The sequence below is a fragment of the Strix aluco genome, chromosome 21, assembly GCF_031877795.1.
Source record: "Strix aluco isolate bStrAlu1 chromosome 21, bStrAlu1.hap1, whole genome shotgun sequence".
Lineage (NCBI taxonomy): Eukaryota > Metazoa > Chordata > Aves > Strigiformes > Strigidae > Strix > Strix aluco.
The window spans coordinates 2,565,486-2,637,344 of record NC_133951.1 but is presented as its reverse complement, the minus strand read 5'-3'; the positions used below and the strand labels follow the sequence as shown (position 1 = coordinate 2,637,344).

General features: G+C 47.7%; 1 protein-coding gene across 1 annotated transcript; it reads right to left on the bottom strand.

Annotated features, from left to right (window-relative positions):
* Positions 1-39,650: 39,650 nt before the first annotated feature.
* Positions 39,651-69,805, bottom strand: HS3ST3B1 (heparan sulfate-glucosamine 3-sulfotransferase 3B1). Its single transcript, XM_074847423.1, has 2 exons — positions 69,202-69,805; positions 39,651-43,468 (listed from the first exon to the last, which is right to left on the bottom strand). Exons 1-2 carry the CDS (start codon positions 69,651-69,653, stop codon positions 42,850-42,852), a joined length of 1,071 nt encoding a protein of 356 aa, XP_074703524.1. The 5' UTR covers positions 69,654-69,805; the 3' UTR covers positions 39,651-42,849.
* Positions 69,806-71,859: the final 2,054 nt, after the last annotated feature.

Below are 71,859 nucleotides of genomic sequence, written 5' to 3'. Positions count from 1 at the left end.
CTTCCTCCCCATCACATGTGATTTTGTGCTAGAACGGATGCAAGGACTCCTGCAGAGAAGCTCCTGCTGGCAAACTTACCTTTATCCAAGGCTATGAGACTGTATTTTTAGTTATTGGCTCAGACCCTCTCACTTCTGGCCAAAGAGCATGTAGGAGGCAAACCAGAAAAGCGGTTATAACCACTCTCACGCTGTCCATTTCTGGAGCCAGCTGACAGTCATCCCAGATTACCAAATTCAGTCAGAATAGCAGTGGGATGACACTGGGATAGTGAGAAACAAACAGCTCCAGGCTCAGCTAAAGGGCCATCTATGAGGAGCTGAGAAGTCACTTTGCCCTTAAAAATGTTCTTTAGATAGGTACAGCACAAAATAACTTTTCAACTCTGGTCTTGGCCTCCAGAACCTGTATCTTACAACACATGGTGGACGGCACACTTGAGCTAATGAAACTGCTGTGACTTCCAGCACCAGTGTGCAGAGATCTGGTTTGGGAACACTCATGGACAGCCCAGTGGTCTCTGTTAGGATTACACTGGTCTGAATTAATTTCTGTCATCGATGAAGGTTTATACTATCTCTACACCTTCACAAACCCAATTATCTGGCAAAACAGAAGCCAAAAGACCCATCATGCTTCTGCCAAGCCTATCTGCCAAGAGGCAAATGAAGAAAGCTCCAATGAGCACAGTCAAGGCTCTGAAGTCAAGGTCATGCCAGCCCTCTGGCAGGAACTTCAGCATTTTGAAGTCTCTGGTGCTTCCCAGGTCTTACTGGCACAGATGGTACCAGGAGGAACCATGGTCCTTCCCCTGCAGCCAGTTTCTCTCACCAGAGAAACAGGAAGAACAGAAACATAATTAAAAAGCATTAGGGAGAGCTTAATGGAAAGTCTGCAAAATGGGTGGTGACTCTGTGAGCTGAACGTTGAAGTTCTGTTTGATCTACTCATTTATCAGAGCTAGTTCAGAGAGCCTACTACTGGCATGGACCTCAAAAGTTTACTTCCTTGACAGTATTCCCAGGCTTGTATTACCTTCTTTAACAATAACACTGTAAAATTAGACCTTTGTTAATGTTGAATTGCACAGTAATTCACAAAAGAGAGCAGACAGACCTAATCAGACCATCCAGGCATTGATTAAAATGAACACCCCTGAGAACGCTGTAATAAAGATTCAACACTTTCAGTGCTTTCCATTAGAGACCTGCCTTTTTGTAATGATTTGCCTCATTAAGCCGGGCACCGCGGACCTGCCATCCCTCGTCAGATGCTTTCCGACATTCGAAACGGTTGCAAGTGGGAGGCAACACTCATGCCATGGACGTTTCCCTTCATGCAGCCTACCTCCTGTTTCTGGTTAAGAACTTCTAGCAATTACTTTTAATGTCAAAACACAATGTTTTTCAGCTGATAGGAGATCTGCACATGTCCAATGGGAAATGAGAATTTGTTTTAGAGGTTTTTTGATGGAAGAACATATTCAGTAAGTGGGGGGCCTTCCCATTCCCCACCCTTCCTGAAGAAGCAGATCCTATTTCCTTTGGAAGCTTTCATTCTTTCAGTAAAATATGGTTTGTTTTTAAGCTGGAAGTTTTAGTTGTTTTGGCTGAAGTGGCATGTTTTTACCTCTGGGGCTTTAACAGTTTAATTTTACTCTTTTGAAAAAATATTAGAGAAACTTACCTAAATGGGATCCTTTATCAGAAAAGACCATTAAAACTTTTGGAGAAACTTTTGTCTAATTAAGAATTGTTCTTAAATAACACTGTAGTCCTGCTCAGATTTTACTTCTCCCCGTCCGTTCTGCACCATGGTCCCTAGCAGGAAATTTGAGTCAATCCCAACCTCAGCTATATTAACAGCCCTATCTTGAACATGGTACCAGAGATTTGTGATTGTTGGCTTTGACTTAGCAAACATTTGAGTGACAGACTTTCTAAAGGGAAGAGTTTTCAAAAGTCTCTGCTCAGGATCAGTGCCTTGTAAATTTGCACATCACTGCCGATTCTAACAATTGCTCAAGTTTGTACTGAAAGTGGAAAGTGTATCTAAGAAGCTGCTGAGTAATATTATTTAAAAAGAAAGAAAGAAAAAAAAAAGAAGGAAAAACATTCATGGGATTATTTCTGATTTAATAAAAAAAAAAAAATAGGGCAAATTTGGAGGTCTACAGAAGGTAAACAATTGACACAAAAGATTCCTGCCACAGAGACACTTCATAGTGATTTTTCACTTCTGACCAGCTCTAGAAGTCGTTCAAACCTAGCAGTAAAAAGAAAAGTTGTTTTAAATAAGCACCCCTGTCTACCTCTGCATCCCAGAGCATCTGAACATCGTTGCTTCCTGGGCTGACTGAGCAATCACATGAGTCTGGCTTGGCTTAGCCCGGTAGGGAGGGAAAATGTCTTTCCTTTGGTACTTTTGTTTTCTCAAAGCCTAAAAGGAAAAAAAAAAATAAAAGGACCCAAAATCAACCTATTGATCCGACAGCATCCAACCTGACACTTTATTCACACACCACGATGGAGCCAGCCCAAGTGTAGCACCAGCGATAAAGAGCCAGGAGTAATTCCTCATGTTTATTTTCTCTTGGCGTGCAGAGTCCCTGCCAGGCAGCACCACTCACCTCTCAGGCGCACAGCAGGGCTGTTGTGAGCCGGGCTCAGGACAACAGAGGAGAAGGCTCCAAGGTTTGATGTTCAGGAGGACTCAAGTTTTCCTTAGTGTGGAAAAACCTGGTTTAGACTCCAAGCTGAAAGAAACCCCATCACTATGCCTAGCAAAACCAGTCCTTCTAACTTCTTTCTGACCTCCATGGCTCTAGAGGAATGTGCGGTATTAAATGCAATGGTGATTTCTTTCACAGTGGCCTGTTACCACCCAAAACCAGGCTCATCATTAAAAGCCCTGGCATATGATCAGGTCCTGTAGGGACTACAAAAACTGCTATTCAGATACAGCTCTGAACAGCATCTAGATTTTGCAGGTCTGCAAAGGCTTTAGTGAGTCTCAGCATGCTGCCCTCTTCCCCCTTGACAGCTCCACAGGAAGCACTTCAGGGGCCTGAGCAATGGAGAAGGTCCATTGACTACCACCCACCTCCCAATAGTGCAAAATGCTTCTTCTGCGCTAGTGAACACAGACAGGTCAGGCCACACATCACCGGCCCATGAGAAGAGCACATGGAGACCCTGTGTCCCCTTGGCTCACCCCCAGGCTATCACCCACTGACTGCTCAGCAGAGAGGGAAGGCAAAGAACATGCATGGCCGTTATAATTTATTTTACTGTCATTGACATTTACTCAAAATGCTTGATCCCTCAGCCTCACAGAGATGAGCTTTGGTGCAAATCAGAGTCTCCCCCCAAGAAACACCCTCACCCCCTCTAGCACCATCCCTCCCCAGGGCCATTAGACCCTCCTTTTGCAGGGCTAGGATTCCTCTTCCCCCAGGCACTTCTGCAAGGTTTGGATGCTCAGAGCTCCTTACTTCATTCTCACTCCACAGCTGCCATGAGGTGCTGGTTCTCCCTCTTATAAGGGCCCAGAAAACACTTGTCTAGAACTAATATGGAAGGTGGGCTGGCTGAAAGGGTTTGGAGGCCACCGAAGACAGTTCCAAGACACAGTGATGCCTGTTTTTCAGAGGTCCACTGCAAATCCACTCCAGAGAAAAGGTGCAGGGGTAGAGGTGGGTAAGGGGAAAAAACCCTTGAGCTGGCTAGGCGTCTCAGCAGAGGATCCACAAGCTGGTCTGTGTCACGGCTGCAAAAATCAAACCCAGCCATTCTGACAAGTGGGTTTTCAGGAATGCAATCACTGGTGGAAAAGGGAACACCTGCTGAGAAGAGCGAAGTGCTGCTCTTGGGATGGTCCACAAATCCCCAAGATCTATGAAATTCACCGATTGCAGCACTCCAGCCTTTATCAGTGTCACAGCCACAGTCGTATTGGTGTGCCCCCGTGCCATCCTGCAGTACAACAGTAGCTCCTTGGGGACCTGCATTTCTTCTTCTCTTGCATAGCAGAGGCACCAGTCAGGAGCACTGCATCACAGTGATGATTTCTTTATTTCACCCTGTTTTCACTTTTTTATAGTTACTGTAGAGCTGAGAAAAGCTCTGAGATATTAGTTTCTAGCAATCACCCTGATTATAATGTGGATGGGCTGTGTGTCCATGCTGAAGCAGGTGAAGGGGGCCGTGGCATGTCTTACCCAGCAATTTTCCCAATATCAAGCTGATCCAGGTCCACTTGTGTCCTCTAACAATGAAGTGCTTGTTTTATAACCACTGTGGAAAGAATGTTGTGAGACTGACATTAAAAATGCCACTGCCTGCTGCCCCGCAGTGTAAGGATACCAGCCGCCCTCAGCTGAGGTTAGCAGCGACCCATCCTGCAACAGCAAGAGTGAAGTTTTACTTGTACACTTGTATTTACCCAACGAACATCCATTATGCTGCCACGACAAGCTCAGTTTTCCCCTTCCCAGCAGCTGGCAATCCCACCTGGCATTAATGCTTGCTACTGCATGGGAGCAAGGGAATAAACGTGGAAAACTAAAGGCCTGCAGCAGGAGGGCTGGACTTTGTCAGGGTCTGCTGCAAGATCCAGCTCGCTCGCTGGCTCTGCAGAGGGAGGTACGAGGGTCCCAGGAGGAGCTGGGGGGCTTGGCAGCCACGGACGGGGCAGCCTGAGTGAGCTGCAGAGTGGAGGGCACGAGGATGCGCCCAGCTGAGGTACCTCAAACCCCTCTTCCCCGACTGGCTGTTCAGTGAATTTGAGCAGAGGGAAGAAGTCTCCACATGGCATTTCTTTCTCTCTAGTGAGCATTTTTCATCTGAGCCTCTTTTTCATTGTAGAACAACTCACTGTCACAAGAAAATGTCTCTTTTCTCTCCCTGAAATGGTCCTTGAAAGCCCTCAAAACTGCCTCTTTTCTGTGCTTTGGTTTTGTTCCCATTCTTTTCCTGCTGGCCCTCTGTCCTGTGCTGCAGATGAGTGATCTGTTCTCAGCCTCTACCATCCCCATTTACCTCTGAAAAAGGGAGATGGGAAGAGAAAAGCAGAAAAAAGAATGACTAAAATCAAATTTGAGGAAAAAAATGGGGCCAGCTTCCTTTTCCTAGTGTTATTCTTGCTGAAAACATTAAAAATTGTTTTTTATCATTATATTTTCTCTTTGCAAATTAATTTTCAGCCAGCTCCACTTAAGCTTGTTATAGATGTAAGGGGGGAGCTAAGGCCAGGGTTGGTCAAAAAAACAAAACCTTTTTTTGTTTTAAAATCTCAATTAAATATCCATTTTCAAAACCAGTCACCACCCTCACAAACAAGCAGTGCTTTGCCATCTTTTCACTCTGTTACATTTCTATGATTTTTTATTAACTGCATTTATTTTTCTGTTCAGCTGTTTCAGGATTCTCTTTATCTGGGCTTCTGGCAGAGGCAGAGTTGATCTCACACATACACCCCCGCAGCCCACGTCCACCCTGCTGACCACAGACAGGCTCCTACAGATAAGCAGAAACCTGGCCTTCAAGAGAGAGCTGGAAATACTTCCCTAAGCAGCTAAACTCACCTGCTCCAAGCCAGAGGAAACCTGTCAGATTTATCTTGTTTCATTTTGGCCAGAATAAATCCTGTAAGGAGGTGGGGCAGTGGGAGGATGCAGAGGAGGGTGTTTTCATCCAGCCCAGGATGCCCAGGCTGCTCAGGAAGAGGCTCATGAGCTGCTGGGCTGCCCAGGGCTGCTCGTGGAGCACCAGCAGTCCTCGAGTGCTGCCGGTGCTCTAACCCAGAGCGCTGGGGTATTTGAAATTTCAATTATTTATGTGTTCATGCTGTGGGTTAATTCTGACTGACACTAAAACACTGCCTAGATTTAGCTTCATAAAATTTTTATCCCCACTATGAACTGCAAGTCTTTCTCCAATTTCATTTAAAGGAAACAGAGTATTGAAAAGCCTACTGAGGAATTCATGAGCAACTAACTACAACCTCACTTTTCCTCCTAGCCAAATCCTGGGACTTCATTACCATGGCAACATATCATAATTTTAATTCCCTTCCTGATTGCCGCTGCACAGAGACCAATACATCTGCTTGCTTTCCTAGGAGCCTGCCATGCACTTTACGGCAAGTGTAAGGCACATGGCACTTGCTTCTTGGGGCTCATGAGGTATCCAGCAAAAGATGCTGTGTCCTTTTTTGGGGTGAAACACTCAGAAAAGGTTAATAAAATTCAGTAAACCTGATACAGGCAGTGCTTCTGGTACTCTGAGCTTTGGGCATCTCAAACGTGCAGGCATAGCCCAGTGCAGTGGGAGACCCTGGAAAGAACAACTTTCATGTCCTTTGTGGGGTTTTACGTATTACAGCAAGAAGAAAAGGCAACTTCCACCACTGTCATGAGAACTGGAAAAGGGGTGAGGGGTGTTCATGAAGACAGAGGGTCTCCAGTGATCATGAGTCCCTGCTTCGAGGTTTCTTTTATTTTAGCAATTATCACACTCAAAGGTGTTTACAGGATTATAATCTCTATTTGCCTTACTGTAGTTGATTGCAGGCACTGGAGATGCCTTTCTCAATTCATCCACTGTACCTGCACAAATACAGCAGTTGCTGAGAACAAGCAAAGCTCGCTTCGCTGGACCTTGGAGCTGGACTCTGCGCTGGAACCTGAAACGGGACCTCAGCCTACCAGCAGCATCCTCAGACTGATGATTATCTTAATTATTTATCTAATTCACACAAAATCAGTTGTTTGAGGCTGAAAAGCGTTGTTCAGACTCAGAGCCCATTAGGGAGCCCGGGGCAGTGGGGTCACAAGCATTTGGTGCTGCTCTGCATATAGAGGACATCAGCCAGTGAGCGTTGCAAGAAGTTCAGACAAGCTGAGCCAGGGATGAAGATGGAGATTTGGGAGACCTCATCGCCCTCTACAACTCCCTGAAAGGAGGTTGCAGAGAGGTGAGGATGAGTCTCTTGAACCAAGTAACAAGTGATAGGACAAGAGGGAATGGCCTCAAGCTGCGCCAGGGCAGGGTCAGACTGGCTCTTAGGAAGGATTTCTTTGCAGAAGGGGTTGTTGGGCGTTGGAATGGGCTGCCCAGGGCAGGGGGGGAGTCCCCATCCCTGGAGGGGTTGAAGAGTCGGGTTGACCCAGCGCTGAGGGATCTGGTGGAGTTGGGAACGGTCAGTGTGAGGTTCATGGTTGGACTGGAGGAGCTTCAAGGGCTTTTCCAACCGAGATGATTCTGGGATTCTGTGGCTGCTCCATTGCTTGAGCACAGGACTATGAATTAACAGCAGCAATATGCTGCAGCACATGATGCCCTTCTCACCCCCCAACTTCTCCTGGGCTGAGCTCTACAGCATTCCCCCGCTGGTGCACCCCAGTGAGGATGGAGGGAGTGGGTGTCTCTGCAATAGGTGTTTCTGTGGGAATTAGACCTTCCGCTGGTAGAAAATTCTGGGGTTTTTTTCCCCTCAAACCCCCCAGTTTTGACAAAGTGTCCTGGAAATTCCCAGCATTGACAAAGCAGGTCTGTGTATCAGTAACTCATCCAGACAAAACGGCCAGCAGCAGAGATGCACCCACAGGTCAGCCTTCGGTCTCTGTAGTGCCCATCACTCAGAGGTGCTGATAGAAAGGACCTTCTGGAGCTCAGACCTGCCCTCTAAACTCACTTAAACTACATTATACATATATATATATTTATTAAGTGTGTGTATATATATGTATTTATAATGCCCACTTTTGCTGCAGACATCTGGAGAGTCAGAACTCATTTAAGCACAGAAAAGGCATGGGAGATTCACCTTTCCTTAAGGGCAGGAATGAATGCTCCATTGAAAAGAGCAGATTGAAATCTTAGCGGTCTGTGTAGCTACAGGCCAGCCTTTTCCTCCACCTCTAAAGATCCAGCCGTTCCTCTTGCTGAAGGGTTAAAAATTCTGAACAGAAACCGCAGTGTTTTCCTTCTTTTTCTGAGCCTTTTTATTTAGTTACCCTTTCATTATTGTTTTCCTTCATCTAAAATAAAAGTAATCTAAGTAATTATAATCATAAAATGGATGTGAGCAAAATGAGTACTGCGGGGTTTATAAAATACAAATTTCCCTTTTCTGGGAAATATAGTCTCTCCTGCACTTAAACCTTTCAAGCTCTGCCCAAGCTCCTAAGGTGGCATAAACCCCACAAGGCTTGTAAGGCCCCGAAGAGGAAATCGCTTAAATATCCAGCCCTCCTCAGCAGATGCAGGATTGCTAACTGAGTGCTTCAACTTAAGTGTCTGCTTCAGCACTGCCTTGAAAGGGGATGCTATCCTGCACTGCAGCGGGAAAGGATCATTGCCAATCATAAATTAATAAATGTCTAATGGATGAATTTGGTAACACTGGCCATACATAAAAATGTCTGGGGGGGTGTGGGGTGTGTGAGTCGTACAGCTCAGCTGAACTTGTTCAAATCTCACTGATTGGCACCAGGCTGAGTATCTGACCTGTGTTAGGTAACCCATACCCAAGCAGGAATCAGCTCCTCAGCCAGCAAAGGACCCCATTTGATTTGGGGTTTTTCTTTGCCTTTTTAAAAAAAGCTGTTTTCTGAAATTGGCCCAAGAAAAACCTTCCTTGATGTTCGCTTAGCAGTTATTGGCAAAATATCACTGATGTGAAAACAAGGAATCTTTCTTAAAGGTTGAATGTATCCAAATTACTCCATCCTGGTCAAGTCCTCTTTTCTTTTTTGCTATTCCTTTATTTATTTTTTAACTGATAACTGCTCTCTGCATTTAAGTCAGGCAGAAAGGGGGAATTCCACTTTGATTTAGGAAAGGAAAACACCAGCTATTAGCCTGAGATACCATGTAACCATCATTAGAAATTAACTTTTATTTCCAATTACTAGAAAATCCTTGGAGAATGGTAGGTCTCAACATTGAGTCCCATAGCTCCAGAGAAGCTCCTCATTCCCCTCTGCAGTGGCAGGTAAGCAGCTCACAGTCTGGCTTTATGCTGAAAAATGACATTTCTTCTTTCATGGTCTGTTTGCCACCTTAGCACTGGGGTATGAACTGCATGGGAGATGGCAGTGTTTGCAAATGAGGTATCCCAGATCCTCAACAGTGTCTGAAATGGATTGCAGTACGTCCCGAATAATTAACTTAACGGTTATTCAGGTGTGTGGACCAAAACTTTCTCTACAGATCCTTCCAGAGCTGTTATTTTGCCCAGAACAATCAATCAAGATTTTTTGAAAGACTTTGCTTCACAGCTGCTTCTTAGACACTAGTATTCTCAATAGCAAGAAATAATTCTCATTACTTTAAATAAACCCAGTTCATTTCAAAAAGCCTCACATCTGTTGGACTGAAGAACTTCTAACCATAAACCCTACATCTCTGCTGTCTGGTGTAGCCCCACTATGCAACCATCAGCGTTTCCCCATGCACACACAAAACCAGAGACATCCTGTACCGTGTGATGGACACCCCGTGCGCACACACACACACACCTGCAAGCCCACGGGAGGGCATCTGTGCAAAGCTCTCTGCAGCAGCTGTGGCTGAATCTGGTGCCTTATTTTAGAGGCATCCCTGCAGCTGAAACATCACCAAGGCTCGGGGAAGCTTCTTCTCCCTGTTGTTTTACATTCGCGGCAGTTTTGATTTAGCTGCAGAAAGGCGGGCTAAAGAGAAGGGCGAGGGCTCGGTATCAGTCACAGGAAGGGTGGTCTAACCCATAGGGCACCTTCAGCAAAATGGGGATGGTTGTGCTGCTCCTTCATAGCCTGGCTGTGTGATTTGGGTCATTGCTGAGGATGGGGATCTTCCTGAGCATCCTCACTGATGCTCAGGAGATGAAGATGCAAGTCTGAGCTGTCACCACAGAAGACCTCCACCTGCAGGAGCAGGTGACATGAATCCCACCTTGACCTCACTATCTGAGCTCATCTGCTGGAGAGAACCTGGAGGCTCTCCAACATGAACGCCTCCATCCTGGCTCTCTGGGTGAGGATCAGCATGCTCCGATGCAGGACAAACAGCCTCATCACAGGTAAGAGCAGGACCCTTTCAGGCAAGTACGGAACCCTGTGGCGGTGCTAGGAAGAAGGTAAGACACAGAGTTGTGCATGAGCTGACCACAGCATGCCTGACCTCTGCAGCAGGTTGAGAGGTCTTTGTTAAAGGGAACAGTGATCTGATTTTCTCTTCAGGTTTTCTTCCCAGGTTGACCCAAATCCATAGCCAACTGCAGGACTGACTCCTGCACACGTACTTGTCTAGACCTCGGCGAAACTCCGGGAAGGCAGATGTACCAACAGCAGCTCCGTGCAATAACATACATTTTTATGCCAAGTATATTTTTTAATGTGCTGATTTTTTGGCAACATGACAGCAAAGTTAATCAGACCTTTCATTTCTCTAACCAGCTTTAAAGGATTTGTAATATTATACTCCGTTATTGGAGAGCAGAAGGAAATTGTTTGTCTGATTATGCATCTGTTATTTATTGTGCATTAAGAGCACAATCACCTAATGCAGTCAACAGCAGGATATTTTATCCCAGTTTTAGGGAGGTGGGGATGGAAATCCACTGTCCCATCCTACCAAATGACATAAACCTACTCTGATCTCAGAAGCCACCTCCTGAATACTAAAGAGCTGGGACATAATGGCTTTTAAAGAATATAGTTTCCAATTAGGTCATTGGTTTCAAACACAGGGTGTACTAAATTAGTAACATTTGGTGGTAAATTTCTTTGAAGTTCTCATTAATCTTGGTCTTGGATTTGAACTTTTCTTGGCCATGTTCCTTATAGAATTTGGATCCCAGTTATGTCAAAACAACTGATTAGCTCCACAGTTTGAAGGCAGGGGGGATTAGGTAGGGCGGGTGTTAGATTTTATGAAAGGCCTATTTACCTAGTCATTTAGCATGACCAAATGGGAGGGCAGCCAACAGGGGCGACGCGTTGGAAAAATTCCAGCGTTCCTGGCTCATTAGAGATCTCCACAGCAAATGGTAGCATTGCATTTGTGATAACAGCCACTGTTCAGATTCAGCTGCCTACCGGGTCCAGACAAGGGCTGAGGACTTTCCTTGACCTGTGGTGCCTCTTCTGCATAATCAGACTGCCCAACTCTGCAGCTCTTGTGAAATCAGTGGAAAGGAAGAAGTGCTTTGAAGGAACATCTTCAGGTGGTGTCCCTTCGTCTTCATGAATGACTTAAAGCAAACTTCCTCCCCAAATCAACTGAACTCTTTCCATCTATTCCAACGCTTTCAAAACCAAGCTTCTGAATAGCTCAGAATCACCAAAACCAAGAACTGTTAAGAAACTCAGTGGGATGCTCTCATATAGCCTCTATCCAAAGAAGCAGTAAGTTTAATACATGAATTAATGAACCATAGCCCAGAGGAGAAAATACATGGTGAGTCATGGCAGCAGGGAAGCTTGGGAAGCTCTCAACAGGACATGCTACAGTGAATCAAACTTGCAGCACACTTGTGTCCATGGTGCACATCTCCTTCCTGAGGCTCCAATTAGTCAAAGAACAAAGAAATACACCAGGAGGCCTTTCCTGGAGATCACAGCCCAGCATCAGAGACCTGACATGCAGAAGACTCAAAAGTTTCATGAAGAAAAGTTCTCTGTCTTACTGAAGCATGAAGCAACTGAGAGCAGATTGAGAGACAGGGTACTGTCAGTCACCAAGGGACATCTGATCTCAGGCCAAGACAGAGTGCCAACCCCAGAGGGTGCAAGGCTGGCATTATTTACAGGTCAGGTGGATGGACGCAGGCTTGGCTCAGCTTCAAGCCCCTTGTCATCTCTCGCAGTTACCGCTTACCTCCATGGTACCAGAATGGGCAGGAACAGCATTTCTGGGTGGTAAAGCTGCGTGAGACATGAGCCAGCCTTCATGTGGCTCAGATGCTCTCAGCAACCCCCTGTGAGCAATGCTGCTCCTGCTTGTGCTGCAAAGCAGTCCTGGTAGTGGGAACGACTACATTGTTCTGCAGCTGAAATGCATGATGAAACTGCAACTGGTGCAGCAGTGGCAATGCTTGGTAAGGAGCTCTAAAGACACCAGTGGAGTGCTCAGCCACAATAACGTGGTATAAAAATACCTTAAACTCATCTTTTCCTTGAAAAGAAAAAACTGATCTTGGGATTGTGCTTCAATTTGAGGAAATGATTGGTTCAGCTCCTATTTTATATGAAACTCTTGCTTCCAACTCTAGACAACCTATCTAGAACACTGCATCAGCGATCAGAAAGTCCTCTCTTACACCAAAATGCAGTGAATGTCTGGGTACAGACCTTGTTCTCACCAGCCCTAATAAACGCATTCAACTTTCAGCATGGATTCAGCCTCAGTGGCTTAGTGGGAACTCTTAACATTAATAACGTTTGTACATATGCAGAGGTGTTTGCAGGATCATAGCCACACAATTAATATAGAACTAACTTTAATAAGCCTAATTAGGGTCATTCCCCAATAGTGTGAAAAGTAGCACTGATACTTATTGGCTGGGGAGGGAGAAATCACAAGTCTGATTGACCACGTGTTACTTTCACACAAGTTGCTGACCTCGGGGTACGACTTCAGAAATCTCTCCTATAAAACTGGATCTACAGAAAATCGAGTTGGCTGCATTTAGATAGAGCCATGGAAAATACTTTTTTTTTTTTTTCAGCAAAACATTTTGGCTCAGAACCATTTCTTCCACAGTTAGGAGCTCTGTAATGTCCCTCATAATGATGTCAAAGCATGGAAAAAATAACCAAGAGGAGGAGAAAGAGTGTGTAAGAGTCATTTTGGAAGGACTATATTCTAAAGAAACAGAGCTTTTTATGGCGTTTAATAAAAGTTACACAGGCAAAAACAGAAGTGTGTTGTGGTGCTTGTTGTCCTGCCTTTTTCAGAAAGGCAAGAACGTGTATGTAAGCTGCAGCTGAAGGACAGGTGGCACAAATCCAGTTCATTTACCTGCTGGCTTTGGGGCCTTGTTTTGCTACCGTTTATGGAGTTGTTCTCAACACAGCAGAGTCATTTCCTCCACTTGCCCTCATCTTTCTAGCTCACAAGGACCTGGCCCCAAAACAAACCAACCAGTCCAAATCCACAAGATGCTGCGGGTTTTCCAGCACGGCCCACCTTGACCGCAGCACCTGGGTCCTTGCCAAATCTTCAGCAAATCCAAAGACCTTGAGCTGTCCCTGAGTTTTCAAAGCTGAGGCTAACAGGAATTTGAAAGCTGGGTGATATCTCTGTGCCTCAGGGGAAGGAGAGGTGTCCTTTCCTGGGGTGGACCATGACCCTCACTGACCCATGGACACTGCCAGTGCTTCCACCAAGAGCAAGCAGCAAACATGTGTGCTCTGCAAGAGAGGGAAGGTGGGAGTTTTCCAAGGTAAAGCATTTCCTCTGGTTCACGTCCAATTAAAAATAATTTGGTGGCCTACAACAGCTTCTCATCTGGCATATCGTGAAACCACTATTTCAGCACAATTTACAACCCTTTGGGAAAGGAAGAACTTGGTTATTTAGTAACTTCCCTGCTCACCCTTAGGAAGGTCAGATCCTTTTGTTCCCTGCCAGAACAGTGAAAGCCGTAAACTACAGGAGAGAGAGTGTGTTGGGAGCTTGTACTTACAGTGTGGTGCACCTATATAACCCTGCAAACAGCCACAGAATGCAGGGAGGTCACGTATGGAGAAGCAGAATATTGTGGGATTGATGCATCAGAGCATGGTACACAGCGGCAGCGCTGGAGGGCAGCTTATGAGCTGAGTTACTATAACACAAAGTACAGGGATTAGATGCATTTAACTGAGATTTGGATGAAATCTGCCACTTAAAACCAAGCATTCAGTGGACACCAGGAGGGGCTGATCCCCATTAATTTCTCCTTACTGGCCTTTTTCCTGTTAGGAGATGGAAAATAGCAATGCAAGCTTCAGATTTTTTTCCCCACAGCTGCTGGCACCTCTAAAGCACAGTGTGGTACCCAGCTTTGCTCCCAGGTTGTGTTGTCAGCAGCTGCCTCAGGTTGCAGGGTATTGCAGTGCTTGTATGGGCTTATAGCATGGTTAAAAAAATGAAGGCTAAGACAGGAATGAGACTAACTTGTCAAGGAGCTCTCCTCCTCAAGAGAGTATTTGTTAATAAATTTTAAAATAATAAGGATTTTTAAGGAAAAAAAAGTTAGCAACATTATTTCTATGCTGCCTTGTGTCCAAAGTTTTATGGATATTTAATTGTTATTTTCAGACACCTCAGGCAGGCTTGCATACACGGATATTGCAGCCTCCATCTGTGGGGAGAAGCCAGCTGAACACACAGCTAATTGTTGCACTGATTTTTCCCATGAACCTCATTGAATTTCCAACCAGGCGTTTGGGGAATAAAGGTTAAAAAATCCTCCGGGCTCAGAAAATTCACAAGTGAGGGAAGGAAACATCTTCCATTGTTGCTACACATTTGTTAACATTTCATTTCACAAGAAATCAATACAGCCCAAACTGTTTCTGCCAAAAACACAAAGGAACAATGGTCCAGGGGCTGCAACCTACCTGGAGATTTTTTCTATCACCCCACCAAAGTATAAAACAAACACTTTTCCTCTGCCTCCGTATTTATTCTGAACAATAATTGTCCAAGAAGAGCTGAAAGTTATCTCCAGCAAGTTTGCAGAGGAAAGACAGTGGATGAACAGAGAATCAAGAACAACATTTTAAATATTCCAGGCAAAGATGGCAAAGCAGTAGTTCCCAACATCTTCTTCATCTCAGCTTGCTTGCTCAGCCTGACAATCAACATCTTATTATACAGTCCTAACATTTCTCTGCAATTTAAACAAGGCATCGGTAATGGTGTGTGATCATCAAGGTCACTTTCTGGAGAGCTGTCTTTAGCCCAGTGGTCGCTAGCTATTTAGGAATAAAAATGACAATTTCACTAAAGCAAATTACATCCTGGAAGTATAATACACTTCAGCAAGTGCAATGGAAATGATCAGATGGGAGATCCAGCTTGGAATACATTAACTTTTGTGTTTATAAAGTACGTTTCTGGGATCCGGAAACATTCCAATGTAGCCCTCAAAAAAACAGTGGCCCCCCTTCATTTATCGCCAGGTACGTGGATTTGTATTTATAGTCTGTTCAAAAAAGCAGTCTCTTGCTGTTGTATTTGGATACATCAGCCTATTTAGAGTGTATTTCCTTGGGGGTTCTTTACCTTGCAAAAAAGGAATTTATCTCTGCCACGGACAGGGAAATACTACATTCTGCACATAAAAAGTTCCTTTAACCTATCATGAAATTTCCATTATTTCTTTTCCCATGCTCTTATCTGAAGAGAATCTTTTTCTTCCTCCATTCAGCAACTAGTCCCGTCTGTTTTAGCCAGTAATTGCCTGGAGCGTCACAGCAATGCCTGTGATGATTAACCGATGTCACCAAGGCCAGGCTGCGGTATCACAGAATGAGCAGATTTCTTTTGGGAACAGATAGATTTATTTATTCAGATTTAACCAACGTTGGCAAATGCCACATGGTGTGTATTTATCAAACCCTCAAGAAGGATTTTCTCACCTCATAGTGGATTAAAAGACAAACTGAGGTTGGGGAAAAGGGAGAATATTTGGCAATGCATATTCAAGTCAACTTGAAGAGAATGCTTGGAGAAGATGGTGGTCTTACATTTGGTGAAAAGAAGGCCTGATGGATGGGTGGTGTTGTAGATCCATGGGTTCACTGGAACATGGCACCAAGGTGGCGACAAGATTGTGGATGGAAGAGGAACATGTTTAAATTTACCTGCAGTGGGCCAGTAATTTCCAGTGGGCAACTTTTGATGTCTTTCCCCATGACTCTAAAGAGACTTGTAAAATTATCATATTCTTAATTCCTATCAAAGGTCATATTCTACCACTTCTGCTTTGCAGATAAACCTAACACATCCTAAGCCAGGGCTGTGTCACTGTCTTGAATGGAGGAGGCAGAACCAGCCCTGGAGCAGGGTGTGTGAGCAGCAGCCAGGCTCCCTACGCTGGCTGCAGAGAAACCCGTTCATAGGTGTCTGCACAGCATTCAGATTTGTGGGGCTTGCATTTATTAACATGACAAATTTTTGTTTAAGATGAAAGGGAGGGGGAAATCTTTCAAATAAGCTTGTAAATAGGATTTTTTTTTCCCTAGTCGAATGACAGCTTTTGTATGTTAAGTGTATTCCTTCTAGCTACAGTGTACATGCAAAGAATTTTTAAGCAGACTAATTCCACATGCATGCACGTTGTTAAATTGGAAGAGAAACCCCTCCAAAGTCTAACATCAAGGAGAGACCCTTAAACCTCAGCTAGCTACTTTTAACAGTCTCCTCAGTCTTGCAAAGCCTTGAATTTCACTGAACTTCTTTTGGAGTTGGACAGAGTAGAACCGCTCATCCTTAGTGTCCATCAGAAGTGTGCTGCCCTCTCCGTGGGAACACAGTGGCTGACTTCAAAGTGGCAAAAGGATTTTAGCTGTGCTCTTTTGGAGACAGTGGTCAGGACCACATTGTCACCTGGACCGGACTGTCCTTCAGGCATTTACTTCCAAAGTGAGGGCTGGAAGAACATAACAGCCAGACCATAAGACCTCTCTGGCTTTCAGCAGTAGGAAACCAGGTCTCCCAGTCATTTCCAAAAAAACCTGTCATTTTTCCAAAAAAGATACCATCATAGTTGGAAACATCACAACTGCTCTCTCCAAAAACTTGTGTTTGAACTTTAACCAGCCTCACCAGAACTTTAACAGTTACACCTAAAACAACCTCAGGAATGACAAAAGTGGTATGGAGAGAAGAAGCCAGGCCTTAAAGACAATGTCCTGGCCTACCCTACCCCAGTGACAGCCATCACTGCCTGGCTGCTGGCAGAGCTGGGCCATTGAGAACTCCAGGTGCTCACACGCCACAGGATGCCCCAGTGCTATTTTGGGGCTCTTTCATATCACAATATCACGGACCACAAGTGCTGCATACAGGGCCACGTTTCCCTCTGCTGACACCATTATACACACTGGCTCATGAGCCTGATCATGTCACTGAGCTATTTTTTTTAGATGAACCAATAGATATCTGCATTGTGAGATGCTGGGAACTTGGCATCAGCCTCCAAGGAGCGTGGGTTCGAAGGTGATCCACAGGCTGCCTGTGCTCAGGTTGGGGGTTGCATTGCTCTACCTCGTGCAAGATCATCTCACCAACAGAGCCCTGTACTTTGCATTTAATTGAGGAGGCACCTCACAGAGCTAGTGTACATTACATACCAAAATGCATTTACTGGAAAAATCTTGAAACTTTCATGAAACTCCAAGCACTGAAAAATAATTGCCAAGACCATGTGTTTGCAACTTGATATCCCTGCTGTGCTTCTCATAGTGGCTACAAAATTCAAATGAAGTCTTCAAGTCTGCCAACATTTTTTGATCAGAGGCACTACATCAGAGCATCCCCCTCTGGTAGGAAAAGCCAGAACAATGCCACCTTTAAATTTATTTTGAGATTAAGTCACTTTATTTATCACAATCTGACTTCTCCTTGACATGACACCCATAGAGAATGGTGGAGCCACTGCCTTGACACACCAGCATTACTGGAGAGTGAAGAGATCAGGCAGACCTCAGGATGAGCAGAGGTGAAATGGTCCGCATTGTGAACAACGGCAGGAGCCCAGGGCTCTGTCTGCAAAGGAGAACTTGCTGGTGCTGCAGTGTCTTGGCATTGCCTACCAAATCCAGCCCTGGTCACCCCCAGATTCATGCCTGTCCCATGCACCCATCCACACCCCACCTTGCTCTGCATCCACAGCCTTGGTCTCCCTTCTTCTGAAGCAACTCCAGACCTGCAGGGTTCTTTGCTCCCATGTCCAGCAAGCAGAAATGCAATGCTTCGTATCAAAATATCTCATTTTCCCCTAAGACTTCTCTGGAGCAATTAGCAAGGTCTCAGTAAGCCCTGCTCCCCATTAGCAGTGGGATCACCCATGTCCTCTTAGCTGGGGAGGACCGCTGAGGCATCTAAGAGACATCTGGGAGAAGTACAGCAAATACCAGTGGCAATAGCCACTGTGGCTGAGAGACAAAGGGGCTCATAGGTTGTGCTATGTGACAGGCTAAAAGCTACTGAAATCTAATGTCAAGTGTTTCCTATTGACTGGCCTTAAACCTTTAGAGGCAACTGACCAGCAGGAAACACATGGTTCAGGCATGTCACAATGATTTAGACTATCTTAAAGTGTCCCTAAATCTTCATGTATTGCCCAATTTTATGGTGTCAACTGTCCCAGCACTTTGAAAGATTCAAACATCCCGAGGCTGGGAACAGGACCAATTTGCTGAAAACTCAAAGACACAAGATTAAAACCTAAAACATTAAGAGCCTTCTGGGGTTTGGGTTTCCCCCCACTTCCTCTCTTGCTGGAATCAGGAAGTGCAAAGAAGCAACTGTGAAAATAAAATTTAGTTTCTTTGCAGAAAGTTACTTGAACTTTCTGAACCTTATGTTTCATTCACATTTAGGGCAAAGATCCAAGGTAGTTATTCTTGTACTTAAACCAGGTTCAGTCATCCTTAGTAATTAAGGGCACTAGATCAAAAATTAAATTTATTGTACCAGTAACACAACTACAATGGATCTCCATAAAACTTAACCACATGGAGAAGTGAGTTGCCTGAGATCTGCCATTCAAGCAGGCTTTATTGCATTTATATATAGAATCATGAAAAATAAATTAAGAATGGGGATGACCCTTTGTCTACCTAGAGGCCCAGGAAAGATGTTTGCCTCTGATACAGTTTGAAAATTAGCATTTTATAGGGCCTGGGATGCTGCCTGACACACAAAATACTTTAAAATTCTGTAAATAATGTAAGTAAATTAACAAGAGATAGTGACTGCAATGAATAAAACATAAGTTAAGTACCTTTCCGTTTCCTCTGAAGCCTAGAGGAAAAAAGTGACTAGATTCAGCTCTTTGGGGGAAAAAAATTGCAAGTACTTGTAGTGTTGGTAGGAGAATACACAGATAATTTAGAGAAATGCTGAAAAGTCAGTCTGAAACATCTTCAATTCAACTATGAGAAAAGCCAGGCTTTTGTGGCAAGGACAAGTCTCTTGGGTTGAGTTTTAGCTGCATCTGGGGCAGTCCAGTGCTCAGAAAGATCATCAGGGATGAGTCTTCCCCTCTTCCTCATTACCCCTGTTCCCCCTTCACCATCCCGCCAGGTTCCTTAGAGCAGGTTGCTTCTGGGGAGGCTAAGCACAGCTCAGGGGGATTTCTCCTTCCAGCATGAGCTGCTGAGCCCCACCACAAAGTCTTCTGCTGTCTCCAAAGCAGGTCAGAGCTCAAAGAGACAGGGAAGAGCAGGGAAGTCTGAATTCAGTGCTTCTTGCTCTGCTGTAAGGGATGTAACTGTAGCTGACATGCTTCAAGATGATGAGCATGACCATCACCAGCCCCAACCACCTCCCACACTAGCACAGGGCTCCCTGTTCATTAAGTCCACCCAAGAGGCTGGACATACCTAAGCAGTGTAGAATGGTTCTGTATGCCAGGTGGCTAGTATGTAGACTTATCTGGGGACAGAAGTGAGCCTGGACCTCTCTTAGCACTGATTGATGTGTAGATGGGGTTGCCCACTTGCTTGCACAGCCCCCTACATCCCTTTAAATAGAGAAACTTCCATGAGGATTTGGTATGACTTTGGACAAGAAAATTAGTTGCTCATCTGTGAAACAAAGCACATGTCCCAAAGGAGATGTAAGAGGTCAAATGCATTGCAGTTGGTGAGGCATTTGGTTGACACAAGCTGTATTTTTACATTTACACTTCGGATCTGGTCTTGAAGTCCTAACTTGACATCCCTGGCTAAGGCAGAGCGGGAATCTTGCAGCAGCATGCCGGCTCAGAGGCGTGAGCCTTATCAGATGGGCTGGAAAAATGTCAGCAAGAGCCTCTCCCAGGATGTTTTGGCTTGTGATCCGAGATGAACACCTGGAAGCCAAGAGGAGCCTGGAACAGATTAAATGAATTGGCCAGACTTTCTCATCTTGTTAACATGCTACAGGCTTCAGTTGTGTTTTGGGCAGGGATTCAAAGTGGTTCTTTATTTGATTCAAACCGGATAGCCCAAATCCAAAACTCCTGCTCATATCAGCATCACCCAGACACTGTCCCAGCAGAAAAAGGTCTCTGTGACAAAAGCATCTCTGACAAAATCAAACAGCACACACACAGATTAGGGTTTTGCTGCAGATAAAAGCTAGCAGAATATTCCACTTCGTCTTTTCCACCTTTCATCCTCTTTTCTCACCCCTCTACTTCTAGTTTCACTGTCCCAAATCACAGGAAGATTCAAACCACAGTAGCTTCCAAACCCTGCATCAGGAAATTCAGCTGCAACCTCTAAAAGGACAGACACTAACAACATCTCCTTGGAGAGCCTTAACCACAGCCACAACATGTGCCATGGCTGGGACATGGCTGGTGGATTGTGTCCCACCACCCCAGACAACAGCTTCTATTAATTTTCCTCCTGAACAGCAACTTTCTTACCTCATATTTACGGAAGTGACTCAGAGGTCCTGCAGAGATCATGTTTCTCATGCCTTCAGGAGATGTGCAGCAAGGACAAGTACGCCCAGAGGACACACACGCTGCCATAGCACTCTCTTCTGACCCACCATCCCTGTTTCACCCAGCACTCACAGAAACTTTGTCTCAGGGAACATGATGTCACATAACATATAAATGAATTTAAATTTAGTGGGATGGCAATATTCAACCAAGAAAAGCATAACGTGGGTGAGGACCCAAGACAGCAACACCACAGGCATGAGACAAGGTCTCTCTCTATGATGTTCCTAGACCAAGTGCTTTCATGACCAGGTAAGTCCCAGTGTCACTGTTTGCATCTGCAGGTAGCAAATAAGAGCCAAATACTTCAAGAGAAAGGCAGCTTCTTCTCTTGCCCCTACTCCTGCCAAGGTCCCAACACCTCGTCAATCATTTCTGTGTGGTTCATGCTGACAGTATGAAAACATGCTCTATGCAGGCATTAATCTGCTAACATCGATTACCAAATCAAGAAAATGGAAGGATTTTATCAAGTACCATTACTGCCAGCTCTGCCTGTGTGTAAGGCCTTCCAGTGAAGATACAAATCATTAGTTAAATGGGGGGGAGTGGGACGTATGGCCCTGCTGCTAGAAGAGAGCTTGGCTCACAGGTGAAAAAAATGGTCCTGACTGGCAATCCCAGGGAAGCACAGCTAGTGCCCTCTCAAGACTCTGCACAGCCAGCTTGAAGCAGGAAAAAATTGGGTTCTACCCCAAACTCTGTCATTTATTCATTTTATGATCTTGGGCAAGGTGCAGCCCCATTTTCCTCAGTTTCCCTAATTTAAAGTGGAAGTGAGCCCAGTCACCTTCTGAAAAATGCTTTAATATTCATAGGAAAAGAAACAGCCAACAAAAAAACCACCACCAAAAACAAGCGAAGGTCTTTCTTGCTGACTCATAAGTATGAGGAACCAACAACTATCTTTTTTCCTTTGCAAGAGCAGAAATCTATGATAAGCACATATCATGGGTACAGACACTCATAGCTGGTAATGGGAACCACAGAGGAAGTGTAGATTTCCCTGCTCAATGATTTTGGTCAAAGTAGCCACTGCTTAGGGACTTTTCTCTCAGAGGACACCAGGATTTAAAGTTCATTGTTTTACAAGCAGGCAAAATGGGTTTTTTTGTTGTTAAAACCATTTTCCACTGAGAACTGCCCAAATACTTCTCTACATCCTCTTCCTGCTCCCCTGCCCTTATATACCAGTGGTATTGATTTAGATCTAACTTTGCTTAAATGCTATTGTAAGCCAGCAAGGAAATTTTGACTGTCAGAACTCCCCTACCTATCAACTTTTTTAGAAAGAGAAGTCCAATTTTCTTCCAGATCAGGACAGCAGCTCGCTATGCCAGGAAACCTGTGGCTGTTCCTGGGCTCTTGGCTTCATTTTAGCATCTCAGTGCTCAGGAGGAGATCTGTACCCAGGGAAGCCCCTGCCTTGTTCATGGGGCTTTTCTGGAAGACAGAGCGTACCGGGGAACCTCAGACACTAGAGCATGTAGGGGTGGGTTGCTGGGCCAGTGCTTTAGGGCAAATTGCAATTAAATCCAAATCAAACCTGGCTGTCCCAGGCTCAGGACTGGCTTGGATACTGGCTGGACAGCCCAGGGTTAGCTGCCTGCACACACATTGGTGCTCTAAGTGAAGCAGAGCTGAAGAGGGATGCTCAGCAAATTGTTCAGCAATTTGCTATTCTTGCAGCACAATCAGCCTGATTTACACCAGGAGCAGCTCCTGGAGGAGACCTTGACTTCAGACACATCTGTGAAGCGCCTGACACTGCAGAAGGGACTGCAGGAACTGTGCTATGAGACCCAAAGAACAAGATGGTGCATAGGAGAGAATTAATCAGTCTGCTCTGAAGAAGAAAATCTCCTTGCTAGGGAAGGAAACGGCTTCGCCTGTATGATGAAAAATTTAAGAACCCCTGGCCTGGCAGTTTCCTCCTGGGGAGGGTTAAAGCAGCAGCCTGAAGAGAGAGGCAGACCTTTCCCTTTACATATAAACTGCACATACACTGCACCATCTCAGTGAGTTTCCTAAACAAATTGCCCTCCTTGCTCTCCTCAAATCCAGGGGGATGTTCATCCCTTCCTCTTTCCAGAAGAGAAACAACTAAAAGAGGAAGAAACCTTGTCTTTATAGTTCATATTTTGCCAAGACTAAACTCTCAGAGCTACACTACTCCAGCCTGAGCCAATCCCAGCATCTCCCTCCTGCAGTGTGAGCATTTGCTGCTCTGACTTTGTAGCGAAGAGGCTAAATTGGGGCATTTACTAGCCCTGGACTTTGTAGTAAAGAGGCTAAATTGGGGCATTTACTAGCCCTGGCATCCTTCCCTGTAAGGCAGTCGACTCCCTGACCAAGGGGACTGTGTAGTTACAGAAAAGAGAAGTTCCTTTTCTCTGGGATTTCACCACTTTCCCAGGTTCGAGGGGAGGCGAGCATCGCCCTCCTCGCAGCTCAGTGCCACCAGGGGTAAAACAGGGATGATGGAGACATTGTGGGAGTGTGGGCACTCAGGGCTGCTGACGGCAACCACACAAGCTGTGCAGACAGTGGCTGTATCTTCCCACCCTGCCTGTCCCTCCTCGGCCAGGGACCTGGCTGTTTTCTCTGCAACCTCAGGACACGGACAAGGTCGGGGAGGGAGCGCGGCACGAGGGTCCCTGGGGAGCTCTGGCACTGGCCCTGCTCCATCAAGCACCACTGCAAAACCCCAAGCAAACTCAACAGGGGCTTCAGCAAACAGAAAGTGGGGCGGGCAGCAGCGCCCGTGGAACAAGCGGGGCTTTATATAAACATCTGCACCTCCGCTCCCATCACCCGTTAGGCCAAACAAAAACAGAGGCACAAGCTTTCCATTTTCTTCTTTTATTACCCACCTTAAGAAATAAAACAAAACACTGGTCAGCCACAGGATTCCTATTTTTATGGAGACCATCCTGCCACGCTATTGCTCCACAAGGACATTATTAATGCCATTTACAGCTCAGCTAATAACCGAGCCTCAGCCGCTCTGTAGGCGAGAGCTGTGGAGGAGTCATTACAAAGGTGATCCCAGCAAAACCTAATTCTGCCTGGCCGCATGCTGGCAAGGCCAAAGCGGCAATCGTTCTGCGTCCTGGCTGTAAAATCAAATTAAATTAAAGATCCCATTTCACCAAGGGCCTAATACTAATTTGTGTAACATTTCCATTAAACAATGCTGCCTACAGAAAACATACACTAAAGCACTTTGACGATTTAACAGGGAACATTCCAATAGGAAACATTATTAGATTTTCCTATTAAGCTGCTCAGGGCACACACTCGCTTAATAGATGTTAATTACATTAGCAAGGCTGCAAAATCAGTCCTGGTGGAATCTAAGTGACTTTTGCAAAATTGACTCAGTCTTGGAATTTCTGTAGGGACAAAAGGTAAAAAAACCCCAACACATAGATAGAAAGCTGGAACAAAGCCACCATATCACCATTTTTTCAGCAGTGGCTTTAAAACACTTTAATGTACTGGTGCATTTTGCTTTCACATTTCCAGAGTGGAATTTTCACTAATTTCCCAGCTTGGCAAAATAATTGGAGACAGCTCATGTGATTTGATGAATGGATTTTTTTTTTGCGAGTGGAAAGAATAGTTGAAACAGCAAAAAGGCTGAGTATTTCAGTTCAGTGTTTTTGTGAACCCTCTAGAAGTATTCTGTATTTCTTCAGCACGTGCTTGTGTCCTATTACATTCAATCGGGATTTAAATACACACTTTGAGTTAACAAGGCATATAATGATTAGCCTAAATCAAGATCTAATTACAGAAGATTGTTGACAAATGATTTCAGACAACATGTAAATGCAAGCCAAACAGTATTTCGCTTGCACCCAACAGGATTACTCTTTTTGAGATAATTAGCTTTGGCCTAGATCTATCATACCTAACATTTGGGTCTATGCTTCCACAGACAGCTAACCTCAGCCACATTTTGGAAGCATACCCAGTTTTCCGCTGACTACTGAGAGAGCCTAAATGTGGATTTAGGACTCCACAGCTATATAAAATTGCTTCTGGCTCAGTCCTTGATCTTTTGGAGGTACATTTCCTTCAGTTGTGCTGTCCAGCCTTACACTCTACCTCTTCTCGCTAGTAAAAGGCAAGAGCCTTTGAAAGCTCTGTGACAGCCTAAAAAATGATTCTCATTTGCAGGGCTGGGAATGGTAAGCCATTTTCCAAGGCCAGTGGCAGAACTAGGGCTGGAATGTGCTCCCTGAGGCCCCCAGCCCTGCCTTGGTGTGTGCACATGGACATGCAAACCCCTCAGGGTTTGCCTCTGATCCCAGCTCAGGGCTTGAACAGAAACTGTAGCGCACAGCCCAGACAGATGAGACCCATGAAGGTTTTCTGATGCTGAGTTTCATCCTACATGCGAGCACAGGAAGGGCACTTACATATACGATGCAATCTCCTAAATCTTAATTAGTCATATCGTACCTTAAATTCAATAATGAGCTGATGACACAGAGCTCCAGGAAAACCTTTCTGTTCATTTAAACATTTCAGTATTAGAAATACAGTAGGCACTTCAAATGTATCCAAAACCTTATCCAAATCCCTTCCCTTACTCTGAGCTTACACGATTTTTAACAGATGTATTGCATTAATAATTAAGATAAATTTAAAGGAAGATTAGGCCTGAATGTGAGTTTCTGGAGAAGTGGGAGGTTATGAAGTTCAGCACAGTGGCATAGAAAGGAGCCACCTGAGCTGTATTTGTTACTGCCGTGCTGGAGGAACACCAGCTCTATTCCCTCCAGGCTTCAGCGCTGTTGCTCCTGGCTGCTGAGTTAGAACCTTGGTTGAGTTTTATCAGCCTTAAGAGGGGGAAATCCACCCTGAGGTTCCTATTCATTTCCACTTCTGCACTGCCTGGGAGCTGAAGCATGGCTCTTGCAGAGGACTCTCTGGTGCTGAGTCCTACTGGGTTACTGTTTCTCAACAAAGTGACAGAACATGTGACAGCTTTCCTCCAGAAGCAGTGACCACATTGTGGGTCAGCATTCTGAAAGAGCGTTCCCATTCCCTCATAGACTGGTGAATCTCCATAGCTCATTAGTTTGAATTAAATCCAGCATGGGCACACCTCTTGGCCCAACTCACCCCCACATGCAGTGTAGATGGAGCACCTTGAGCTGCCCTGCTCCTCCTCTCATCAGTTTGGTGCATTTTCCCTAGATGTCCATCTCTGAGACTCATAACTTCCAGAGCTACCTTGTCTGAGCAGCCAGGAGAGACCAGCTCTCCCAAGACTCTCCCAGTTCGCTCCACTCATGGTCTCTAATCCAGGTCTTCCAAGGTATGAAGGTGTCTCATTTTGACCTCTTCCAACAAGAAACCAGCATGGATAAATACCAGAGGAGGAATTTGATGCCTAGGTACTGGTCTTTGCATGCTCTGCCACTTTGCTGCAGGATGACCCCATGCCTGGCAAGGAAGGACTCCTACTACTGACTGCCAAAGGGGCTGCAGAGGGGGGAACGCCTGGGCTGCAGGGAGCTGGGTGAAGGTGGAAAACCATGAGCAGAAGGGGAAGGTATTTCATCATGACAGTACTGGGTAGACCCTGGATTTGAGGTAGCTTTGGGTAATTCTCTGCTCAGCCCTTTGGAGCTTGCCCTGACCCTTCACCAACAGCGGGAGAAGGGCTCCGTCTCCGTTTCCACCCCCTTGGGGCAGGTACGTGTCCACACCTTTTGGAGCACACCAGAGGGGAACAGCCATTACCCCACAATACACCAAGGAGGTGGAAACAAGAAGCTGCTTGTCTCGACATAAGATTTCTGACAGCTTTTAAGCAGACAGACACGAACTGAAAGCCACCCATTAGTAACCCACCTCCCAGGCAATCGCTCATGTTCTGTCATTTTGGCTAAAGTGTCATTTAGACTAATTGGTCTTTTTCAGAGGCCAAATACTACTTATGAACCCTCCCTTAAAACTACATGCAGCCAATGACATCTCCAGTGTGAAGTCTTTCAGGCTTAAAACATCTAATTAAGTAGATAACATCAACACAACTTCTGCTCCACTCCAGGAGCTGTCAACACACAGAACTACTGTTTTCTGCAGTTTTTTATCATGAAATCCGTTATATTTGGCATTTCTCTTAAGTCCCTAACACAAGGACACACACTATTATATATGCAACTTTCAACTCTCTAATTTAACTCCATTTCTAGCATTAATGCTTGGAAGAAAGAAAAAAAAAAGGTACACTAGAAATCATGACCCGAGTGTAATTGAGGCCTCAGAAGTAGAAGCTAATTCAAAGCAAAACAGACACGCACAGCCCACACCCCCCGCCATCATGCCCTCATTTCCAACAGCAAAGTTAGACTCAGAATCACTTAAGATATTACTCAGCTCAAGTGATGTGTCAGGAACAAGGCTCTGGCTGCAGTTAATCCACTAAAAGCAGCATTAAACCCCCAAAAGCACGGAGGGACCTTGTACCATCTCCTATGTCTCTCTGTGTGCAGGGACAGCCCAAGAGTCCAAGCTTGGCTGAACAAGGCAACTCCATTTCTTCACAAAACCAAATCGTTCCTCCAAAGAACCTGAACGAGTGTAATTATGGCAGGTGTTTTATCCATTGACCCAAAAACAAGCATTATGCAGGAGACACACAGCCTTGGGCAAGCTGCCCTAGTCAAAGGACTGGAAAGGAGAGATAACCAGATAGGAGGAAAGGGGTTTCTAGGCTGAGCCCAGTGGATGCTGTCTTTCTGGCAAGTTTTCCCACGTAACCTTCTGCAATGGGAAGAAATCTTGGTTTTGAGTAGCTGATGGCACTAGGAGTGGCAGAGGGCAGATGCGGAAAGGAAAAGCACTTTGAAGTGCAGCTAAGCAGCAAAGTGCTCTGCTCAGCCCAGGGAAAGCTCCAAGCCAGCACAGTCAGTGGGCAGCCATGGGAGCCAGTGAAGGGAAATTCTGGCCTGAAAGGGGATATTTTGAGACAGCAGATTTGCTTCCCCCCACAGCTACAACCCAGATGCTGTTTTTCACATTGCAAGATGTATTCAGCTCTGCTCACAGCGTGCACAGAATAGGGACTGACAGCTATGGGCCACCACAATGGGCAATTCCACAATTTTAAGTGTACTGAAGGCACAGCTGAGTCTACTGTTAGGAATAAGGGGCTAAAACTGCTTCTTTACCTCGGGAAAGACCTTTGGATCTATTCATATCTATGCTCTAGATAGAAACTGAAAACTCTCCTCCTGTACATCAGGCAGCCCACATCTGGTCATCCTATGGGCTGCTCTCCTCTCGCTCTCTGCCAAAGCCCCACTAATATCAGTCAGCTCCATCTGAAACTGCTTTATCACTGTGAAAACACGCCTCTGCTTTCCTTTTTATTAAAACCCTTCTGAAATCTGCTACACCTTTGGCTCCTTCCTGGGAATAGCACCGATCAACATTTGTTTGGGTGTTTATGCTGTTTGCTTGCCAAGAAGCAACTCCGGCGCCTTTCTGCCATTCAGCACCCCATAAAAACATTGGAATATATCATAGCTTTCAGGAACAATCTCTAGACAGAAGCTGCTATTAAACTACGTGCAGCACACAACTACCCACTGAAATTTGTCAGTGGGTCTAGGATTTCAAGAAGATGATCCCTGGGAGGTTGATGACCTGCCTGTCCTTCCCTCTGCTTTCAGACAGGGCAGGTACCAGTGGACCGAGGCGCTTGCCCTACCAGCACACAACTCCCATTAGCATTGTCATCCACATGCTTATATTCATCCAAAAGCTGAACTCAGCTGACCTCGCTTGGCTGGTGAGATCACAGCCCAGAGAGGTATGGCTGCAGGCCAGTGAGAAAACAGATGTCTGCTATAGACACCACTCATTGATACTTTATTCCCATTTATTATTTATTTAATACACACTCTAGGTCAATTAGGGTTTTGTTATTGTGAACTCTGTACTAACGTTTTTATAAACGAGGTCTAAGAATAACTGGAGAGACCCTTGCCAGCGGACATGATAACTCTCAGTACCGTTTGTTGCAAGAGAAAGATCGTCTCAGTGCTGCTGCTTTTTTTTTTTTTTTTTCCCCCACTCCTGTTCTGTTCTGTGTTTAGAAAGTCAGAAGTCTTTTGGACCTTCAGAAGTCTTTTGGACCAGCAGCTCAGGGCCTTCTCTAGCTCAATGGCATCCTCCCCAAGGCGGAGCTTACCAGGAGTCCAATCTTCAGGATCAAGAGAAGCTGACAAAGAGATTAAGTGCCCGAGTACCAGCTTCCCTGGCACAGCACCTGGTTACTCCAGAGACAGCCACAGGACACTTTGGATGTTTTGCAGCAGCATTTCAACATCACACAAGCACCTAACAGGACAGTGCAAAGATTGACCATGTGAATATAAAAGCAATTGGGGGCAGAAAGGGGAAAAGAAAATAAAAGGCACCTCATGGGGGCAGGGAAGCCATCTTCTTGGGGAAAAGGCAGGGCTAGAGACTAAATTCTCCTAAAAAAAAAAACCAAAAAACAAACAGAGAGGAGAGAGAGAGAGATATGTTAAATTGGCTGAGATCTTCTGACCAAAGGAGAAACAATTACTCATATATGTGCAACCAGAGCAGCTCTCAAGTTACTGCTGTTTTGCTGCAGAGAAACCCCCTTGTCCACTTTCTCAGCTCTGCCCTGGGACTACAGATCAGTCACATGGTTATTTTGGTTCAGATTCACTTCAATCCCAGGAAATGCTTAACTCAGGGATATAATTGACCTGGGTCCCCTCTACCCTCAACAGCCAGAGCAAGGCACCTGGGCCCATCTATGCCAATTTGGTTTGTTGGGGAGATCTATGCTGGGAGATATGATGGGCATTTTATTCTCCCCACGCTCCAGGGCAGTACAGGAACATATCCAGCCCCAACATAATTTGTAGCAGCTTCCCAACAATCCACAGCGGAAACCAAAAATTGGTACAGGTGCACCCCAGACCCTTTTCCCACATTGCATTGCAGGGGTGAGGGCTAGGGAGCAGCCTGTGCAAATGCAGCCAGAGGGGTATTTTCAAATGACATTTTCCTTTATCCAGTGATAATTGATGATCAAGCCATTAGAACAGAGATTAATGTCATAGGGTCATAGAAGGTAGTCTAGGAGGGACCTTGAGGTCATCTAAATCCATCCAACCGCCCCACAAAAGGCTCATTTCTGACAGATATTTGACCCCTTTGAAATAAGAAGGAAGCTTCTGACCAATATTTTAAACAAAAATTTTCTTTGTCTGAATACAAAATATCTCATTCATTTCTCTCATGTATAAAAAGTCTCTAAAGGCACTTTTTCAGGTATTTCCAAAACAGAATCAAACTCTTTAATGTGCTGATCAAGAGAGACACTTCTGAACTTTCAGATTGTTTCCAGCAAAATAATTCATCTTGGGGCAACCAAAACTCCAGGGGGTTATTCTTCACTTGTTTTTAAGCTTTGTGATCTGCCAGGAACTTCAAGCTGGTTTCATTTAAAAATTGTATAGAATTGCCAAAAAGAAATAATTCCTATTTGCACAGATCCAAGGACCATTCATTTAGGACCAAGGACACAAGTCGGTTTGGGGTTATACTGTGCCATCAGCGAAGCATCAAGGACCCCTGAGGGATTCGCTCAGAAGAATTTTGGTGCAATAACCTCTCTTTTACATACTTTTCTCTCACCTTGTTTCTGCCTCTCTTGCTGCCTGCATCAAACCAGGAGGCAGGTATGCCTGTTGGCAGGGAGGGAAGAGGGGGCTAATGGGCCTTTGCTAAGTACTTTGCTGAACTTGACTGAAAGGTGCCACCTAAGCGTGCAGCTCTGGTGTGATGGATGTGAAAGTGTAATGCAGTGTTTCCCTCTCATAATTACAATTTCATCATGTAATAATAATAGGTAGTGATTGATTGTGACCCTTCACCGCTGCAGGATGTTGGTCGTTAGGAAGAACTGATTGATCACTGGAGGTGCCATTTGGCCATGCAGAGCCCTTCCATTGCCTTTTAGAAGGGAAATGAAAGTCTCTTTAAATAAATAAAACTTTAAAAGATCCCAAATCACTATCAGGAGACTCTTAGCCCTGTTCTACTCTTATAGTGTCAGTCAGCAGAGCAGGAGGTTGCAAGAGAGCTGTCTCAAAAGGCATCATTTGGGTGCTGTAAGCCTACGGAGAGCCTTCCTCACCATAGTCACTCAGCAGGTGGGGAGACACTGAGGTAAGGGACAGCAGGGACCATCTGCTCAGGCATCCGAGGGACTGTTCCAGTTGGTGGCTCTGGCACAGGGACAGAGTTTCTGCTCTCTGATCCCTCAGGAGAGCAGAGTTCCAGTCCTCAAATGTGATCTCTATCTGCTTTAATGCTGTAAACAAGAACTGTGGGCTGAGGGCCAGGAATTCATCTTTGATTGCCAGCTCTGCCACAGGTTTCCTGCATGTCTTTGGGTAAATCACTTTGCCCCTTTGCACTTGTGGTACAGGGATGAAATTTCTTGTGTCTGAATGTCACAGTCTTCAGGGACAAGGACTGACTGTTACACAGGGATGCTGCCCTTCCATTCCAGTGGGGCTCAGTGTGGCTGGAGACCTCTTGGGACCTCCTGTACCAGTCACAAGGACCTCACGCTCCAGGCTGCATCCCTTTCCATCCCCTTGAGAAACCCAGCAGCTTCCCAGGTGACTTTAGGCACCGCTTGATGACAGTACATTAATAAACAGAGAGATCTGCTGTCTGACAGGGATACAGAGCCTGCACTCCACTAGCATCTGCCAGAAGTGTTGTCAAGCAACTAACTGCCTGTAATTGAGCTCTCAGAAGTATCTGCCCTGAGGTGAGCCGCAGAGAAATTTTACAAATGAAGATAATAGATGTTTATGTCACACACACACACGAGAAGCAGCAAGCTACGATCACTCACTTGATAAATCCACCTTCAGCAGCAACTGCAGCAGCTTTGTCCACAGCTGAATTAGGGTCCCTCTGGCAGCATTCAGTGCCTCAGCAAGCAGAGTGAGGCTGCTTATTGCCCTGCATTGAGCCATGCCTGGAGCTGGTCATAGTAACCCATGTAATGTCATCTTTATCCCACAAATATTCATAGATTTCTGCAGATTTCCAGATAGGATTCATTGTCTGCAGGCATTCACCAGAACATCTGGAGAAACAGGGCCAGCCACATTGCTAGCATTAATCAATTCAGCTTACTTGAAGTCAACAAGTCTATGCCAACTTGCCCTTGCCAAGAATTAGTCAATCTTTTCTAACCTATAAGCTCTTCCTGAACTTACTGTTTATTCCCAGGACACATCATTATTTACACTTTTAAATAGGAGGGTGAAGGCAGTGAACAGCAAGAGAGATAAACATACATCCAGCTGTAGTATCCAAGTGCTGCACCAGGATTAACAACGCCATCAGGGTAAGCTGAGGCAGAACCGGGAGCTCTGCTTTCAGGATGGAAAGAAAACAGATGCATGCAGGCAGGGTAAGTAGCTTGCCAAAAAAAAAAAAAACCAACAACCAACCCATCCAAACAATCCAGTAACATAAAACAAGCCTCTCAAAATACAGGATTTCTTTTCCGCTTTTTAGTTGACCTCCTAACAGGGTTGTGAATCTGTGAAGAACCTGAGAAACTGCCCAAGCACCTGGGTTTTAAATGTTTGAGGTAGCATTTTCAGAAATAATTGGTCCTGAAGCCCAGATCCCAGTTAGGCATCTAACTTCCAGCAGTGCCAATGCAAGCAAATTGCTGTTATATTTTGAAGCTAGAGGCCATAGGAACTTAATTCCCATCAGCTTTCCATAGGAAAATGAATGCTAAGAGCCCAAGTTACTTTTGCAAATGGGATTGTACAGAACTGGAAAAGCACCTCGTTGTAAATCTTGTAGATTGCCTGTGAAATGCCAAGAAGTATCCAGAAGATCGAGTATCCCACCATTATCCTTACTTGAGAAGGGCAGAAAGGGTTGCTGAGTCCCTGAAATAGTCAGAACTTCTGAACGTGGCCTTCTCCATCTGCAATGACCTCTTGGTTTGGTCATCTGTGCAGACACAAAAAGGGACTATTGGCTTCATCCTTGAAGAGCTACATGTGAGCACAAGTCTTAATCCCTTTCACTGGTGGCTGTTTGTGGGCTCTGCCACAAATGACACGGGCACTCAGCAAATATTTCATATGCTCCCCTTCCACAGCTAGTCCAGTCCTCACGTCCCAAGCTACTCTGAGCGTGCAAGACCCCTCACCCTCACATCCTTCTGCTTGTCTGGAGACTGTTATTCACTGTTGATACATAAATACTGTGTATTTTCCAGCACAATACTGGAACAACTGAGTTGCCAAGCATGTTCTCAAACAAAGCAGTATAAAGCAAATATACACAAAGGAAGTGTAATGAGATCCCTGTGCTGTTACCCCTCCAGGGATGCATAATGCCAGCCCAACACACGGCGTATGAGTTCCCCAAGGACTGACAGCCAGCTGGATCTCTTGTACAACTGTATCACTTTGTGTATCTGTGGACAGGTCAAGGTAGGCAGAATAAGAGACAACCTCGACCAGTACCATAGGGCTGCTCAGGATGGAGTGGAGGGGAAGTATCTGACTGCCCAGACATTTACTGCTGCCTTCTGAAGACTTGTACTTAGCCTAGGAGCTCTGTGGAAGAAGATCCCAGCAGCTGCTATAAGCCCTGCTGATCCACTGAAATCCCTTGGACAACTTCAGCTGCAGTGTGCTAAGTGAGGCTGATTTACACCAAGTTGAGGATCTGGCCCTCCACGCTGGAATTTGACAGAAAGACCTGAAAAAAATTAATACAGTGTTATTCTGTGATGATCTTGATTTGTCCATGTCTCAGGATCACCTGAGCAGCTCACAGCGCACACTGCAGATGGAAATGCAACACACCCACAATTGCACATGACTGTGGCCCCAGCTTTTGGGCAGGTATCTGCTAAATTTGACACTGCATTTTAGCAGGTCTGACCTCCCCATGCTTTCCTGGTGCTGCTGGGCCCTAGGAGATCTGTGCTTTTGAGCTTGCCCCTAGCTGAGCCATGTTAGTACTTGGCTTGAAGTTTACTTTTTCCACCACTCTTGTGATTAATGAAAGCCAAGTGCAGTCTGACACTTTTGGTCTTGACTCTGTTTCAGTCCATCACTGAACAGCAGTTAGCTTGAGTTTGGATACCAGCACAGCCCAGGGGCTCCAGCACACCTCTGTATCTGCCTGAGACCTTCATCTGCAAGTCTGCTCAGAAACCAGCTGAAACATCGGGCTTTCACTTCCCTTCCTGCTGCAGAGACGCATCCAGCTGGCTGGGTCCTTGCTCTGATCCCCACTGCCCCATCTGGCTGCCTTATGCTGGGTCAGAATTAGCAAAAAAGTGTTAGTGCCACTCCATTTTCCAAAAAGTTGTTTTCTTAGTTTTTAACTACATGGAAGTTTCTGCCGAGCAGTTTTCCACAGGTGAAGTGGATTTTCCATAGGAAATAATGAAAATCTTGGGGGGAGAAATGAGTCAAAAAACTCCTTTGGGTTTTAGGGGAGTTTTGCTTGTCAGGCTTTTTGTTTTTCAAGTTTTGCTTTGATTTAGGAGGAGGGTAGAGTGAGACAGGGTAGAGCAGCTCTGCATCTCCTATAGCAGGCTGAAAACAACACGGTCTCTCCTGTGCCACCGAGATGTGGGACCCTGGATCCGGGGCGGGTTGGTCAGAGCCTTTCCCAGCCCTCAGCAGTGACATGCCATGCACCAGACAGAGTCCTCCAGCTTTATGGGCTGCAACCCCATGGATGTATTCACCTGCTCACTTTCCCCCTGTTCCTCCCTGAGCTCAGCTTTGGGAATTCAGTACTGGAGCCTGGCTGGTCATCCAAGAGTACACAGGTGAGAGGGGAAGACCATGGTAAATCCAAGCCAGCTGTAACCATATTCCCCCTGAAAGCTGTTGGTGAAGCACTAGGGAAATGCTGAGCTGTAGGTGACTTATCCCAAACCATCCAGAAGTGTAATTTCACTCCTGATGAGAGTCTGAAGAGCTGCAGTTAGTCAACCATATCCAACTTAAATTATGTGTTTATTATCTCAGTGGGCATGACCCACTGGGTTTTAGAAATACTCTTACATATAAAGTATCTCTAAGCATCCACTGCCCATGTAAAGGGCACAGAAAGGCAATATTTGAGGCATCCCTATACCTATTTTCTGTATCACCCTTCAGTGATCCGTTTACTGCCTGCAGCTTCCTCCCCAGCCCACCCTTTGAAGGCAGTGAAACTCTGCCAGCTGAGGCTCTGCCTGCCTGGCACTTCTGGCTGTGTGCTCCCTCCTGCTTTCCCCAGGGAGGTGTTGGAGCAGCTCTAGCTGTCTGTCCGGGTCATCTGCCAACCAGCTTACCTTGCAGCAGCCCGGGCTGGCTGGAAACAACAGTTCCTCCCACAGGAGATGCTCTCGGTGGCTGTGGGTAGCAGGCTCTGCTTCTGCAGTGGCTGGAAACAAAGGAATTTTTTGGAGGTTCAGGCCAATATGTATAAAGAACCCAGTACTTGGATGCCTTTCTAAACTACCCAAGTTTCTTTGATCTGCAGCTGGGACTGGAAGTTGCATAAGAAGGGGTATTTGCTAATCTCTTTAGGTTATGTTCAAGGTCTGCTTTGACCACAGAACGGACTCAGATGCACTGCTAGAGAAAACCCATGCAGAACGTGGGCCTCCAAATTACAGATTCACCCCTGTTCACCTATGAGCAGCAGAAGAGAAAGGTTCATCTCCAGTTCCTTGCTCATAGAGCTACCTGGGGTTGGAGATGGGATACTGGATGCAAACTACATGTCTGATGCAGTCTAAGAAAGTCCTGTATGGGACCATCCTCAGAGCCTGCTCCAGGGACTTGGAAAAGAGCTGAACTTCAGGTAACAAGCCATCAGCAAAAACCAAGATGTGAACTAAAGCAGTAAAGCAGGAAAACTAACACTTTCAATAACCAGGACACACATGCGTGGGACAGAGCCACAGATGATAGGTGGAAGAACCAAATCTAAAACATCTGCAACAGCTGGTATCTATGAGAAATGCCAGGGATGCTGCTCAGAACAGAATAGCCAGTGATACTCTGTGAAAAGCACTTGACAATTTTCCCTGAGAACTGCAGGAGAAATCCTCTTTTTCTGTTAGAATAAAAGGCCAAACCAGAATCCGTATGTTCAACTTGGTACTAGAAGAAAGGACAAGGGAGGCTTCAGGGAGCAAGGACAAGCTGAGGTCCTGGAGTAGAGTCTACAAGTATTCCTGGGGAGGGAGGCTAGAGTTGTGCTGTGAAACCCAAGCTAGAGTCCCTGCCCCCTTTCCAGGGTGATGCAGAATTATCTAGGGATGCTGTTCTTATTAAAAAGAAAAAATTTTCTTTGCTTCAGTGCCAAAAAGTTATATAAAAATAATTCATGGCCAGATTAATGAGAGAGAGAAAGTCATTAGAAATCAAAAATGAGATAATTCTGCTGTAGACATGAGTGATGGTGAGAAATAAATTATATTTGGCTGACATTACTTAATTAGTTGGAAACATGGTGCTTTCTTAAATTTTCTTTGGTGAAGCTTTTAAGCTTTTGACACATAAATTCCCAGCTAAATAACCTAGATGTCAAAGCAGCCAGTTGCATCTTCTCTGCCAAGCCAATTTTTGAGCATATTATTTTAAAACTTCATTCCTTTGTTCAGAACTTTGGTTGCTACCAGGGCACAGCATGTAATTTCTGGCAAGAGCTCAATATCCAGATCAGACTTTGTTCCTGAGGACAGCTGCTACCAGTGTCCTCCCTACCAGCTCCTGGTGGGATGGGAAAAGATCAAGACAAATGGTGATGCCTTCATTGCTGTAAGCAACTTGAATAACCAGTAATACTTAGCACTGCTGCAGTGCTTCTCATCAAGCACCTGAGAGGACTTAATGAGCATAAATTAAGCCTCCCAATTATAGCTGACTGTATAAATAGTTGCAAATAATATTCCTGGAGAATGCTTTTCAGTTTTTAACTGAATTGTTACAGTGGCTGATTCTTGCAACCCTATTTGTAAGTCCCTTCTCAGAGACAGGGGGAAATTGTGGAGGCAGAAGTTAAGATCTAAAAATCCTGCAGGGCTGAACCATGGGCTGCTGTAAAACAAGGGAAAGCAGCAGTAAACAGCTGAGAGAGAAGAGTTTAGAAATAGCCAGATCAACCAACCTACTGTGTCTTTGGTACCAGTTGCTCCCTCCCGGTGAATTAGGGTGCAGGACCCTGCAGTGATCTGGAACAGGTGTTTTAATGAAATTAATTATAATCTGCAAATGGTGAAATCTTGATTGACAGGAAGCTCTGAGGACTCGCAGTGGCCATGAGGTTTTATTCCAGCTGAAGGTACCAATGCTAACATTTGACACAGGAATTCCTCTCTATAATAAAGACACCATTAAATACGGTACTGAACACTTACCTTGCATTGGAATGTTTGAATGATTTATAACTAATTAGTCAGTATTATTACATTCTTAAATATATGCATTAGGAAAAGAGTTAACACCATAGTTCTTAACCACAGAGAGAAATTGGAGGATAATAAAGTTTAGCTTTAAATAAAGCTATTAATGGACAGATCTAGTGGCTAAGTAAGATTTTTGAAGGGGGAAAAAATAACAAAAACTTAGAAAGAGAAGCAAAACAATTGCTACTGAAGTGTCCTGGTGGTTAGGGATCTGGGACTGGCAGCAGCACAACCTCTCAGCCATCTGTATACCAGTTCCAAGGGAAAAATAGCACTCATATAAGAATGACTTCTTCCTGAAACCAGTTTTTATTGGGGCCCTTCTCAAGCTTCAAGTTTGTTTTGAATACATCATTTTGGTTCAAAGCCCAATAAACATGGAACTACCTACAGAAGCCACCGATTTTTTCGATGGCTTTGTTAGAATGGATTCAACTCCAAGCTTTAGCAGCACTTTTTGCCCTTGCAGATCCTCCCCAGCTCTTTCCCTGGTGCTTACAGGCTACCCCAGCTCTTTCCTCCCATGTTTTAACCTTCCCTTACCCTCCTCAAAGAGGTCTCCACACCCACCGAGTACCACATGGAGGTACTCACAGCAGCAGTCCTTTCCCTTTCAGGGGAATTCCTCCCTGCTCTGTGCTTTCCCATCCCTGGCATCTGCATCTTGGCAAGGTGACGGACTTCTGGGACGTTATCTCAGCACCAGACCCCAAGTACTTTCAGTAAAAATGCTGCATTTGTTTGCACAACCTGGAGACCTGGTTCATTTTTAGATGAAAGCAATAGCTCATCACCTTTCTTCCACCAACCTAGAGAAAAAGTAAACCCACCTTAATTATCACCATCATTAGCAGCAACCTTTCCTTGGCTGCTTCTGCCTCACCTACCTCTTCATCAAACCATTCTCATTCAAGAGCTTCGTCCTTTAGCAGAAATCCCTAAAGCTACTAGAAGATCCTTGAGGCCATCTCCTTCAGAGCAAACACTTCTCTGCATTCAGGATGTGATCCCATAAACCACCCAGATACCCTTATTCTTATCTTCTAGATGCTCTTGCCAAAACAGCACCTGAGAACGGGCCCCAGCCCAAACTGGGGAAAGAACCCCCAGTATCTACAAGCCCAGGTGCAACTGGGAATAACCTCCAGGGAGATGCAGAGGACAGGGCAGATGCTGAACCTCGTAAGGTGCTGAACCTTCCCTTTCCTCTGCAGCACCAGTCTCCTTGTGAAGGAAAAGCAACCACACTCTTTCCATCCCAGAACTGAGTAGCTCCCACAAACACAAGAAGGAGGGACAACACTCTATGAGCTGCTGCAAAACCAGGCTGAGCTCAGACCTCAGCTGCCCACAGGATTGACATCTGCTGGGACATTAGCAGAGAAGCACCTGGATTTGAATCAATCAAGGTGAGGTGAGAACCTGGTAACTAGTTGCTCAACTCTATCACAGCTGAGCACATCCAGCTGTGCTGCTCAAAAGGTACATGGGAATTTTAAAGTAAAATTTACATATATGTATTTGAAAAATGAGGCACCTATAGAGTTTAAACATTGCCAGAGTTTGGCAGCAGGTAATTGCAATCCTGACAAGCTGGAATTTCCCAGGTTGAACTCTTCCTAAATCGCTATATTAAATCTTGTGCTTACTTTTGACTCCATTTCTAGAAGGTCTCTGAAAAATGGGCAATCTGAAAGACTCCCATCAATTACTCTACACCGGATGCAAGACTTGCTATGAAAAATTAAATTATTTTAATTCAGTTTAGTTAAGTGGCAATTGCTACGTTACATAAATCTGTAATGTTCTTTAGGCGCCGCTTTCTATAGCACTGGCCTGGGATTCTTCTGAATTTAATGATAATGAATTTTTATGTCTTAAAGTGTTGGGTGTACAGGGAGCACTAGTGACCGCTGGCCCTAGAGGTTTGGCCCAGCATCGCGACTCTAAGCACAATGCTTTTGAAAAGAAACTTGGCACTGGGAAGGTTCCCCACCAGCAGCTATAAAGGACTGAGTTTGTCCTCCAGCATCCTGACCAAGAAGGATGGTTTCACCAACCACCAAGCCCATCCAGCTTTTGCAGCAGGGCTGAGGGCAATCCCTCAGGTCTCCTTCCCTGACGTGGTGTTTGATGAAGGTGCATCCGACGGGACACAACCCAACTGAGGAAAACACGCACGTGTTCCCCACCCAGCGAAGCCTCTGGCTCCCGAGCACAGCCCTGGGCTGGATGGGAGCTCACGTATGTGATTAAATCCTGGGCTTCAGGCTTTGCTGTGGGGCTGGCACAGTTGCAAGGACATTAATGGGGCAGACATGCAAGTGTCAGGGGCAGCACTACGCACGTGGGGAGGCCACCTCCACCTCCGCAGCGTTCAATGAATACAACCGTGTCCATTGCTTGGTAAAATATAGCTTTTATTTGTTCATACAAATAGTATGAATTATCAGAATTTCATTTTCCTAGAAACTTCTTTCTCTGTGTAAAATTAATTTGTGTTGTACATACCACAAAATACTCAATTTACATTTTTTTTCAGATTTTGTTTTTTGTGGGTTTTTTTCTTTTTCTTTCCGTTTTGTTCTTTTTTCTTACAAATTGGCTACTCTATAGTACCATGTTACAGACAACACATCACTAATACCTGTACTGCACTTCTGAATACAGGACTGAATGAAACTCAGCCATAAATTAATGTTACAATGTGAAAAAAAAAAAAAAAAAAAAAAGAACTTCTAATCACACCTCCAAGCTTAACTTCAAAACAAAGGTATTTTTTAAAAAATGATGACAATAGCACTGATTCCAGTATTAGCAACCAGATGTACACCACGGGAAATTCATCTTCATTGTCCTATTTCTTAGGTAAGGCCTTTACATTAAAAGTCTAGCGCAGACTTCATTACGAAGGATATTGAGCCAGGGCTAACAATTTGCTTAAGGTTAGAAGAGTTGTTATTCGCTCTCTGTATTTCTACTCCCCAACAAGATTGCTTCATGAGAGCATTCTGCAGCAGGGCTTGATTATACAAATTAAGCCCACACTCTGCTGTACAGCTGAGGAAGGCATTGGGATATTAAACAGTTGTTTCCAAGAAAGCAAGAAGGAAGACGTAGGGGATGCGCAATCTTTCAGCATTCAAAAGCAGGCATGCACAGGCGCTCCGGAGGGAACCACGTGGGAAGGAACCCACGCCAACGCGGCAGATCCCGGAGGCTCTGGCCACGCAGCGGAAGGGCTCAGCCAGCAAAACCGCTTGGGAAAGCAGCGCAGTGGCGGCTGGGAGCTTACCCAAAGGCCAAGGGGAGAGGACGAGCTTCTTTCTACACATTGCATAAACCAGCTAGTAGGAAGACTGAGGTTTCGAGAACCAAAACCCACTCTTTTCCACCAGGAATTATTTTCTCTCCCCCTCACCCCTCACGCCCTGCAGCCCCTTCCCCTCAGTCACACAACAGCAGCAGGGGTTTGTGATAAAGCAGACACGCTGGTGCGTTCATCACCTGTCCTGGCAGCAGGGAACAGAGCTGGGGACCTGGCTGGAGCTAAAACCAAAGGCCCCGAACATGCACAGATCCAACCACTACTTGAGGCTCGCAGCTGCATCTCACAGGGGTCATGTGTGCAGTCTGTCAATCTGCGCAGCCCAGCGGGTCCCACACTCACGCCTGTGACCTCTGGAAGTGGGACTGTGTCAGTCTGAAGAGTCGCTTCATTGCTAGAAATGCCTCAGGGCAGAAAGGAGAGCATTTGCCCAACTCTTCCTGTTTGCAGGAAGATGTGCGTGGAGGCAAACCCCAAGGTGGGATTTGCACCCTGCTCACAGCAGGTTTGCTAGGCAGCTCATTGCTGATGTTATGCTCAGCATCTCCCTTCCCTTGAGGACACCCCATGTATGAACCCACACACGCTCCACCACCACCTACTGGGCTGTGACCCCCTAAATCCCCTCAGAGATGTGACACCACTGGGCCAAGCCAAAAGCCCTTAGGTTCAAACAAAGCACTGAAGGGCAGCACTTTACCTGCAAATCCCTCCAGCAGACCCAGAGGTGAGTCCTGCTCTTCGCTGTATCCACCTGAGCAGGATCTTGCTGCCATCTTGCTCCAAAAATGTTCCAGTTGGGCTAGCAGAACCTCTGACAGTAACGATAAGGCATCGGACACACATGGCATTTATCAAAACCTCCTGAGCACACAAAACACGGTTAAGTGCTCTCAGGAGAGCCCTGCCAACCTGTCCTAATGCCCCAAAGCATTTGGTTCCACCTGAGGGGAAGGATCTCCAGGTTACTGTACCTGGGTTGATGGGTAAGTGCTCAGAGCCTCCTGTCCTGCCCAGCTGCCACCAACACCCCAACCCAAGTACAGCCCAGACTCCCCCCTCCTCTTCTACAGGTTCACCCTTGTTGGCAAAGCAGCACTTCTTCCTGGCTCTAGGCAAACGCTGCTCTTTGGGAGAGACCATGGGTAGGGCGTTGGACCAAAAAGTAATGGAAATCAAGGGCCAAGGCTGATGTTCCCCAGTCTCATGCACTGGGGGCTGCTCTGATGGCTGCAGGGCTGGAGGTAGCACCGCCTGCGCCATGTCCTGGGACACCCTCCATGCTGGGATGGCACCGAGTAGAGACCTGGGGTTTTCACGTGGCTCCGTCGGCGTCTTTGGTGGGTGGGTGCTGCTCCCCACACTGCAGGCACAGCCCTGCGTGCACGGGCACTCCGTGAGCGATGCTTCTTGCAAGGCACTCAGACCAGCACCAAGCATGTCACACACAGACACATGTATTTTTACATTTGTCCTGCAGTAAAGGTTTAAAACGCATAGAGGGGTTGTGAGAAAGAGCCTCCTTGACACAAGGCAAGAAGGAAAAGCATATTGAGGAGACAGCTCTGCCCATGCAACAGGCTCTGCGGCTTCTCTGCTAGAAAGTGAGCACATTACCCTGCCAGCAGAGTCCTGGGCTGTGCAGCAGGAGCTGTATGGCTTGGAGTTCCCCACGCTCGACAGACGCCGGTAAAACACCCTGCTGCTCAGCAGAGGTATGTGGGTTGCAGGGAGATGTCCAGCCTCCCTCCCCACCCACCCCAGAGAAACCCCCCCAGGGCTGCAGGACTAACTGGAAAGCTGTGGGACGAGGGAGCACAACACTGGAGCAGAGACTGGGACACCGGAATAGGGAAAGCAAGTGTTTATAATGGCCAGATACCCGTAACAAAAATAAATTTGTGCTTTCCCTCCCTCCCTGCCCCTCCCCTGCCACCCTTGCTTTTTTTGATTTTTTTAAATACAAATTTTGTTTAGGAAAAATGGAAGCACCGTCTGTTACAAACCAAACCAAGAAGAGGAGAAAACAGAATGAAGAAAAGAAAAAAAAAAAAAAAGGAGAGCCATATTAAAATTAAACACCGTGGAATGTTAAACAGGTTACGGGCTACCGTTCTAGCCAGTGCGGTTAGGCAGCTTAGTGAATTAATTGCTTAGGAATTAAAAATAAATTATTATAAAATAGATTTCTGTACATTTTACATACATATATATCTCTTTATATACGCAAACTGTGCTGGGCAAGTAATTACAGAGGACTTTCCCACGCCAGCCTCAGTCCCAGCCGAAGTCCTGCCCCGTCATCTGGTAGAACTTCATGTTGAAGGGCCGGTAGAAGTCCCGCAGTCTCTGCACCACCTCCTGGTCTATGTCGGGGTGGGTCCTGCCTTTCGTCTTCCCCAGGCAGTGGGGTTTGCTGCTGCCTTCCGCCTTCTTCAGGCACGGGAACCCCTTGGTTTTGTTGAAGTAGAAGTGTTTGTCGGTGATGATCCTCTTGAGGCCCAGAAAGTCCTGGACCCTGCCCAGCTCCCCCGCGGGGTCGCTGATCAGCCTCTCCCCGCTGACGAAGAGGATCTGCCCGATGGGGAAGTAGAGGAGCCAGTTCTCCAGGTGCTTGGCGTAGATGCCAATCTGGATGGCGCTCCACGAGGTGTCGATCAGGCCCGTAGTCCTGTTTTTGAAGGTCAGGCTCTCAAAGGTGGGGATGTCGGGCTTCTTGGAGAGCGTCTGGGTGTAATCCGAGATGGCTCTGGTCACAGGGTCCCGCACCACCACGATGAGCTTTGTGCCCTTGGACATGGAGGAGATGCGGGCTGGGGCCTCCTTGGTGACAAAGTAGCTGGGGGTCTTCTCCATGGTGATCTGCCCCTCCAGCGTCCTGGGCATGAGGTCCCTGCCAGTAGAACACACAAACATGGGTTAGAACAGCAGGTAACAGGAAAAAAAATATGCATATATATATATATATGTATGTTCACACATAGATACACAAGAATTCTTCTCCCTAAAATGCCTACACAAGCCATTTAGCTTGTACAGATAAATCCATTTTCCATTGATTTAAGGATTAGAGGGGGATTATTATTAAAGGCCACTGTATTAGAAATCCAGCTGAGTAATCTCCCAGTTATCCATGAGTGGATTATCTGGGCTACACTCTGCACCTGGAGCATGGCTGCATGCACCACACCGGCTCCAGACTGGTCAGGATGAGTCCTGAGCTGCACCAGGTGGCTTTCCTGGCTCAGATCAACACCAGAGAGCCTCAGCCCCAACCTAGAGCTTGTTTTCCCCACAGGAACGAGAGGAACAGTGTAGCAGAAAAGCAGGAGCTCACCAGAGCACATCCACCTTGCCTTCCCTTAGCTCCCAAACACAACACTTTTCCCAATTTAGGCAAGCGGGTGCAATTTGTCCCTGGCTTGTCAACAGCAGGACCTCACCCAACCACGGAGGTCCTCTTGCACCCAGATTCACCCACTACTTTACTATTCCTTATCGCTGTGCAGACTTGTTCCCTAATACACACTAGAAGCATCACGAGCTGCTGGTGGCATCTGCAGCACATCAAAGTCCAGCACCCAATGAGGACAATCTCTCTCCTCCACTGCTACACGGGCTACAGCAGGTCGGGATACAGGATACGGCCACAGTGAACACAATCTCAGCTCATGGGTAGGACATACTCTCAGAAAATACCCTTGAAATCTAAAGCCTTCAGCAATTCCATCTTATTCCTTGGCTATTTCTAATTAACCATGTGGGGAAAACCTAGAGAGTTTGCAGAAATTATGGAAGCGGCATGAAGCAGGAAGAGTAATTTTTTCCTATCATTCACTAGGCAAGCCTAAATATTTTAGACCATTTGCCAAGTCTTTCCCTTTATAACCCAATGGGACTCATTTGCTCTGGGTTGCGAGACAGTTTAAAAAAAAAAGGCAAGAGGGGAGTCAGCCACAAAATTAAAGCTATAAAACTTGATTAAGTTTTCAAAGCATCCACCCAGCACAGAGAAATAACCAGCCAGTGTGTGATCTGCAAGCCTCAAACAGCGTTTCCCTCAGACTTACAACACTGCACACAGAGGCTGTTTGTTCCTGGACAGCCATCTCTTCCCTTACTGCTTTTATGCTTCTACAGCAAAGATCATCATGAGCTCTTGCAATTAAAAAAGCCACTGATAATTTGTGCTAAGGCAATGGTTGCCCCAATTAAGAAGCCAAGGGACAAAAACTGACACATCTGTTCTGAGGCCAGATAAAAGAAAAACCAGGAATGAGAGGTCTGACTGAATCAAAAATCATCACATGCCTATGAAAGTTGTTCAGTAGATATTTATGCAACTACTATTTTGCTCACACTGCACCTGGTATTTTACTTCATCAAGTGCTGACATTAACTTTATGCAACGTGCTTACTGGCAAGGGGCACCCAATGACTACACTCTGCACTGTGGGTGAGGTGTGCTCTGGGGCTGCCCAGAAAGCCCCTTCTCCACAGACCCACGGTGGGAGATGGTCCCCATACCAGATCTGCACGGGTCACTGGGAGAAGTGGCGATGGACAAGCCAGACTCTGGAGGAAGGGAATATCAGTGTGTGGAAACCTCCAGCCATGCCTAAGGGTGGTGGCAACCCCTAGGGCTGTGATTTCAAGGCCAGGCAAGTGGAGTTCCACATGCAGTTAAAAATCACGCTGGTCTACCAGACACCTGGGATGTGAGAGCTTCTGGAAGTCAGAAGCCAGCATGTGCCAAAAATCAGCAACTAAAATAAAACTCTGACTAATCCTTCACCTTTCTGGCCAACTTCACAAACCCGTAACGCCATCACAGAGCACAACCAGTCAATAACGCTCAGAGAGCAACTCTTAAATCTATCATGGACTGATGTGGGTTTCGACAGTCTACTCATTCATTAAGTGGTGTCTCTTTTTATGGCCGTGTTAAATCTGAGTTCTACATCCCATGCTGGCCACCAACTGCTTTCCAGCTTGATTTAAGAGGTTGGTTTCAACCCATGAAGTCTTTAATGGCCTGGGACCTGCCCAGAGAGGAGACTGCTTCCCAAGATGTGCTCAGCACAGCTGTGCTGCCCTGAAGCCCTTTGGCTTCAGGTCAGGTCCGTCAGATTGCTTGCTGTATGGGACCCAGCACTTCAAGACCAACTTCTCCTCCAGCACGACTACAATCAGTTTATATCAGTCTTCTGAGAATGACACAAGGCTTATTTTTTCCTCCTTGCACAAGAGAGGCATTGGGTAGGGCTGGGCCATGAAACAGGAGGAAATTGCTGGGGGTGGAGGTGCTGAGTCAGTTGATCTAGTTGGGAAACATAGGCTCTTAATTAGTATTTTAACAAAGAGAGAGGAGTGCACTGTAGAAGTGGAAGACAGCAAGGAGTAACTCTTCATCTAAGAGGCATCCACTGGCCCAGTGTCAGTCCCTTTGCAGACCAGTCAGACCTTGATTTGGGGCTGAGGACATCCAGCACGTCTTGTTTCCAATAGAGCTGAGAGCACTCCATTCTGTGCAGGTCTGGACCCCACAAAACTTATTTTTGGAGAGGACCTGAATCCTTGGCATTTGTAGAATGTCTCACTGGTGACCCATCAGAACAAAAGAAGCAAGACAAGACACATCATTGACACTGCTACTGCTGTCTGGCTTGGTCAGCACAGGCTAAGATGAGCAGAGATAGAAACGGAGCCTTCAACCCAAGAATGAGAACTGAATCCACTAAAACCAGCCTTCAGCCCTAGCTCCAGCACCCTCTTCCTTCGTTGTACCCAGATGGGTGCCAGGCATAGCCCAGAACAAAGACCCTCGAGATTGTCTCAGATGCTGCCTTGTTTGAGAAGTGGTTGCAAATAAGCTAGACAGCAGCAACTGAAGCCAAATACTGTGGCCCATGGATGTGGTTTGAACCTCTGACAGCATCACGTCCGGGAAAGCAAAGTTTTATTGTGTGGGTCTGTCCGTTGTGATGAGCTTTCCCATGGTTTCCATAATCTCCCATAGAGACATCAATCGTCATGCTGGCAGCCAGAGACAGCAGAGCCTCAGGGGCAGGAGGAACTGCTAAGTTGGCTGGTCTGAACTCCCACAGGTGAAAAAGTCACCAAGAAACGTTTATTCCCATTCAGACCACAACTGGAGAAGGGTAACACGGCCCACATATAGCACTGCAGCTCCAACACAACACGCTGGACGTACGGGTTGGTGGAAGTAGGACCAGACTCCAGCTCTGAAAACATCTGCTCCTGGGGCTCCAAGACAGCAAGGGCTGCTCTAAACAACAGCCACTGCAGAAGGAGAGGAAAGAGGAGCTGTAATAGTCAGAAGAGCTGTAGCCACCGTGCCCTGGCAAGATGCAACTCCTTTAGGGAAAAATAACAGCAGAAACCCATGTTCAGCTCAATGGTGCATGCACAGTTCAGCCCTGGGGCAGCTCGGGACAGCTGTGGAGCCCTCTATTTCCTTGGAGGCTTCACAGGCACGTTAGAGACCTGGGCAGCTTCTGCCAGTGCTGTTTGGCGCAAGATAAGAAGGGCAGAGGTGCAGATACCACCATTGTCCATACGGAGATGATAAAGGGAGTCAGGCTGTGAGAAACAGGGAGCTCAGCTGAGCCCTCGGACAAAAGCTGCTGCACCAGTTGGTACAGGGCTGGATGAGGACACCACTGAGGGCTGTAGTGGATACGGTAGTGGAAAATAAAGATAGTATGAAAAGCTTGGCAAGCAGCCCCTCCTGCCTTGTTATCCTCCTGCCTTCTGGCAACCTGGAGTTCAAAGACCTCTGGAGCCAGCATCTGCATCCAAATCATCCCATTTCATAGTGTCTATGAACTGTCTAATCCTTTCAAACCCATGAATACTTCTGGCCTTGAGAACATCCCACAGCAGAGAGTCCCAGCACCGAAGCACTGCCTCTACTCATCACTTGAACCCTCTCCCTACATCCCTGCTCGGGAAGGGACGAGGCACCCGCTTTCTGAGGAAAGGAAAGCCAGGACGAGGAGAAACAGCAGACTCCTGGCACTCCTTATTCCCCGCCGAGCCCAGCCAGCAACGCGCTGGCGGGACCCAGCACCACTCTGCTGACTTCGGCAGAGCTGCCGGCAGCGTCAGGGGTCCCAGCGAGAGGAGGGAGCTGCTGCGTGAGCACAGCTATGAATTTTCTGCAGGCAGAGAGCAGAGCCCCTAACCCTGAGCTATTAACATGTCAAGAGGGACAGAGGAAAAGCTTTTTCTTTAATGAGGAATATTTCCTCAGTGGAGCCTTCACCCTTCGTAGGCAAAGTGATAGGCTTAGTCTAAAGATGGATTGGCCTACTTTACCTATTAACCACTTAGACTAATGTAATAAAGGCTCTCTATTCAAACAGCTCTAATCCCCAGCCCCACACAGCTCTGAAGCCTGGAATAAGAAGGGATGCTAAAACGAAGTCTGCCAGGCTGCTGCTTGGAGAGGCACTGGGGGGGGATCTTATTTTTTTTAAGTGCAAACTTCTCCAGTGTGAAAACTGGACTCAGAGCGAGATAAATTTACAAAGTGGGGATGACAGGTGGCCACACGGTAATCCAATCCTGAAGCCTAATGCCCTTTGTGGCAGCTTTTGTCTGCGCAGAGGGGCTCCGGGCTAATCTGCTGCCACTTCTCAAGGAGGAATGGTGAGGGGCCATGGGCTGGGGGGGTCGAGGGGACCTCCGCAACCTGTTGCTGTGTTATTTGCTGCAGGTAGGACGGACTGGCACGCAGGGCAGAGCACAGCAGTCGTTACTGACGTTATCCCTGGGGACGTCTGTCGGTCCCCCCTTGCACCTCCTGCCCTTTGCAAATGCCCGCTGGGATAAACCCCTTGGGGTCTGCCAGAGCCCGGGGGTCTGTGGAGGTGACCGCCAACATCTGCCTGCGTGAAGGTCACCGTCAGGCTGCCAGCCCAGAGCCGGCACGCTCAGGTGCTCCTGCTGCCGAACAGGAGTCCTGGAGCGGGGTGGATGATGAGTTTTCCCTCCTGGGGAGGGTTTCGTGCTGGATATATTCCTACCCAGCACCTGGACCACCCAGCAGCACTTTCAGAGATGCTCCCCTCGCCCCAGTGTGCTCGAGAGCTGAAGTCCCACGGGTAAGTGTCAAAATCAGGGTGCCCTGTGCTGCAGCGACAGCACCCTCCAGTCTCAAACCCCTCCACCTCCAGACCACCCCTGCTCAATCCTCTGAGTTGCCTCAGTTTCCCTCTGCAAAGATGACAAAACTCTCCTAGAGGAGACGGACAGCTGGGTGTAGGGTATTATAAAAGCAAGAGAAGCGTTGTTACAGTCAGGATAAAACACCGCAGCGCCCAGCTGCAGCTTTGAGATGCACACCAGCGAGCGCTCGCAGCAGTCCCCGTGGCAGCTCTGCCAGCAGATACAGCAAGAACTGCCTTTGGTGCAAAATTTCTAGACTTTCCCCCCCCACAGCTGTTCCCTAGAAGCAAGGAAAATATGGAAAGGGCAAAAAACCAAGTCAAACAATTTCGGACATCAGCCACATTCACACCAAGTTTAGGCCTGTAATCCAGAATCATTTGCTCTGCAGCCCAGCGGTGCACACGCAGAGTATCCAACTTATTTCTGGACAGTTTCTACCCAAATTCCTGACCGGTATTTTAAGAATACAGAAAGTGACTTCTTTCCAGAAAACCAAATTTTGGCAATCTGACTGTTTCTGGGGAAAGCACCCCCAAATCCTCCCAGAAGGCTGTTTCATAAAACCACAATAGATGAGATTTAAAGCTTACAGTGAGAAGGTGAATAGAAATGCAAAAGACAGACACAAAAGCTCTTATCCTGGAAGGAGACAGATTTTTAGAGTCGTGACAGGGGGTTTTTGAAAACCCGAGGTGACGATGAGTCCAGGCAGCACATCCTAGAACATGGTACAATTTGGTGCATGTGATGAACTTGTTAGGACTTCTGCCGTGTTTTTAATTTGCAGGTTGGAAAGCAAACAAGCCTGCCGGTACCAGCTCAGAAAAGCTTCAAAGGAAACAAGTGCAGAAGATGAGGCAGGTTCAAGCCTTGTCCCCTCCCATGTTGATGCTCTCCAGCCTGTTGCATCCTCTCCTGTCCTGTCCCTGTCCCCAGGGGTGGTTTGGTTCCCTGTCCCCATCCCAGCACAGTCCTTCTCAGCTTCGCTCCAGTCAGGACCTCATCAAAGCCAAAGGGCTTGTTTCAAACCACAGTCCGTCCATCCACTGCCTTAAATCAAACACTTTTGAGAAGGGCTTTACTGCCATTCCTGCCCTGCACAGCCAATTCTCATTCTAAATCCCCCGGCTTCTCTGCCTCTTCCTCTCCTCCCCCGTCCCAATAAATAAATTTAGGCCAAGTGACCTAAATCTAGTATCTTGAAAAAGAGGTGTAGACACCCAGGAAAGGATGGGGGTGGCATCTCCATTGCTGGCAGCTCTGCCTTCCAGCCCACCCACTCTGCCAAGGCGATACCCAGTTGTTCCCAGTCTCCGAGGCAGCATGTTGCTGTCAGAAAGCAGGAAAAAATGTACAGTGGTGATCAAAGTAGCCAAGGGCTGGATTAAAACCATAAACTTGTAGCCCTGTACTGGCACCTGATAGTGAGCAAGAGCTCTGCAATGCTCTGGGAAGCAAAAACCCAGAGAATCCCCAGCACCACCAGCTCAGCTCCGAGGCCACCACGCTGGACCCATCCTGACCTCACCCAGCCCTCCTCATTGCAGGGCTGATCACAAAGTCATCAAATCTCAGAAATACTCCTTAAAAACAAGAATCTGACAAGCCTATGGAAAGACTGTTAAAGTAATAAAGCATTTTAATTACATCCCAGAGCCTGCCACCAGCATCAAGGTCAACTGGCTTGAAAATTACCCACTTGGCTTTGACTCTGCTTTCTGGTGGCAGCAGCTCCAGATGGGGGAAGGAAGAAGATGGAGGAGGAAGAAGAAACAGAGAGAGAAGAGGCAACAGCAAATTCCTCTTTGGGGGTGGAAGCACTTGCTAGTTTATTATTTGATACATCACATTTTTCTAACCAAAATTTTCCCCGGCTAGAGCTGCCGTTGCACCAAGGACCTGTACAGTAGCATGCAGCCACTCCTCTTTTTATGACCAGCAGTAAGGGCAACATGTGCGCCTTTGTCTGGAGCAGGAGCCCGTTGTTTGGGTTGGCAAATTATACAACAATAAAAGGGAACGGCTGGGAACCAGCCTCGGCCTTTTTGAAACGGGTGTAACCCTATCCAGCTCCTTCAAACACTCACCACGACGTTTACACAAACCAGATGATGGGAATTAATGAACTTTGGGGGTGTGGAAGGGGTAAGTAAAGGAGGAGGGAAAGGAGGAAAAAATATGTGGGCCTGAAATTAACGTTTTTCCTCACTCTCCTTGCTCCCTGCCTCCAAATCTGCCAGGTGCCTTTCACCTGTTGAGGAGTTTGGGGATTAAAGGAGGGAGAGGAGGGTAACGGCGTGCAAAGGCTCCCGATCGTGAAGACACTCCAGGGCTTCAATGGAACCAAGGAGCTGGTGGCCACGGGTGGCATCACCATGTATCCCACAGGAACAGGCCCTGGCCTGGCCATGGAGTCTGACCTAAGCTCCTTTGATGCAGATAAAAAACCCCATCAAAGGCTGGGGGAAGCGGGGAGACGTGGGGCATCAGCAGATGGTCCTTTCGTCCCCACTCCTCGCAGGCAGAGCCCAGTCACGCCAAACAGCCCTGGCAAATCAGAGCAAGCAGTGCCTCGAGGAGGGGACATGGCACTGCTGCAATCATGAGGGGCTGGGAGGTTTTTATGGGGTTTTTTGTTGGGTTTTTTTTTCATATAAAATACTTTATCCACCTCCCCAAAGTCACTGCATTCAAATCAGATGTAGGAGCCACCACAGAGGTTTGACCCCTCCGTGCTGCAGGCGGGGGAGATGTGGTGCTTTACCTGGCAGCAGCCACAGAGCTGAGCAGAGTTTGCAGCATCATCTGAGCACCCAACCTGGACAAAGCAGGGCCTGAGCCATGCACAAAACCTGGAGGGTTTGTGTCTCTGGGGAACAGCAATAGGCGTGAGGAGCTGAACCAGCCTCTGCTGCAAAGACTGCCTCCCACCCTGTGCCAGCCAACACCCACCTCCCTCCCAAACGCCTTCCCTGCCTTATGGGTTTAAGTGGCTTAATTAGAAGCACGCTCATAACCAAGATAGGGACCTGTTATCCCTGGCAGGGCTGCTGCCTTGTATAACTAAGTGCCATATATGTTGCACTGTATGGCTGCAGCCTATAGGGGAGGAATAACTTATAGCAGCAGAAACACTTGACAGGAGTCTTGTCTGCACGGCGACAGGGTTTGTGCTTTCACCAAAGAGCATACTAAAGAGGCCAAGGAGCCACAAAGACTCCTTTGGGACTGATGGGTGACACAGCCGTCACTCCCGGGACATGCCCGTCCTTGGCAATGGACGCAAAGGCACGAGGTTGGTCCTGGAGGCGGCTGGCTGGAGCAATCCCCCTTCCCACTCCAGGGCGGATGCTCCATGCTGGCAGCCTTTGGGAGGAAGGGCTCGAGGGGATGAAAGCTTGGGAGAAGTGTATCCTGCTCACAGATGCTGACATGGATGCGCCTGCAGGGAGCAGCTGTCTCCTTCAGGCCAAAGATCCTGCAGGCCAGGTCTCCAACCCTGACCGTAGCAGGACTAGGGCAGAGCAAGAACGGGGTGAGCAGCACCCCCCATCCCCCACCGCTCTCCCAGCCTCCACCCAAATTCAGCTCAGGGGCTTTCCCGGGCTTGATGCTCTCTTCCAACCCCTTGTCCAGGTTCCTCCTGAACCCATGCAGACCCTCCACGTGCACAGCCAGCCCTGGGTCCTTGCCTTGCCCGTCGTGCACCAGCTCCTGGCCTCATACCACGTAACGCCAGCCCTTGCACTGCCACACCAGTCCATCCCTCCCTCTATCTCCTGCCTAGCTGTGACTTTGTAGAGAACCGTATCTTCCCCCCAGTGCATCTTTGCCAGGCTGAGGTCTGCCAGCCTACTTGGTCCGTCCTCAAACAGAAATTCCTCCAGCCCTAAGGAACAAACCCAAAACATTGCCACTGTCACCGGGCGGACTCATGCACTGACTGAACGTGGGCTGCAGAGATGTGGGGCTTTCTTTGGACTGGGAAGAGCCGAATTTCTAATTATTTCCTCCCCTCTTCCTGCAACAACAGCTCGAGATACTACAACTGTTCAGCAAGAAGTTTCCCTCCTCCTTTTCTGGAGCCAGGCAAGATATTCATCAACTTCACCAGTTCATTATGTAGGCCCTCCTCTTTATGTAAACACCGAAGACTCTTTCTGTCCCCCATCATACTTAAAAGCTCTGAACTTCCACTAAATAATTATCTTCACTGGGGGGAGAGGGGCAGCACTTTACATATCAAAGGAATGCTTTGGAGGGATTTACAATAATTTAAGATGAAGTGGTAAATATTCTATTCACTCCAGTTCATCTCCAGTAATAATTATAATCCTATTAGCAAGGTCCCAAGAAAGTGATTGCATTATCATCTAGCAAGCATCTATGTGGATTTCTTGGAGGGGTGGGATGGGGGAGGCCATAGGCAAGTAAAGAAGTAAAAGCAACAAAAGATGCAATTGCCAGCACCTCCCCTCCCCCAGAAGGATTTGGTCTCCATTGTCCTGATGCTTCAATAGTGCTGTGCTCTGAAAATAAGAGCTTTTGAGCGCAGTAAGGGGGTGGGGCTGAGATGAGCATCTTATTCCTCTCGGTCACCCCCAGTTCCCTTTCATTGCCGAGGGTCCCCCCGGTGCCACTCCGGCCGACAAAGAGCACACGTTGCTGTTCCTGGCGGGCGCGGGGGGCCGGGAGCGGTGCCACGATTAAAAGCTAATTGCTGTTTATGGGTGAGTTCTTTAGAATATCGCCCAGCATCACCGGACTTCACTGCCCACTGCTCAAGTCATGTGAGATTACTCTAATCTGTCTCCATTTCCCCCCAGAAAGGAAAAAAGACTGGTTTTGTTTAAAAGCAGAGCACGGAGGGGGCAGTTCGGTGAAACTCATGATTTAAGGCAGGAAAAAACCCTGAACCCAGCAGGAAATACGACTGAGCTAACAGGTAAACTGGGACTAAAGGCTTTTTTCCAGCAGATTGCAGGGCCAACTGTCTCCACCAAACTGTGTATTTTACTCCTGTGCCCTGTTGCCTCTTAGTACACACCGCTGAATTGTTTAACTGGAATTTATCCCTGCAGGAGTGCCCCAGTTGCACCAGTATAATCTCCTTCCCACTCGTCTGGCACCTGAAGGCCACCTGTGTAAGTCCTCACCACCTCCACCAGCAGCAGGTAGCTCGGCTCTGCTCACCCTGGCATGATGTGAGTCAGCAGCTACTCCAGAGTTGCACCAGTTCAGGTCTGGAACAAGCTAAGATTATTTTCACGGTGTCCAAGAGTTTATTGCAAAGCAGTAGAAACATTTTTCTCTATAAATTACACAGACAACAGGCTGAAAGGGAGGAAAGAGGAAGAATTTTAGGCATCTGCAGAGATTTCAGTGCTCACAACTCACTCCTGGGGAAAAATAAATTCTCCGGACTGCCTCTGCCTCTTACTCTATCACAACCAGAAGGAACATTTCTCTTCCCTCAAAAATTTATAGTTAACATTATGTGTACTAAGCTCCTGCTACGCAAAGATTTGGTAGATCCACTTTATGGATTCATTGCAAGATGAGGCTCTGCTCTCGGAGCCTCCTGGAGAGACTGCTGGTTTAACACGTCCTTGTACCAGAGATGTTACTTCTTAAACTTAGCTTTACTTGGGTAGCACTGATCCTGCCCTTCGTGGGAAGCTGAAACTACTATCTGCTGAGCTTGGACTGGCTCAGCACCTGCAAGCACAGAAGTAACACTCCCATCCAGAAGAAAAGGCAAAGCAAGAGACCCAAGGTTTTCAGCTTAACTGTGGAAAGAAAGAAAAAAGGCAAAACCCAAAATACAGCTCTTGCAAGGCTTTTGCTAGCTCAGAGTGGGCTTAACCAAAGGAAGCCTGGCTTGGAATAGGCTTAAAAGCAGATAAAGAGATCATAGCTGGTGCTGTGGTACCACATCCACAATACCCAGCTGACAGAAGTGTCTCCTGCAGCAGAGGACGTGGGGCAAACACGGCTGTCACTTGGCTTCAGCCAACCCCAGAGACTCCGATCTTAGGGGTTTGGCTTCAGCTCCAGCAGGAGAACAAGCGGGTAGTTCCACAACTCCATCACGAAGCCCACCCCTGGCTGTCAGCTCTCTTGCAGCAGCTCAGCCGTGTCCAAGTGGCACTGGTGCCCACTGCTCGCCCCGCAGTCGCTTCCTGAGCCTCTTCCCTCTCACCCCTTCCCTGCCATCAAGGCTCAGCCACAACCATCAGCGTGGCAGGAGCATCAGCCAGTGCCGGCAGCGTTCAGTCATCAGCAACAACCCGCCAGCACAGCACAGAGTGCGTAGCCCCAGACCGCTCCCACACCCACCGATTTACTCTCTTAATTTGCAGCAACGGCGCTAATCCTCTCAAAGATGTTAAAACCCCACAGGCACTGCTACTCACCGGTCTTACAGACATCTCTCCTCATCATAGGTCTTGGGAAAATGTTTCCTTGCAGCAAAGGGAGCAATCTTCATCGGGTTACACCCCATGGATGTGGGGATCTGGGATTTGGGGGAGGCAGAAGCGGGCGCTGAGGTGCACAGAGCTGGCACTGCAGACTGCGTACAGTTTGCTGGCTGTCAGCTGGTGTCCCCGAAGCACCGGGTGTTTCAAGAATTAGATGCCCAAACCAAGCAGCATCATGACTCATCCAAGAGCCGAACCACCCATTACTGCACGTGAAGCTGAGCATCCTCCTGGTTCCCCCGAAGGGATGTGCCAGGGGGCTGGATGCTGCACCTGGTACGGGACACCCTGCCACCCATGGCACCCCACCACCCATGATCTGTCACACTGGAGCACCACAGGGCTCCTGGCCCCAGCTAGGACACCAGGAGCTATTCCTAATCCAGGTAGCCCGTGGGAGGTTATCCCATCAGCCTCATCCCTACAGCACCTGCTCTTTAAGGCTCTTCTCCAGGGACCCATTATGTCATACGCTGGTGGTGGCAAGCCCAGCAAGCAGAGTACATCTCTGTTTGGACCCAAAGGGCACGTCTGGTACATCCAATGCAGGAGGAGATGGTCACTTCACGTACCCACTAGTCACCTGTATGGCAGCTACGTACCGCTGCAGTGTTTCTGTTGCCATGCTGCAACAGGAAGAAGTTTCCTTGAAAAGGGGTTGGTTCAAGAGAAGCAACCCCTGGTTGGGTCCATTCTAGGATGGGGGTCCATTCTAGGATGGGGGTCCATAGGGTTTATATGGATTTTTATGGCACATACTTACAAATTAACTTTCTGGTTAAGCAAACACGCAGTGACTATTGCAGCAGCCTCTCTTTAACCACCAGAAGCAGCTGGATGTGGGTGGCTGATCCTGGTACACCAAAGCTGAACACTCAGAAACACCTAACAAATTTCCACCCAGGACAGAACTACAAGTAAATGAACTTCAGCACCCCTTCCCACATTGTCTCTCTCCCCTGGGACACTGCCAAGCCACTGCATTTCACCTGCTCCAGTTTTGCTAGAAGAGGGGGAAAAAAAAGACCAAACAAACCAACCCACTAACCAAAGAGCCAACCCCAAACTAAACGTTGCACAAGTCAAGAGCCACTGAACAAAACCGACCCTGAGAGATATGGGCAGGACCACGTTCCTCTTATTGTCACGTTCATAAATCATGGCCCTGCTGAGAGGTCTTTTGTGTTTTCCTCCAAACACAGAAATTAATGCCTTAATCTGTGTGCCTGCACAGGCAGGTAACAAGTCACGCTGATAATGCCGCCCTTTGTTAACCACCCGCACAAGTGGCCCAGAGTTTGCACAGGGAGGGCTTTGCTTGCCACCCTGACACACATTTCTCCTAATCAAGCCCAGCCTTCCTGTGCTGGGGCTTTACAGCTGCGATTAGAGGAGAAAGCCTCCTGATAAGCCCCAGAGCCCCTTCCTGCCCTGAGCGATGCCCCAGATCGCACCCCTCAGTTCCTAACTGATGTGGGGGGCACAGCCCCGGCAATTCATCTGCCCTCAGGGTAGGACATGACAGAGGGGGGCTTAAACCACTGTGCTGGGTTAAAAGCCCCAAAAGGGACTGGTGCCAGTGTCAGCCAGGTGACAGCTCTGCTCCTGCTCCTCTTCCTCACCGTGGGCATACCAAAGCAGGGAGGGGAGCAAGGGAACTGCTTTATTCACCCAGCAGCGCTTTCCTCCAGGCACTGACAGCCCTTGGAGCATCTTCCACGTTACAGCTGAGGCAGAGCTTGCCAGCTCCTCCACAGCATGTGGGAAGGGAGCTCTCAGCACGGCAGGGCCAGGGCAGCCTTGAAGCAAGCCTTGGGACAGATATACATCCACAGGTCTTCAAAAAAGCCATGCAGGATCTCCAGGAATCCACCTTCTCCACTTAAAGGGATGCCACAGGCATCCAGCGCCACCTGAACAGCAGAGGCCTTCAAAATGACAGCTCAGAAAGCAACCAGCTTCCTACTTTCACTATAGAAAAAAGAAAGTTACAGATTTTTTCTGCCCTTTTTGACAATGTTCCTAACACAGGCCAAGTGATGCCGCCAAGCTGCTGCCAAACCCCAGCTGCACGACTGCAGCCGCCTCTTCAGCAACACCCACACCAGCCACATAACTGCGCAGCACTGAGGTTCCTCCTCGACTCTCAAAGATAAGGGGATGCCCCCTCTGACCATCAGAGGTCAGGTCACCTTTCCAGTGGCCAGTAATGGCAGTGAAGTACAAACTCATCAGAGGAGGAGCAGCTATGTGGGAAGCAGCCCAACCAAGCAAGTACTCACCAGCTGGTGCTCATTACCCTGATCATCCCATCAAGTGGGTCAAGAATTTAAAATTGGTTTAGACTTTATTCCAAGCTAGGCCACCCAACTGATTTCGGGAAGTCTCCTGTCTCCTTCCCAGCAAGGGAGGGGTGGCACCAACCATGACTTGAACCATCAGTAATCTGGACACTGGCCTGGTCAGCGTGTCCCCCATAGAGATGAGCTATATTTGTTACGCTGGAACAAAAGGCCTGGCAAATTAATACACCTGTGATCCTCTCAGTACTGATCCCTAAATGCATGTTAACACAAATGAGTTGTCACCTCAACTCATTTGTTAATGGATTTGTGATTTACACTCGTAAAGGAGTAGCACTGGAAATTAAGATCACTCCATGGTAAACAGACCAGGACAGTGAACGAGACACATTTGTCCAGAATGGAGCTAGTATGAGCCTCCTGAGTCTCTCCCCATCCTTTTCACCCCCCACACCAAACATCAAAGACAGAAAATAAAATAAGTTCCAGGACAAAAGCAGCATGCCCATTGAGGCAATCAAGCTACGGGTTCATGGTGCCACTGTGTCCCAAGGTGGGTCCCCAGCAACATTGCAGGACTCAAGATAGAGCAGAAGGAACCAAACCAGCCTTGGGAAGGAGTGAAATTCCCAGCGAAGAAGGGAGACAGGCACCAATTAGGAAAACATGAAGGAGCAGGTCTGTCTGCAGACTCCCCTCCTGCCCCAGTCATTACACGGGATCATGATGTGGTCATATACAGTCAACGAAATACAGTCAAGAGCTCTTTAAAAAGCAGGCTCAGCTGGTGGAGATGCTCTGCTGCAAGTACAACAGATGCAAAGCACTGCTTCTAATTAAAAAGGTATTCATGTAATTAGAGACTTCACATCGCCATACCAATGATTTGATCTAGTCCAGCACATTTGCTCAGGCTGTATTTAAGAGAGCTCCCCATGCTTGCTCTCCACTCCTGACTGCTTGGGTTGTCTTTCTCTGTAACCCTGCCCACCTCTTCACACCCCACAGGCTGCGATGGCAGGTCCATGGCTACAGTGGCAACCAGAAAGGACCTTATGGAGCAAAACCACATGTGCCAAAACCCGGCTGCAACCTTCAGCATCCCACCCTGTTTCCATTGAGAGCCAATTTCCTTCTAGAGGCGGCGTTGGGCTGAATTATCCCATAGTCCTTCAAGCCCTTCTACATAAAGAGCACAGTGGGCTGGTCTGCTAAGGCCTTGGAGCACAACCCAAGTGAAATGACTTTTTCCTGAACACTGAGGACTCTGAATGAGAGCTATTGTTATTCAGATGAAACCAAGTGTCAGATTAACAAATCAATGGGCATAAGAGATATAAAATGGGTTACTATTGAAGCCTTTCAAATACCCAAACATATGGATGAACCAAATGTGAATTGTAATTGACTCCCCCGCACCTTTGATCTCTACACCCTTGGGTTCCCAAAAAGACAGCCCGGCCCCCTCCAACCCGGACTGAACTGATTCAGGACTCCATTGTGAGCCTTCACAAAGTCTTTTCTCTCTGCCTCCATTTCCTGGATGTAGATACAGCCTGGCACTTGGAAACTGAGACAAGCCAGCTCTGCCTCAGAGCGCCAGGGAGCTGGAGATGGACAAACCGCATTACCCAAACACAACCTCTCGCATGGAGCCCATCAACCCTGGGCACCTCTTCCCACCAGTCCCCATCCCTGGTGGTGGCCCTTGGTCAGCTGGGTGTGCATGAGGAGATGGTCTGGGAAGCAGCAGAAGAGGCCCCGGAGCAAGCGTGGGCAGTCCCGACACTCGCTCCCCCACTACTCCTGGAGTTTTTCCAAGGAGTTCCAACCAAACTCCTGTTCGGTTTTCCAAGGATTTCAGTGTGCAAAGTCAAGGATCAGACTTTGCTGATGGGTTCATGGTATGTGTGTGCTCCAGCTGCAAAACTGGACTGATCTGGAAGTGCTGAAAGCTGCTCTGCTCCTCTCTAACTGCCTCAACAGCACAGATCACCTATGCTTGATTCTTAAGAAACACAATTTTCAATTTTCCCGGGGTGTTTCTGCAGCTACATTAAAAGTAACCCAGAGTTTAAACTAAACACTATCCCTGAATTTTTACTTTTGGGGTTTGGAGTGAGTGAGTTTTGACCATTTTTTTTTTCTCTTGCACCTGCATAAGAGAGCATCAGTTTTGAGACCATACAAACCTCAACTCCCCAGGAGTCGCAAGGCAAGCCTTTGTTTGGCATTAGTTTCAAGCCTCATTACAAACTTTAAGTTGCTGTAGCTCTTCCAGGCAAACCCAGCCCAGCTTATTCTTCCACCTCCATGCAAACTCCGTACACATGTGCTTTCTGTGGAGTTTTTAACCCCACACTAAAGTTTCCCCACCACCACAGCAGGGAACAAAATATGCAGCTCAGCTCTTGCTATACTGAGCCTCAAAGCAACAGGAGTCTTGAAACGCCTGTTGCTGAAGGCAAACTCCAGTAGCTATTCCCAGCACTAGATTATTCCCAGCATCAGGCACCAATATAGGGTGAAGCGATCCCCACCGGGAGGGCAGAGACGTTGAACGTGTCCTTTCCTCCAGCATCAGCACGAGGACGGGGTTTGATGGTGGAACTGGGTGAGCCAGGAAATCCCTAGAGCAGGCATTGCTCTGCCCGCATCATTTTTGGGCTCAGACCCAGCTGTGCAGCTGCTGAACCCAACTGGTCAGCCTTGCTGGGATGGCTGAGCGTGCGACAACTGCAGGGCTCACCCGCAGAGGAACCGAGGAAGGAGAAGACCGTGGAGAGGAAGGCGGGCGAGAGGAAACTCCCCAGGCTCTTAATCTACTTTAGGACCACATGAGCTTGCTGTTTATATATAGCTTAATTAATTATTACACTGCATTTAGCAGTGTGACCTTGAGATTGTCTCTGGGGGGAGCCAGCAGCCGCGGTGCAGCCAGGGCAGCCGGCCAAGGCGCCGGTGTGCGCCCAGACACTTGCGCGGGGCAGGCGGCTCCTCCGGCGCGTCCGGCTGTCCGGGCCGCGCCAGCCTCTAATTACGAGGCTTCGGAGCAGACAGCAGCTCCTGGCCCCTCTCGGCTTGCAGCAAACCCAGGTTGAAACCCTAACCGGCTATTCCACTTCTGCTTTGGCAAGGCTGCTATCTTCTCCCAAGGCTTCGTTCACTGCTCAACACCCCGTATTAGCTATTCCCTCTGCTTTTCAAAACGCCATGCAGACAGCCCAAGGCTCATTAGCTACCAGACCAGCTCAAGAGGGAAATTAAAAAGAAAAAAAAAAAAAGCTACAAGCTTTGTGTTAAGTTGCAACAAGTTCAGCGCACAGCGCTGGGGAAGGAGGAAGGAGAGAGACTTTGCTAAGCCCTTCCTCGAGAAGGGGCAATGCTCAGGCTGGCTGGTTCTTAGGCAGCTCCCTCGGCGCAGTCCAGCCGGGGTGAAGCCAGGGCAGAAGCTCAGGGATGTTTACAGACACCCACCAAGCCCCGCTGCTCCCAGGCAAGCCCTTCAGGAGCTTCCCCCATCCCAACCCGCTCACGGAAGATGGAGCCAGCCCAAGCGCTCGGGGGGCCGGCTCCAATCTGGCACAATTCGCTCAATGTGGCACCAGAGGTGGGTGCAGAGGTCGGAGCAGAGGCATGGCATCTCGGCATCGCCTTCACCCCAACATGCAGAGACACGGGGTCCCTCTGCAATCCACACGTAGCAGCCGCGCTCTCAGCCCTGCGTATAAACCAGCTGAGGACCGTGCTCAGCCTCCACTGGGGCCAAAGGGCTGCGACGCGCCCGCTGTTTACTCCAGCACCTCCTGCTTTCATTCCAAGTCTAATACACCTTTTAAAAAAAAAAACAAACCGATGGCATGCCAAAGCTGCAGGCCTTGCCAGTTTTTAAACAAATATTGAATAGCTCAATGAAGCAGCAAAGCACTTTATTAATAAAACGCCGGGGTTTCGTCCTCCCCCTAGTGACGGGAATATCCCTGCACTGAGCCACAGCATCACCCAGGCTCAGCCGCCCGCTGCAGCCCGACAGACCCGGCTCCAAATCAAAAAATATTAATGCAGTTTAACCCCAGTGTAGTGCCAGTGCTTTCTGCTTTTCCCACATTTAATCACTCTTTCTCCAAATCGGCAGTTTTCTAAAGATTTCCTACTTCTCCACGTGCCACTCACCTGGACTTCGTAGACTTTCAAGTTTTAAGAGAAGTTTGCATTCGATACTCAAGACAGGCTGCAAGCTCAGGGCTTTAATATAAAGGTTGTCCAGCTGCTTTATCAAAGTTAATCACTGTAAGGGATTTTGGCTTCTGCGGAGACGTTTTCCTCACTCACAGTCACACGGACACGTGCCGAGGACCTGATCCTGGAGCCCTCCCCCAGGCAGGGCTTTGGACTGCATTCAACAGCCAAGTTCGGGGACCTGGTCCAGTGTTGGCCACCAGCAGGTTGCTGAAGACTCATGTCCTCATCAGAGCCAATTTTTCACATGAAAAGTATATTTTTTAAAGAGGATCGGTGTTTTCACTCCAGCCACGCTCAGTACTGTCGGACCACGGTTGTGGCAACACAGGATTTGGCCTTGCATTCACTTTCAGCAAGGGATGTATAAAATATATACATCCACCTATAATATTATACATCGGCATATAAAATGAAAGCCCATGCACAATTCTCACTTTCTTCTGGAAGAGCTGCCTGCTGCGCTGCCAGAAACGCACACTGGAGGGGAGAGGCCGTGCCAATTCAAGGGAGAGGTTACAACCGCTCGCTTTTATTATAAACTAGCCACTTTGGTGGATTTGCAGAACTCCCCAGCAGTACTAGCTGCAAGGACTGGCAAGATTACAGCTCCGGTCTTACAAATTTTAGCAGCACAAGACTTACAAGAAAGCAAGGACAAGGGAGGACCGCTCCCCTCCAGCCAAGGTTAGCAGAGCCAAGCTCCTTGGGCGATGCTGTACAAAGCCACGCTGAGAGCAGGGTTAGCCACGCGTGGCTCTGCACCCAAGACCGGCTGCAAATTAAATTCTGGGTCAGATCCCTTGCTGCCATAAAGTGCCATGACTCCCCTGAAGCCAGCGCTAAGTCACAGCATCCCTCAGTAGAATGTTCTTTCTCCATCCCTTTTCTGTAGAGCGAGGAGAAAACAAAACCGATTTTGAAGCACACCAGTTCCAGGGCATGTCTGAGGAGGTTAATGCAGATGTAAAGCATTTAGCAGATCACGGCATTATTTTTCTCTAAATAAAGTTCTCTACCCACCACGTGGCAGGGCACTGCCATGCTCACATATTTTAACAGAAGAAATTTAAAAAATTGAATTATTCATTCACTAGAAATCAGTGTGAGGTCTTCTGCCAGCAGCACTTCTACACCTGTTTTCCTCTAACATTTCCACCAGCATCATTTAAACCCCCAGCCACCCAAGTTTCTGATCCTCTCTGAATGACTCCTGAGACAGGAGCACATGTGGTCGCAGAGCCAGGATGCAAAGTCTTGCGGGTCAGCAGCCAAGCAAGCCAGCTCACAGCTTCCCACATGCCCCTCCTCACCCTCCAACAACCCTCGCCCCCTCCCAGTACAAGGACACCACATGCAAAATCACCATCACTGATCCACCTTCCTCCTCTGTCTTCAGAGCTATTACAGAGAGGAAAACCACTATGGGGGATGCTGGAAGCCAACGTGGCACCAGGAGAGGTGTCACTCCTCTCCCCACGCTGTCACTTTTATGGACTGAAGTCTGAGCGGTCGCTGCCATCCCCAGGCAGAGAGATGCTCAAGACAGAGTGGCTGTGCTCTTGACCTTGGCTTCCTCTTCTCATCTGACCCACGGCATGGTGCGATGCCCTTCCTGACGTGTCTCTGGGCACCTTGCAAGCGCCTCCCGTCCAGGAGCGACTCCATAACGGCAAAGCTACACCACCAGTAAACCCCTGCCTTGAATTAACCCCACCTTCCCTCTGAGCCTGCTGATAATCAATACGTTTCATCATGGGAGCCCTTGTTTCCATTAAGAAAGTCAAGATAAGGTCCATTTACTCAGTTGCCTTCCAGCTGCTGCTGGTGACGGCCGCTGGGCTGAGCTCCTTTAAAAAGCACATGGTGTTTCTTGCGAACTAATTAAGAAACACATAGCAAGCTGCTGAAAGACCTGAAATTGCAACTGCGTGGGCAAGCCCCGGTACAGTCATTAGCAGCAAGTCAGGACCCAGCGCAGCACTTAGTCATTTCACAAACCAAGGAAGAAGCCTCTCCTCCAGCCCCTCCTCTCACACCACATGGTGACAACAGGTAGCAGCCGATAGCCCCTGACCTCCTAATTACACCACTGAAATAATGTGCCTGGCTATTTGTTGTTCTTTGAGCCCATATGTTAACTGTCCCGCACAGCCCTGGCCAATTCATTATCCCCTGAACCCATTGATCACCCATGGTCACACCACCAGAAGACATGAACGCTCACACTGAATGATCGCTAAATTAGACTTCTTCCTGCTTGGGATGGATTAATAGCACTGAATCCAGGCTCAAGCAGACAGAGCAGTTTAGCAAGCGAGGCCTGATGGTAAGACAAGTCCATGATCAGGCCAGGTTGGACATACAGCTCAAAAGAACGATGGTTCGGGTAGAGTTTTTATAGCCACCGCATACGGGGCTTGCTGGATGCTTTTAAAAACAAAGCCTTCACTGGAAGCGCCTTGAGGTATCCAAAGCTCGGTGTGTGTTACAGACATCTGCCATGGCCCACTTGAAAAGAAAAAAAACTAATAAATCCCAAACCCAGAGTCGAGCCCGTGGGTTTTCATTCCCATCATTTTCATGCCAAGAAGCAGCACAACGTTCCCCGGCACGCCGCGCGGTGCTGCGCTAACACGATTAGCCAGGCAGATCCACCATCCACATAAGTCACCCCCAATGCATGGTCAACTTTGAAAAGTTCAGCAGCTCAACAGGTGAGGCCATGAAACTCGATCACAGCAGACAATGTCGTCCCCCCCCCCCCAGCGTCGTGCTGGGAAGAACTTGTCACGTGCGTCATATCGGGCAACATGCTTGAAACAGAGCAGCACACTGAAACCCCAGCAACACGAATAATCTTTGCCATCTGTTTGAACAACTCAACCCTCCTCAGATCTGAAGGAATGATCCATGCAAACACAAGGGCCTTGCTGACTGATTATAGCCGCCCAGCCCTTCTTTTTTGGGGCCATTTTCTTTCGAACATTGCACAGCAGCTAAGGCAACGCCATGGGGAGCTGCTGCAACAGCCACGGGGGCACTGAACCCTGTGCACGTGCTGAGGGGACCATTAGAAGTCCCCACTCGCTTAAGTGCAACACAATGCAAAGTCAATAGTTGATTTTAATTTTTTTTTTTTTTTTAACATTGAGAAAGCAAAATCTCAATGGGAAAGCTGCCTGGCAAAGCCAGCCCAGAGAACACAACTGAACTTTAGGATATGCTCGTTCCAACCCAACGCAGCTCATGGGAATGTCCTGGAGGAACCGTTCCTTGCTCAGATACGGTTGTTTGTGCTTAAAGTCCAATTGGGAGAATCAAGCCAGTTCCCAAACTTCCTGGGGCCAGTGAACCTCGCGAGAGCCGGCGGAAACAACACGTTGGGTTTTGCAAGCGCCCGGTTGTGTCCACGCCGACACCTCTGCGCCCCGCCAGGGAGGCTGGGAAGCGTGGTGGTAATTCCGTGGCAGGCATTAAACCCTCGCTACCACCGTAAAGTCTGGATTTAGAGAGGACGGCCAAACACAGGGGTAAAATCCTGCCTTGCTCAAGATCTGCCCTTGGTTCAGCAAGGCTTTCACCCCGAACTTTTTTACCAACATGGCGTTATCCTTCCCCTGCTCCCAGCCTGGCCCGTTGCAGACATCAGCACTGCACTGCTCACACCCACACATCCTTGCGGCAAAAAAGAGGCTCCTGGGGGAAAAATAAAAAAAATTTTTAAAAATGAGGAAGTTTCTCCCAATTCAGGAACTGCTGTGAAGCAGCACTTTGCACATGAAGGTCCCCAACGCTTATTGAGGTGATTGGGCAGTCTAAGCAATGCATGTTTGAAGCTGTTTATTGCACACCACCACACTGGCCCGGATCCTGCTAACCCAAAGCAACCGTAGTCTCAGCATGGAGAATGAATTACGGCAGCTTGGCAATAGCGGGAAGATGAAGTGGGAAGAATTCCCCCCTCCCCGGAAAAAAAAAAATGAGGAAAAAGAGGTCTGCTGTCTGCGCTGTTAGAAGCGGAGGAGCTCGGGCTAGCACTGCTATCGGCGTTACAGCCGGCGTAGCCACGGCACGGCGTTTCCTAGCAAAGGTCTATAGACTCAAAATATAAATCAGTGATGTCGAGTGGGGCTGGGAATGCCCAGCCCACGGCAGAAGGGGCTGGGTACCAGAGCCCACTGGGCCTAAAGTGATTAAAAAAAAAGAAAAAACCTCAAAACACGTAACACTAATGACATGATCTTTTTTTCTTACCTTATGTTAATTATAGAACAACAGGCTTTCAAGTCCCTAGTGTATTTAAAAATGCATCATTGTTGAATGAAATATGAAATAAATTTAAAAAAAAATTGAACAACTGGTTTTCTAGGCTTGTAAGAAACACTTTTTCCCACCCTAACCCATACAGTAAACCCATAAGAGAACAACAATTTCCCAACGGGCTGCCGGGCAGGCTGCTCGCCCAGGCGGCCGCACACAGGCTGCGGAGCTGAGCTCCTCACTGCTGCGAAGAAGAAACTTCTTTATTATCCAAAAATTCCAGGCGCTACTTAAAATTAGTTTGCAATAGTGCCTGGATCCCGTTTCTCCTCTGTCATGGTACATATTTTCACTCGAAGCAGTTAACATGCTGTATTCATTACCGGGGGGAAAACCCAGCAATGTGCGTACAGAAGTTATTTCCATTAGATATCTAGCTATCTCACTATCAAAAAATCAAATTAATTTTTCCCTCTTTTCCCTCTGCTTTTTAGGAACAGTGGTCAGCACCACTTGATGATGTTTTGCCTTCCACACAAAGGAAAAAAAAAAAAAAAGTTTCATTTCACTTGACAGAAAATGGAGCAAGAAAAAAAGTTTGTACTCCTTCCTTCAAAAGATATTTTCTATAGAAGAAAACTTTAGACAGAAATCAGTAGTTGACAGAAATATGATTAAATGCAAACACCCCAAAATATAAGCCCTCCTCGAGCTAAATAAGCAAATTTGTGATGCCTTCTGCCTCTCGTAAATCTGAAAAAACGTTCCATTGGAACACTTCATTATATGGCAGGAACAACTTAAACAAACAAACAAAACCTCCTAACAGATATGACCAAATTTAGCCAGAAGCCAATCGAATAAAATATACTTTCAGTGAGACGTGGGTGAAAAATTGCATCTTCATCTTTCCAAAGCCAAGCAACTGGATTTAAACTGCAAGGACTGGGTGCTGAGGACACAAGTAACTCCCCCAGTTTCAAAGTTCAGTCAATTTGTGCAAAAGCATCTGAAAAAGAGACGAGGCTTGCCCAGCTCACTGCGTGATGGCTGGCACAGCAGCTATTTTATAGCATTTTTAATCTGATTTTATTGGGCCATTAACAAGAAGATACAAACACTTCTCCTTATTGACATTAAGATAATAAATAAAAGCCTCATTAGGGCTTGGAGGAATAAGCATGCTCTCGAGGAGTGCTGAGAAGCCGAGATTCACTGAAGTCAGTGGGAGTTTGGAGCTATATAATATCTGATTTCTAACGCTGAAATTTATAGGAACAAACTTCTGCATCTAATTCAAATTGAAGTTAGAGAGAACGCACAATTACCAAACAACCCGTCGGTTGATTTGAACAAATACATCCTCCCCCCATATATTTTACACCACTCAGTGTTCCCCCCACCCCAGCCGATCGGGGTCCCAGTCCCACAGACAGACAAAACACGCTCCGAATCGTACCGAGGGATTTCAAGACCTTCAGCATCACTTACGCTGGCTGCTTGGGAACGTCACCGTTCAGACCTGCAGATCTGTTGTATTTCAGCTAAAACAGCCCTTTTGCAAAGATACTATTTAATAACGCAGCAGTGAGTTGGCAGGGATAGGGCCCGTGCTGCTTAAGATTAAGCGGCTGATAAGGTGAAACTTTAAGAAGTTACATGCAACTTTGATGCCAGCTTCTCCAAATTTAAAAATAACGTGTAACCCTTAAACACTGACTTTTGCCCACTGCATCTGGGATAACAGATTAATGTAATCATAAGCATTATTCTTTCCTTCTCCCCTTCCACCTTTTACTTGTAAAAGATTAATCAACCATTTTATGGTCTAATTTAGGTGCCTAATTAAAAACAGAGTTCAACACGTACAACACCATTTTGCTAATAAATTCTGACAGGTTTTCTGCTCTGTTATACGTAAGTTCTTCTTTCAAAATGCGAAATTAATATTTTTTTTTTTTAAAAAAACAACTGAATTTATAAAGATTTCATCTTGGTCGCTATGGGACGACACGCTGCATCCTCCACCAAAATTCCAGAATTTCATAAAACGAAAGTGCTTTCAAAAACGACTTCCTCCTCGCCAGATCTTATCCTGCATTCATTTCACTAACTGCTGAGGGATGGCAACATTAAAAAAAAAAAAAAAAAAAAGAGACATAAACCTAATCGGACTTGCAGGGTGGGAGCTGCAAGACTACAAAGAGGTTAAAATTCAGAACTTCACAGCTCGCGTCTAGCTTCAAAGTTTCCACCTCTGCTGCTTTAGTATGCTTGTAAACAGCGGAAAGACATATTCAAAATATTCTGGATAAAGGCACTTTAATCAGAAAAGACTGAAAAGAAACCGAAATGCGGTTCGGGGCCGCCGCGCCGGGCTCGTCCCTCGCACCCGCCGCCTCCCGCACCCCCCAGCCCCCCCGCCCCCAGCCGCCCCGCGCACAATTCTCTCTCCATCCACCCTTGCGGGATGCGATCCTGTAATTTAGAATTTCAGAATTCCCCCCCCCCCCTCCCCTCGCCCCAGTCAAAAAGTTCCACCCGTCCCCACAGCCCGCGTTACCCCACGGCACACCGCGCCGCTCCGGGCCCCGGCGCCAGGCTGGAGATCGCAAGCCCGAGCAATTTATCAGCTCTAAAGCTGATTAGAGTGGCAGGAGAAAGTTAACGGAGGAAAAAAAGAGCGCAATGAAGCGATCGAGGAAGTTTTATGGGGAACGCGGAGCTGTCGCCGCGCTCCCGGACGGGTCAAACCCCGAGACCCGCCGCGCTCCCCGGCCCCGGGGGGGTCCGGAGCGGCCACCCCCCAGCAACACCCCGGCTGAAGGAGAAATACGTGAATGAAGCAAAAGTCCTGGAAGTACAACGAAATAAGAGCGTTAAAAAATATATATAAATTAATATTTAACCTCTAAATAAGGATGAAATACGGTTTGGCTAGCATGAAGCCTGCGAACGCCCAGCCGCCGCTCGGGCTAACGGGGAAAGCAAGTTCCGCGCGGGGTTTGGGGGTTTTTTAGGGGGGATGGGGGTGTATTTAGCGGAACGTCGCCCCGGGCGCTCTCCCGACCGGCTCTGGAGCTCGGACCGGGGACCACCCCCCCCGCCCCGGAGCCCCGCGGTGCCGGCGGAGAGGCGGGTACCTGTACCAGGCGAGTCCCCGCTCGTAGTTGCGGTCGAAGAAGTGGGGCTCGGCGCCGACGGCGCGGACGTCGGGGTGCACCCGCAGGAACTCCAGCAGCGCCCGCGTCCCCCCCTTCTTCACGCCGATGATGATGGCCTGCGGCAGCCGCTTGGTGCCGGAGCCGTTGAAGAAGCTGGAGATGGGGCTGGCGGCGTCGGGCGCTGCCCGTTGCTCCTCCAGGCTGCTCTCCTCGCCCGCTTCCCCCGGAGCCGGCGGCTGCAGCTGGGGAAGCGGCGGAGCGGCGCGGGGCGGGGCGGGGGACCCGCGGGTCGCCAGCCCGGCGCAGGAGCCGGCGCAGGAGTAAAACATATAGAGCCAGAGGAAGAGCATGATGAAGAGCAGCAGGAGCCTCCGCCTCAGCGGCGGCAACGCGACGGGGACATCGAGGCAGCGGTTCAAGCGCTGCCCCATGTGCCCGCGGGCGCGCCGGGATGCATGGCTGGAGCTCGCCCGGCTCGGCTCGGCTCTGCCCGGCGCCGCATGGGCAACCCCGGAGCCTCAGCGCGGGCCCCCCCCCACCCCTCCGAACGCCCCAGCGCCGCTCTCCCGCCGCCGGCAGCGCAGGCAGCGCAGGCAAAGGCAGCGGAGGCGGGCAGCGGGGCCGCCCGACGGGCAGCGCGCTCAGCCTATCACAGCCGCGATGCGCCGCATAATGAGCCGGGCGGAGCGGCCAATGGGGAGAGAGGGGGCGGAGCGGACGGCGGGAGGAGGAGCGCTCATTGGCTGGTGACACGGAGGGGGGCGGTGCCTGGAGCCAGCCCAGCCCTCGGGGTTCGCACCGTCGGGGCAGCGGCCCCGGCGCCCGCCCTGGCCCCGGCGTTGCCATACGGGCCCGCGGGCAACGCCGGGGCCAGGGCGGGCGCCGGGGCCGCTGCCGTCGTGATACGTGGATGGGTGGAACATTTATCGAGGTCCGATCCCTTCTATTAAATCTCAAGTGTACATTCTGCCCAACCAAAGTGTGTCTCCAGCATCATCTAGTGCTGTAAAACCACCAAGAAAGGGACATTTTGAGAGGATTTCAACTTAGAGGCCATGGTGGGGCTCTCAGACACTCTGGCTAATGGCTCTCCCCACCCTGGGTAAGCCAGGCCCCGGACTACAGAATCATCTAGGTCGGAAAAGCCCTGGAAGACCATTGAATTAAATTAAATATTCATGCAGGGAGCACCCTGACTCCTATGGCCTGTGGCTGAGGCACCCCATGCGTTGTCCATCCCGCAGGGCCTGCACTCAAGAATGTTAATCAGCCTCGGCTTTATCCCTCAACAAGATTTAATGACGAAATAGTAAGTTTAATTGCTAGACTAAAGACGAGGGTTCAGAGGTCTACCTGCTGTACAGACACAAAAGAGGACCGTAAGACAAGATAATGCAATTCTGGATTATACCTGTCAATCCGCATTTCCCTCCATTCCTTTAGTGTCTCAGCTAGATTAAGATGACGGCAGCCCAACCTTCCCACCCGGCGGGCATGTCCCGGAGAGCTTACAGCTGCACACCCTGGTGTGATGGCTGCATCTCTCCTCAGGAGGCTGCAGGACAGAAAGAGAAGGGAGGAAGCCCACGTACTCCTGCCTGTCCCTGGCCAGGCTGGGATTTCCCACTCCCCGTCCCCCCATGGCCACAGGGACTTGCCAGCTGGGGGCTGAGCACTGGGACATCACAGCAGTGGGGGCATCTCAGTCATTTCCTCCTCCTCCTCCTCAAAGTATTTGGATTTACCTATTATTGTGATGTGCGTCGGCTGTTTGATGAGCCACACCTCTCGTAGCACTGTATTTTCTGAAATCCCTGCCTGTACAAATACCTGGTGAGATTTGTCACAGTCCACATATCGGGAGCAACACGTAGAGACCAAACACAACCCAACAGCCCACAAAAGCTGAAACAAGAGTGCCTGGCCAAGGAGACCCTTCCCACCACGCCATCAGCTCTGGGACCCTCCTTTCCAGGACCAGATCCTGCCAGCATTTCCCAAGGAGCCGGTGAGGATTTTGCACTCTCCATGGAAGCGCCTTCGTCAGCATTCATCCAACAAGCATGTAACTCGGCAGCCTCGATGCATACATGCAGCTTTTCTACCATGATTTTATTAGAAGATGCATAAAGTTTTGTGCTGAATTAGCCTGCTTTCACAGCACTCTTGCTTTAAGGGCACAGCCAGGTTTTGCTGGAACCCCTACCTTTTATTTTTAACTCTTGCTGCCAAACAAACAGCAAATATTTTACCCACCAAGGGCCTTGATTTTCGTGTGTGTCAGAGGCAACAGCCTAATGCTGTCTTCTTCAGCTATCGGCTTCACATTAATTCATGAAAAGTGTCGTGCAAGAGTGAATTGCTCTGATCACACTGGATATTGTGTGAGCATCTTGTAAAGTAATCCCTGCTACAAACTAGAGTTTACAAACTAATTAAACTAGGCAGACTGAAGGGAGAAATAAGACCCTGAGAGGCGTATGACTTCTCCAAAAGCTGCTCAGTGGGTTAACACAGCGCTAAAAACAGGGTCTGGGCCACCCAAACTCCCATCAGTACCAGTGCCACTGGTCCCCACTCTTCCTGGGCCTGGGTATTTGCAAAGCAGATATTGGGATCTTTTGTGCTTCAGCTACG

What these genes read in the sequence shown, in the direction of transcription:
- HS3ST3B1 (XM_074847423.1), bottom strand. Translation starts at nt 69,653, where the DNA reads ATGGGGCAGCGCTTGAACCGCTGCCTCGATGTCCCCGTCGCGTTGCCG. An exon ending in CGGGGACTCGCCTGGTACAG is followed by an intron (nt 43,469 to 69,201) that starts GTACCCGCCTCT and finishes TTCTACTGGCAG; the next exon opens with GGACCTCATGCCCAGGACGC.